Raw genomic sequence first — 72089 nt, 5'->3', positions numbered from 1 at the left:
GCTTCTCCTAGATAGATCTTGCGTGATCGTAGGAAAATTTTGAAATTACTGCGTTCCCCAACACTTTGCCTACAAGATGGAGGAGAATGGCTCAGCCAGTGAGCATGTGCTCAGAATGTCTGGGTACTACAATCGCTTGAATCAAGTGGGAGTTAATCTTCCAGATAAGATAGTGATTGACAGAGTTCTCTAGTCACTATCACCAAGCTACTAGAACTTCGTGATGAACTATAATATGCAAGGGATGATGAAAATGATTCCCGAGCTCTTCGCGATGCTGAAATCAGCGAAGGTGGAAATCAAGAAAGAGCATCAAGTGTTGATGGTTAACAAGACCACTAGTTCCAAGAAAAAGTGCAAGGGAAAGAAAGGGAACTTCAAGAAAAATGGCAAGTAAGTTGCCGCTCCCATGAACAAGCCCAAAACTAGACCTAAGCCTGAAACTGAGTGCTTCTACTGCAAAAGGAATGGTCACTAGAAGCGGAACTACCCAAGTATTTGGCGGATAAGAAGGATGGCAAAGTGAGCAAAGGTATATTTGATATACATGTTATTGATGTGGACTTTACTAGTGTTCATAGTAACCCCTGGATATTTGATACCGGTTCAGTTGCTAAGATTAGTAACTCAAAATAGGGGTTACAAAATGAACAGAGACTAGTTAAGGGCGAGGTGACGATGAGTGTTGGAATTGATTCCAAGGTTTGTATGATCAACATCGCACACTCCCTCTACCTTCGGGATTAGTGTTCAACCTAAATAAATGTTATTTGGTGTTTGCGTTGAGAATGAATATGATTAGATCATGTTTATTGCAATACATTTATTCATTTAAGTTAGAGAATAATTGTTGTTCTGTTTACATGAATTAAACCTTCTATGGCCATACACCCAATGTGAATGGTTTATTGAATCTCGATCGTAGTGATACACATATTCATAATATTGATGCCAAAAGATGCAAACTTGATAAAGATAGTGCAACATATTTGTGGCACTGCCGTTTAGGTCATATTGGTGTAAAACGCATGAAGAAACTCCATGCAGATGGACTTTTGGAATCACTTGATTATGAATCATTTCATACTTGCGAACCATGCCTCATGGGCAAGATGACTAAAGCTTCGTTCTCCGGAACAATGGTGCGAGCCAATGACTTATTAGAAATAATATATACCGATGTATGCGGTCCGATGAGTATTGAGGCACGCGGCGGGTATCGTTATTTTATAACCTTCACAGATGATTTGAGCAGATATAGGTATATCTACTTAATGAAACACAAGTCTGAAACATTTGAAAAGCTCAAGGAATTTCAGAGTGAAATGAAGAATCATCGTAACAAGAAAATAAAGTTTCTACGATCTGATCACGGAGGCGAATATTTGAGTTACGAGTTTGGCCTTCATTTAAAACAATGTGGAATAGTTTCACAACTCACGCCACCTGGAACACCACAGCATAATGGTGTGTCCGAACGTCGTAACCGTACTTTATTAGATATGGTGCGATCTATGATGTCTCTTACCGATATACCACTATCGTTTTGGGGTTATGCATTAGAGATAGCTGCATTCACGTTAAATAGGGCACCGTCTAAATCCGTTGAGACGACACCGTATGAACTGTGGTTTGGCAAGAAATCTAAGCTGTCGTTTCTTAAAAGTTTGGGGATGCGACGCTTATGTCAAAAGGCTTCAGCCTGATAAGCTCGAACCCAAAGCGGAGAAGTGCATCTTCATAGGATACCCGAAAAAAATTATTGCGTATACCTTCTAGCACAAATTCAAAGGCAAAAATCTTTGTTGCTAAGAATGAGTCTTTTCTAGAGAAGGAGTTTCTCTCGAAAGAAGTGAGTGGGAGGAAAGTAGAACTTGATGAGGTAATCGTACCTTCTCTCGAATTGGAAAGTAGCACATCAGTGAAATCCGTTTCCGTGATGCCTACACCAACTAGAGAGGAAGCTAATGATGTTGATCATGAAACTTCGGATCAAGTTACTACTGGACCTCGTAGGTCGAGCAGAGCACGTTCCGCACCAGAGTGGTATGGTAATCCTGTTCTGGAAGTCATGTTACTAGACCATGACGAACCTACGAACTATGAAGAAGCTATGATGAGCCCAGATTCCGATAAATGGCTTGAGGCCATGAAATCTGAGATAGTATCCATATATATAAGAACAAAGTGTGGACTTTGGTGGACTTGCTCGATGATCGGCAAGCCATTGAGAATAAATGAATCTTCAAGAGGAAGATGGACGCTGATTGTAGTGTTACTATCTACAAAGCTCGAATTGTCGCAAAAGGTTTTCGACAAGTTCAAGGTGTTGACTACGATGAGATTTTCTCATTCGTATCGATGCTTAAGTCTTCCTAATCATGTTAGCAATAGCCACATTTTATGAAATCTGGCAAATGGATATCAAAACTACATTCCTTAATGGATTTATTAAAGAAGAGTTGTATATGATGCAACCAGAAGGTTTTGTCAATCCTAAAGGTGCTAACAAAATGTGCAAGCTCCAGCGATCCATCTGTGGACTGGTGCAAGCATCTCGGAGTTGGAATATACGCTTTGATAAATTGATCAAAGCATATAGTTTTATACAGACTTGCGGTGAAGCCTGTATTTACAAAAAGGTGAGTGGGAGCACTTCAGCCTTTCTGATAAGTATATGTGAATGACATATTGTTGATCGGAAATGATGTAGAATTTTCTGGAAAGCATAAAGGAGTGTTTGAAAGGAGTTTTTCAAAGAAAGACCTCGGTGAAGCTGCTTACATCACTACAAAAAAAAGACACATCCGTGACATTTTGGGCCGAACGAATTTTCTTTCTGTCATACTTATGACACTTCTATGACGATAATTGTGACAAAACCCGGTATCATCATAGATGTGGTGGGCTCCTACTTCTATGACAAAAAATCATGACAGAAAATGGGCTTTTCATCCTAGGCGGGCCGGAGACGCAGCTGCATGACATTCTTTGGGCCGTCCATGACGGAAAAACCACGGTAGAAGCGAGGGCGAGGAAAATATCGGGGAGTTGCCAGTTACGGTGGGTGGTCGGGGGCCGAGCGATGCGCGTTTCTCTCGTACGTACGCGCGTGTGTGCGAGGCGTTGGGCTCTAACTGAAACTGAGCGAGGCATTGGGCTCTAACTGAACCCGAGCGATTGCACTGCAGGCTACACGTTACTGAACCCGAGCGATCAATTGATCCGTTGCTGTTAACCGAACCCGAGTGATTCCTTCGCTACTGCTGCTAACTGAAGCCGATCGATGCTGCCTCTAGATGAACAATGAGCGTTGTTTGGGGGTTTGGATGAACAGTTCCCGGTGGGGGGTTGGATGAACAGGACCCCGTGGTAGTAGAGGCCGTTGCCGCTGGATGAACAGTACCCCGATCGGTCGAGCCGGTGGATGAACAGGACCCCGTGGAGGGCTGGATGAACAGGACCCCGTGGAGGGCTGGTTGAATAGTAGCCGGTGGAGGGCTGGATGAACAGTAGCCCGTGGAGGGGTGGTTGAACAGGACCCCGTGGAGAGGGCTGGTTGAACAGTAGCCGGTGGAGGAGCGCGCGGTGGAGGCTGGATGAACAGGAGCCCGTGGATGAATAGTCGCAGGTGGAGGCTGGAGGAGGTCGACGATGGATGAACAGTAGCCCGTGGAGGCTGGAGGAGGTCGACGGTGGAGATGAACAGTATCCCGTGGAGTCGCGTTTTGCGGTACACCACACCCCTCCCGATGAACAGGACCCCCCGTTTCGACCGTAGCGCTCCAACACAAGTCCGTTTCCTCTGTTTTGCGGTACGCCACACCCCTCCCGGTCAACAGGACCCCGTTTCGACCGTAGGAGGTCCAACGAAAGTCAGTTTCCTCCGTTTTGCGATACGCCAGACCCCTCCCGATGAACAGGATCCCGTTTCGACCGTGGCCGGTCGAACACAAGGCCGTTTCCTCCGCTCCGCGGTAGGCCAGGCCTCGTTTCCATCGGTTGTTCCATCCAAGCCGGTTGGCTCCCGATGAACACGACGCATTTCGTTCCGACCCAGCCAGTTGGCTCCCCATGAACACGACGACGACGCAGTTTCTCCGTTCCGACCCAGCCATGTACACGAGCCCTGGTCGTACGTATGCGCGAGTAGGCTTCCGAGACCCCGCCGGTATGTACGTACGTGGCCGTATTTACTTTCTTGCACCCTGGCCGCTGTACGTACGTGTACATGCTACGTGCGTGCCTCTACTACGACATGTGCGCGCCTCTACATCGACCGGTATGTACATACACGTTCGCGACCAGAATGACAACGCTAGGTACGCTTCGACCAGGTGGGTCCCGACTATCAGGCACTTCCTTGCGTGCGAAGATGTAGCTGGTGGGTCCCAGCAGTCAGGGGGCGAATCATTTTTTTTGCCCATAATATGGACACACTTCCCTGCGTGCGAAGGTGTAGCTGGTGGGTCCCAGCAGTCATGGGGGAAACGTTTTTTTCATGAAATACGGTGGCCCGTTGATGTCTACTACACAACCTTCTTCTTGTAGACATTGTTGGGCCTCCAAGTGCAGAGGTTTGTAGGACAGTAGCAAATTTCCCTCAAGTGGATGACCTAAGGTTTATCAATCCGTGGGAGGCGTAGGATGAAGATGGTCTCTCTCAAACAACCCTGCAACCAAATAACAAAGAGTCTCTTGTGTCCCCAACACACCCAATACAATGGTAAATTGTATAGGTGCACTAGTTCGGTGAAGAGATGGTGATACAAGTACAATATGGATGGTAGATATAGGCTTTTGTAATCTGAAAATATAAAAACAGCAAGGTAACTAATGATAAAAGTGAGCGTAAACAGTATTGCAATGCTTCGAAACAAGGCCTAGGGTTCATCCTTTCACTAGTGCAAGTTCTCTCAACAATAATAACATAATTGGATCATATAACTATCCCTCAACATGCAACAAAGAGTCACTCCAAAGTCACTAATAGCGGAGAACAAACGAAGAGATTATTGTAGGGTACGAAACCACCTCAAAGTTATCCTTTCTGATCAATCTATTCAAGAGTCCGTAGTAAAATAACACGAAGCTATTCTTTCCGTTCGATCTATCATAGAGTTCGTACTAGACCAACACCTTAAGACACAAATCAACCAAAACCCTAATGTCACCTAGATACTCCAATGTCACCTCAAGTATCCGTGGGTATGATTATACGATATGCATCACACAATCTCAGATTCATCTATTCAACCAACACAAAGAACTTCAAAGAGTGCCACAAAGTTTCTACCGGAGAGTCAAGACGAAAACGTGTGCCAACCCCTATGCATAAGTTCACAAGGTCACTGAACCCGCAAGTTGATCACCAAAACATACATCAAGTAGATCACGTGAATATCCCATTGTCACCACAGATAAGCACATGCAAGACATACATCAAGTGTTCTAAAATCCTTAAAGACTCAATCCGATAAGATAACTTCAAAGGGAAAACTCAATCCATTACAAGAGAGTAGAGGGGGAGAAACATCATAAGATCCAAATATAATAGCAAAGCTCGCGATACATCAAGATCGTGCCAAATCAAGAACACGAGAGAGAGAGATCAAACACATAGCTACTGGTACATACCCTCAGCCCCGAGGGTGAACTACTCCCTCCTCGTCATGGAGAGTACCGGTATGATGAAGATGGCCACCGGCGGCGGAACTCCCGATCTAGGTTTCTTTCTGGAAGTTTGGGTATATATGAGAGGTATTGGCATCGGGAACAAGTCAGGGGGGGTCTCCGGGCTGTCCACGAGGCAGGGGGGCGCGCCCAGGGGGGGTGGGGGTGGGCGCGCCCCCTACCCTCGTGGGCAGCCCGGAACTCTTCTGGTCCATCTCCGATGCTCCATGGGCTTCTTCCGGTCCAAAAATAATCTCCGTCAAATTTCAGGTCAATTGGACTCCGTTTGGTTTTCCTTTTCTGCGATACTCAAAAACAAGGAAAAAATAGAAACTGGCACTGGGCTCTGGGTTAATAGGTTACTCCCAAAAATCATATAAAATAGCATACAAATGCATATAAAACATCCTAGATGGATAATATAATAGCATGGAATAATCAAAAGTTATAGATACGTTGGAGACGTATCACCCGGCCGGTGGGTCCCTTCTGGCAGGTGGATGAATCATTATTTTGCGCGTAATAAGGAGGCACTTCCTTGCTGCGGCCGTGGACCCAGCTGTCAGCCTCTCCACGTACGGTACTCTTCCAATGGAAGTCGTTCGTTGACCACATTGACCACGCCGCGCCGAGAGCACCAAGGCGCTGGACGACGGCGAGGCCTAGGAAGGGGACGATGCGGAGCCGGGGAAGACGCGACAGTGGATGCCCACGCGGAGAGGAGTACGAGGGTTCACTGGTTCGGCTGCGGTGTGAGGCTGCCGTTGCCGCAGGGCCTGGCCAGCGGTGGGAGTAGTAGGGGGCGGTGAGGCCTCCGCGGCAGCACAGCCGGCCACAGGGAGGCAGGAGCAGGCGGCAAGACTGGCGCTACTTTGGGCGGCTGGAGCAAGAAGACCAGAGGTTGAAGAAGCACTACGGCCGTTGGATGGACATCGTACGGTCACTGGAGCTAGAATCATTCATATTGACTAAGTTGACAAAGCCCTCCGTCCCCGTCAACTTAGTAGGCCCACATGTCAGCCTCCCACTATGCTGGGTCCCTGCTAGCAGGGGGAGTATTCATTTTTTGTGCGTAATAAGGAGGCACTTCCTTGCGTGCGAAGATATAGCTGGTGGGTCCGACCTGTCAGCAGGGGGAACGCTTTTTTTTGTGAAATACAAAGGCCCTTCCGATGGGTCCCAGATGTCAGGTGGACGAGTCATTATTTTGCGCCTAATAAGGAGGCATTTCCTTGTGTGCGGCCATGGACCCAGCTGTCAGCCTCTCCACGTACAATCCACGTCCGATGGGTGTCGTTCGTTGACCACATTGACCACGGCGCGCCGAGAGCGCCAGGGCGGTGGACAACGGCGAGGCCTAGGAAGGGAATGGCACAGAGTCGGGGAAGACTCGGCATTGGTTGCCCACGCGGTGGGGAGTACGAGGGTTTATTGGTCCGGCTGCTATCGCCGGAAAATAACAGGAGGTGTGGGTGAGAAGAGGAATGGCCTGGCCAGCAATGGAGTAGGGTGGGGCGGTGCGGCCTGTGCGGCAGCACAGCTGGCCACGGGAGGCGGGAGCAGGCAGTCCCACCGGCGCTGGTTTGGGCGGCTGGAGCAAGAAGATCAGATATTGAAGAAGCAACACGGCCGTTGGATTAACATCCAATGGTCACTGCTGCTAGAATCGTTTGTGGACTAAGTTGACAAAGACTTTCGTACACGTCAACCTAGTAGACCCACAAGTCAGCCTCCAAATCTATCCCAAACAGCATACATGCCGAAATTTCTAGCCAGATTCAAATTAATTTAAAAACTAAACATACCTTAATTTAAATCCAATGAAATTTTACCCGCACAAAAACAATGAAATTTAAAATATCAAAATCTGAAAGAAAAAATTATTTTGGAACTAATTGCCTGTTTGCTGTATTTTTTTCATTTTACAGCCCATTTAATATTACTTATAGCCCATTTTCTGGGCAAAATGCATCCCTCCTCGTCTTGAAAGATTTCCGGCCCAGCAGGGCGTAGAAAAACAAGTAGGCCTACATTGGTTATTCTGCAAAAAACAAAATAGCTGGGCTAGCCATTTTCAGAAAGGAAAAAAAACTGGGCTGGTCATGTGCTAGACGGGCCATAGCTCCCGAACAACCCAGTTGATACCCTTCTCCGTACCGAAAAAACAAAATTACCGCGAGCGCTGCTGGGTCCCTACTGTCATCCTCACCATGTACAGTCATCTCCTTATTCCTCTCGGTTGTTTACCATGTTGACAACACCGGAGGGCAGCACCGCGGCGAGCGAACCAAGGCGGAGGACGATGGTGAGGCCTCGGACAGGAACGAACAGGAGCCCGGGAAGATGCGCAGAGTTTTAGGGTGCGATGTGGCCATGATGCGTGTGCGGCAGCACAGCCAGCCGTGGGAGGCGGGAGCAGGCGGTCCCGCAGGCGCTGGTTTGGCTTTGGCGGCTGGAGGAAGAAGAGACTGAAGAAACACGACAGATATTGAATGTCAATCCAACGGTCAAGGTTGGCACAATCGTTTGTTGACTAAGCTGACACCAAGTAGCATACTTTTTTATATATAGGAAGAAAAGAAAAACCGGGCTCGTTCGTGTAATAACATTCCCGAAACTGCGACCGTTCGATCTTGCGTCGCAACTAAAACTATGAGGAAAATGCGTTCGTCTGCTGTCCTCCTCCCCGGGAACGTTCGCCACATAAGTGACTAGCACCCTTGGTTTTCAACCAAGAGGTCTTGGGCTCAATTTTGTCCTCCTTCCTTCCTCGCAAAAAAAGAAAGAAAATCAAAGACTTGAGAAGGCGTACAGAACAAGCTAGTGTACCAGTAAAGAGACGTTGCTGAGTTTTAGAAAAAAGAGAGACGTGTTCCTGTAGCTGGTTCGAATCCAAACCTAGACTATGACTATATATGGTGCTATGCTACTCTGCAAGTAATGAAACTGACATATCCAACGTTCGCTTCTCCTCTTCTCTACTTACTCTGCCTAGCATCAGAAGCTCTGGCCGCAGCAACCATGTCCGTTGGCTGCTCGTCCACCTGCTCTTTAGCAGGCAACAACTAGATATGCGCCAAGTCGACACCCGTACCATCGCATGTGGGTCTCATCACACCCCCGCCGGCACACGCACCACAGCCGGTTGCTCATCGCAACCCGCTGCCGTTGGTGTGGTGCCACTGCTGCAAATCACGCAGAGTCATCCGTCGCATCTCAACCACAATCCTCAACCCTGGCATAGTCTTCTACAAATGCCCGAATCATGGGGTAATAATATGTTTAAGTGTTGTTCTGCTGCTTTCAGTTGCTGATATTTTTAATAGTTTGGTTGATGATCTTCCAATTTGATTCGTGCAGAAAAGGGAAGATTCATGTGATTTGTATTTCTGGGAAGTTTCTGATGTGGGGGAACGCAACTACACTGATTATTTGGTTAGCCGAGGAATCCTAATACCAACAGGTTGGGGAGTTGGACAAGTAACTGAAGGAACGGCAGAAGAGGAAGATGCAGAGCAGAAGGTTAAAGATGCAGTTCCTCTGATCATGGCCAAGCAACAGCTGCTGAACGACCTTGACAGCAATGAGGAGATGAAAGAGCTTGTGAAGATAATGGCCAAAATCGATGTGCTCTATAGGATGATTGGCTCTTTATTTGCAGTGTATGTAGCACTCGTGATGTATTCAGTGGCTATGACATGAGCACTTTGCTGAAACTAGTAATGAATGAAACCTGTGTAGCAGGCTGGGCGTAGTGTTGTGAACATCTAATGATTTCTATTAACAGAAATCAAGGGGTATCCCCTTTTGCTCATAAATAAATAAATAGCATAGGCCCTTTTGGTAATAAATAAATAAATTAGCAGAGGCCCTGTCGGGTCAGCTTTGTTCCCATTCGAAGACGTCGAGCAAATTGCAGTCCAACAGCAAACTATGTCATCAAATTCAAGTTTCACAGCCAAATATGAGTACAACTAAACAACAATGTCATCATGCTTTAGTCATCATACAGTCACCAAACACAAATGAACATACATAACAAGTGATGTTCTCACAGCAAAATACTAAACAACACGTTCATCAGGTTTCAGTTGTCATAGCAAACACAATTTCACATAGTAGATAAAAAACGTCTTCTGACAGGCAAATACGACAAAAGCAATCTAATCATCATCCGCAGCAGCAGCGTCAACATCTTCGCCATGTGTATCAGTCTGAATCGTAATTCCCCAGAGTGTCATCTTCTTCTTCATCCTCAATGTCCTCGAACGTTGGCTTCTTATTGATCAACTCTTGTATGTCCACAGCACGACATGCAATCTTTTCACCAGCGTCATTGACTTGATGGTTCTCAAAGATATTAGGAACATCTGTGGAAACTTGTACATCAGGAGCAGTGTAAGCATCATCTTCTTGTGCAACTTCATTAAATGAATTCCTCTGCTCAAACCTTTGCAATACTCTCCAGTCATCGCTACGTGCAAATGTGTCTTCCAAGAAAAATATCTGTGTTGCTTGACTTGCCAAAATAAAAGGCTCGTTGGTCTGGTACGCCGCCTTGACATTCATGGATTTGAAATAATCATCAGCTCTGGGTTTTGCGATCCTGGAAAACAGGTTATACCAACAACAGCACAACAGAACCACACACCGATGATCCTCAAAACTGGAGATATACTGCAACTGAACAATGTCTGTTATGTTAGCATACATTTCAGTTGTCTCTCTGTCGCACGTATCTGTGCTCATGATGGCACTGTTTTGTGTCTTCCTGCCTTCGTCGCGTGCAAGGGTGTTGTAGCGCACTCCAACAACGCAAGATTAATAATGTCTTACCCGAGTATCAGGACCCATTGCTAGTGCGTAAAGGGCATCATCAACTGCCTGCCCATGCTCCCGCATCTTCTATACCTATGGTTAGAAAATAGACAAGATGATCAAACTTATGTACTCAATATATTAAAAAAACCGATAGTGGAATTCAAAAGCTTACATGGCTCTTGAACCATTTCACAAATCCTGCCATAACCAGTTTGTCAATGTTTCTTGCATTTTGCGGCAGTAACTCCTTTTTGTAGATGCTGCACAACATAGTGATCGCGTCAAACATCTAAATATATAAGAATGTGCTGCAAGTTTAGTAGATTACGATGTATAAGCTGCAGTACTTAGCACTTACTTGATATAAGGTAGTATCTCAGGACAGTTATTCAATGCATACCAAACCATTTTGTCCAAATCTTTAGGTTTGTCCTCTTGTCGACTCTTCCCTGTAACTCGAACAGAATAATCAAAAACATTGAGCCCGGGATTGTCTTCACCCACCTCTTTGCTAAGCTGATCAGCTGTTTCAATGTATTTTGAGCAGAATGTCAACGCTTCTGTAGCAATGTAGGCCTCTGCAATGGAACCCTCGGGTCTAGCTCTGTTCCTAACATAGCCCTTGAAAGTGCCGACCGCCTTTCAATAGGGTACATCCAGCCATACTGTACTGGACCTCTAAGTAGTGCCTCATCAGGTAGATGAACAGCCAAATGCACCATCACATCAAAGAAGGCTGGAGGATATATCTTCTCAAGGTCGCATAGGATAGTTGCTATCTTGTCTCTAAGACGCTCCAAAGCATCTACCCTGGTATTTCTACTGCAGAGTTCCCTGAAGAATTGTCCCAACTCTGCAACTGCTCTGTATAAGTCAGGGCGGCTCAATCCTCTAAGGATAACAGGTAAAACCCTTTGAAGTAGGACGTGGCAGTCATGAGTTTTTAACCCTTGTACCTTGTTTCCATCTGCACTGACTCTCCTTTCAGGGCTGGAAGAAAATCCATGTGGGAATCTCACACGTGACATGACCTCGTAGAATTCTTTTCCTTTTACCTTGTCCAAGACGTACACAGCTGGTGCCATATCCCGTGGTTTACCTTCATCTTGCACCCGCAAATCCTTTCTGATACCCAGGTGTGTCAAATCAATCCTAGATTTTAAGGTATCTTTCGTCTTGCCTTCAATATTAAGAAGTGTGCCAATAATGCTGTCACATATATTTTTCTCGATGTGCATCACATCAAGATTACGCCGCAGATCCAAATCTTTCCAATACTCCAAGTCCCACAAAGTGGACCTGCGGGTAAACAATAATCTCTCTTTTGCCCTGCCATGCTTCCTTTTCCCGCTACCATTACTAGGATGGTTTCCTGGTGTAATATGCCTGACCTTCTCTAATTCCACTTGCAACTCATCGGCGGTGAGCCTCTTTGGCGCAGCGCGGTTTTCATGCTTTGCATTGAACACATGTCTTCGGTATTTTGTAGGACGCGGCTTGTCCTTGGCAAGGAAACAGCGGTGTCCAATGTAATAGATCTTGATAAGTATTGCGTATGACAGCGGATTCCTATCACAGAACACATGCATTGTAACCATGTGTCGTTCGCCCTAACATAGTGCCCAAAGCCGGATAATCATGGATGCACCAAATTATAATAGCACGCAGAAAGAAATCAGCTGGTGTGCTGCTATATAGGTCTCGAGTGAGAACACCCCTCCATAGCTATTGAAGTTCCTCCACAAGAGGCTCCATGAACAAATCAAAATCCTTTCCAGGACTTTTTGGACCTGGGATGAGCAAGGCCATCATGTAGTTTGATTCTTTGGTGCAGACATTTGGAGGCATGTTGTAAGGGATAACAAGCACTGGCCACATGCTATATGTGGTGCTTTGGTGGCCAAATGGGTTAAATCCATCTGAATCTAAGCCAAGTCTAATGTTTCTCGGGTCAGCAGCAAACTTTTTGTGTTTCTGCTTGAAGCTTTTCCACTCACTACCATGTGATGGATGGCTCATTACATTCTGATCTATGTACTCCTGGTTCCTAGAATGCCACAGTACATCCTCTCTTGTTTCAACATCATGAAACAACCTCTGCAATCTTGGTGTAATTGGAAAATGTCTCAGAACATTATGAGGAAACCTCTTCACAACATCGTCATCTTTCCATCTTGATGATTTGCATTTCGGGCATTCACTTAAGTTGGCATAATCCTTCCGGAACAGAACACAATTATTCTGACAAACATGGATCATATCATATCCAATTCCAACTGCACGAAGGAAATTCTTCATTTTACTGTAGGTGTGTGGCAGCTCAGACGCATCTGGGAAAGCTTTGCGGAAAGCAGCCAACATTGCATCGAATGATTTGTTGGTCATCCGCTCAGATGTGTTCACCCGAAGAAAGGTGACCATAGCTGAGAATACTGACAGCTTATTTCCTAGGGTGACAGCCACGTTGCATTGTTCCAACATGCGGGCCCACCATTTTTCTTCTACAGGTGAAAGTTCACGAAATGCACGAGCATTTCGTAGCATTGTTTCAATGTTGGTCAAACTCACTGGCTCCACCAGCACCACCTCCTCATCCTCTTCCACCTAAGCATCAGGCAGATCAAGATGGTGATCTGCTGCTTCCATGTAGTCAGTAACATTGACGTTCATAGCTTCACCATGATTAACCCACCTAGTATATGTGACCGACATCCCATACAAGTGTAGATGATTTTGCACAGTTGACTGGGGTCTTGTAACTTAATTCATACAACTGCTACACGGGCAGAGCACATCTGATTTCGGACCACCGTACTCAGCTCTGATAAAGTTCATGAAGTTTTCAACCCCCTCGACATATGCAGCGGAGAATCTTCGAGCAGAAGTTATCCAAGTCCTGTCCATCTGTTAGACATACAAATTAGTACTTCTACTAGATATTACAGGAAAAACATATATGCTTTTTTATGAAGTCCGGAAAAAATACCTAGGTCGATGTCTAAAGCTATGGCAAGATATTTGGACGAGCACATCTAAGTAACGAAATATATTTAAAGCTAATTCATCAAACAGATTTGAGTGCTAAATTATGGCAGGCTGTTTCAGCAGTCAATGAGGCCGAGCACACAGCCATCGAACTATCGAAGGCCATCAGAGCAACAAAGATCGAGTATAAAACGGTGTAGAGCTATTTCACCTAACAGATTGGCTACTAGACCATGGCAATCTACGTCACAATAAATATATGGCAGGATATTTTAGCAACTAATCGGGCTTGGCATGCCATCTCAGCTAAGCAGATTGAGTGCAGAACAGGGCAAGGAAGCTTCTTAAGCAGAGCATATTGATTGTAAACTACTTCGGCAAACAGTGAGATTAACAGCGTCTATCAGCTAACATTCAGCACTACACCGACATGCACGGGCCTCAGTCTAGAATGCGCGTACCGTAAGAGAAGCTGACCGCCGTGCGTCTCCACATGAACGTCGCCAGCGGTGGCGGCGCTGGCCGCCGTGCACCTCCACAAGAACGTCGCCAACGGTGGAGATGCGGCTCGAGGACGACAGTCTACGAGAGCGTACTGTGGGAGCAAGAGGATCGCCGTGCGTCCCCTCGACGAACCGCGGCGCCGACGTATCGGCGGGGCGGGGAGGGCGGCTTTGGCGGAGCGAATGGAGTGGAGCGGGCGGGGGGGGGGGGGGGTTGGGGAATATTATTGGCAAGTTGGCCGAAGGGCGGTTGAATTTGGGATTTGGGGGGAATTTTTTTTTGGGGGGGGGGGGGGGTTCGCGCGGTGGGCAGGGGGAGTTTGGCGCATGGTCGGTTTCTCCAAGTGCAGTCCCACGTGTCAGTGAAGAGGCAAGCCGAAGCGCGTTCCGTTTGCGTGAGCCGTGTGCAGGACCGAACGTGTGTGGGGTGCAATGCGACCGCGACAGGGGTGCTATGAGTGTACCCCCTTTTTCCTTTTAAACTAGGTGCTTCGCCCCCTCAAAAAAACTTGGTGCTTCGCGCGACCCATCGATACTACAACTAGTAATCCGGTAATCCCGACTAAAACGGCACGGCCGGGTCTTTTCCCGCGCGATATGCTGGGAGGTTGGCTTAGTTGGTTTTTTATGAATGAGAAATGCTACACCTACATAATCCCAGTTACTTAATTAACATAATGTGAAACGTGTGAGCTGTTGATTGTAGATTGGGGAGATGGAGGGGCCCACCACCATGAAAATCAGGGAGGAGAGAGAGAGGCAATTTACGTTAACCCTTTCGTAGGTTCCCGTAGATGTAGAAAGATGTGAAATGCGTGAATGTGTAGTGGACGTACTATTGGAGTGCCTAAGATAAATTGTGTATGTAGACCCTATGTGTTTATTTACTTCGCATGTTAGCTTTGTCTCGGTTCAATAAAAAGCAGAGTTGGTGATGATGGTATACCTGCCATCCTGCAATATAGGTCGTCCGATCTATATCTAACGGATAGGAAGGACACTATGACAATTTACCCGCACTACTCTCCACATTTGTAGATAAGGCCTTCCCTCATTCATCCTTTTCTCCCACAAGATCTTGATGTTCCGTGCAACGCACGAGCATCTTGCTAGTACTCCTACAATATACTATATTATTGTGAAAATCATATACACCGGTCGAGATTAATGCAAACACGGCAGATTTTCATTACATTTCGAACTTTTATAGGACAGAAAAATAAAAGAAACCCGACCCTAAACCTATTCTACGGCGGCGACCGACGTCCTCCATCTGCGATCTCCATGTACGGGGTCGGGGTTCAAGACGAAGGTGCGGTCTCCGGCGAGGAAGAGTAGAACACGGGAGACGGACCAGCCGGTTGGCACACCATGCCCTGCCGTCTCCCATGCCCTACTCATCCTCGGAGGAGTCCCTGACCTCGGCGGTGCCGGACGTTGGACGGCGAAAAGTAGGACGCGTGGCTGACGGTGCTCCCGTCGTCGGCCGCCATCATGGCCACCGCTTGTGCGGTCGCGTCCGCGTCCGGTACGCCACTATCTCATCGCGAGCGGCGACTTGAGCGAGGGCAGCAACCTTGAGCTTCATCCCCGAAGACAAAGCTCTCCCAGAAAGCGTTCATGCTCGCGGTCATGGCAGATGTGGTGCCAGGTAGCAGGACGATGCGCTATGGTGTGGAGGTTAGCTGGGCATTGCCGCTTTAAGTAGCGCATTCCGGTGAGGCCAAACAGTCCGGGCGCGTCATTAAGTCGCCGGAGTTTGTTCCTCGGGCACCGAGCCTCTTAACGACGGCATACGGATGGACGTCATGAATGCGGGCAGCTGGCGCCGGCTGGGAACGCACCGTGCGATGGTGCGAGGGACGAGGGTTTTTGGTGTGCCAGGGTAGTCAGCTGCGGTCATGGCAACGTTGGAGATGCCCTTTGCTCACATGCGACCCCACATGTCATTGAAAAAACAAGACGACCCGGCATGGTCTCAGGTCCTGGGGATGCGGTTGGCCACGCTACACCACTCCGGGGACGCGTCGCGGCGCGCGCGCACTTCGGCGCCCCATGCATCCTCGATGAGCCGGGTGTTGATCTGCTGGTCGTGCCACAGCGCTAACGCCACCCTCGGCACATTGAAACCAATCGTGTCCAGCGATGATGAGCTTGCCTTTCCCCCTCGTGCTAGCCAAACTCTTTGCACCAAGTAGAGATACTACTTGTGCTTCCAAATATCCTTAAACCCAGTTTTGCCATGAGAGTCCACCATATCTACCTATGGATTGAGTAAGATCCTTCAAGTAAGTTGTCATTGTTGCATGCAATAAAAATTGCTCTCTAAATATGTATGATTTATTAGTGTGGAGAAAATAAGCTTTATACGATCTTATGATGTGGAAGAAATAAAAGCGACGGACTGCATAATAAAGGTCCATATCACAAGTGGCAATATAAAGTGACGTTCTTTCACATTAAGATTTTGTGCATCCAACCATAAAAGCACATGACAACCTTTGCTTCCCTCTGCGAAGGGCCTATCTTTTATTTTTTTTTCTTATATGGTGATCTTCACCTTTCCTTTTTACATTTTTTTCCTTTGGCAAGCACACTATGTTGGAAAGATCCTGATATATATATATCCAATTGGATGTAAGTTATCATAAACTATTATTGTTGACATTACACTTGAGGTAAGAGGTTGGGAGGCAACACTATAAGCCCCTATCTTTCTCTGTGTCCGATTAAAACTTCATACCCATAAGTATTGCGTGAGTGTTAGCAATTGTGAAAGATTAAATGATAGTTGAGTATGTGGACTTGCTGAAAAGCTCTTATATTGACTCTTTCCGATGTTATGATAAATTGCAATTGCTTCAATGACTGAGATTATAGTTTGCTAGTTTTCAATGAAGTTTCTGATTCATACTTTACATTGTGAATAGATTGTTACTTTAGCATAAGAAATCATATGACAATATATATATATATATATATGTTGCTGTTATAAGAATGATCATGATGCCATCATGTCCGTATTTTATTTTATCGACACCTTTATCTCTAAACATGTGAACATATTTTTCGATATCGGCTTCAGCTTGAGGACAAGCGAGGTCTAAGCTTGGGGGAGTTGATACGTCCATTTTGCATCATGCTTTGATATTGACATTTATTGCATTATGGGCTGTTATTACACATTATGTCACAATACTTATGCCTTTTCTCTCTTATTTTACAAGGTTTACATGAAGAGGGAGAATGCCGGCAGCTGGAATTCTGGGCTCGAAAAGGAGAAAATATTAGAGACCTATTCTGCACAACTCCAAAAGTCCTGAAACTGCACGGAGGCACTTTTTGGAATTAATAAAAAATACTAGCGAAAGAATCAACCAAAGGGGGCCCACACCCTGGCCACGAGGGTGGGGGCACGCCCTACCCCATTGGGCGCGCCCCCTACCTCGTGGGCCACCTGGGAGGCCTCCGGTGCCCATCTTTTGATATATGAAGTCTTTCGCCCTGGAAAAAATCAGAAGGAAGCTTTCGGGACGAAGCGCCACCGTCTCAAGGCGGAACCTTGGCGGAACCAATCTAGGGCTCCGGCGGAGCTGTTCTGCCGGGGAAACATCCCTCCGGGAGGGGGAAATCGTCACCATCATCATCACCACCGATCCTCTCATCGGGAGGGGGTTAATCTCCATCAACATCTTCACCAGCACCATCTCCTCTCAAACCCTAGTTCATCTCTTGTATCCAATCTTTGTCTCAAAGCCTCAGATTGGTACCTGTGGGTTGCTAGTAGTGTTGATTACTCCTTGTAGTTGATGCTAGTTGGTTTATTCGGTGGAAGATCATATGTTCAGATCCTTTATGCATATGAATACCCCTCTGATTATGAACATGAATGTGATTTGTGAGTAGTTATGTTTGTTCCTGAGGACATGGGAGAATTCTTGCTATAAGTAGTCATGTGAATTTGGTATTCGTTCGATATTTTGATAAGATGTATGTTGTCTTTCCTCTAGTGGTGTTATGTGAACGTTGACTACATGACACTTCACCATTGTTTGGGCCTAGAGGAAGGCATTGGGAATTAATAAGTAGATGATGGGTTGCTAGAGTGACAGAAGCTTAAACCCTAGTTTATGCGTTGCTTCGTAAGGGGCTGATTTGGATCCATATGTTTCATGCTATGGTTAGGTTTACCTTAATTCTTCTTTCGTAGTTGCGGATGCTTGCGAGAGTAGTTAATCATAAGTGGCATTCTTGTCCAAGGAAGGGCAACACCCAAGCATCGGTCCACCCACATATCAGATTATCAAAGTAACGAACGCGAATCATATGAGCGTGATGAAAACTAGCTTGACGATAATTCCCATGTGTCCTCGGGAGCGTTTTCCTTTATATAAGAGTTTGTCCAGGCTTGTCCTTTGCTACAAAAGGGATTGGTCCACCTTGCTGCACTTTATTTACACTTGTTACTTGTTACCCGTTACGAATTACCTTATCACAAAACTATCTGTTACCGATAATTTCAGTGCTTGCAGAGAATACCTTACTGAAAACCGCTTGTCATTTCCTTCTGCTCCTCGTTGGGTTCGACACTCTTACTTATCGAAAGGACTACGATAGATCCCCTATACTTGTGGGTCATCAAGACTCTTTTCTGGCGCCGTTGCCGGGGAGTGAAGCGCCTTTGGTAGGTGAAATTTGGTAAGGAAAAATTTATATAGTGTGCTGAAATTTACTTTCACTTGTTACTATGGAAAGTAATCCTTTGAGGGGCTTGTTTGGGGTATCTTCACCCCGACCAGTAGAGCAAAGGGTTCCTCCTCAACCTACTGAAAATTTTCTTTGAAATTCCTTCGGGTATGATAGAGAAACTGCTAGCTAATCCCTTTACAGGAGATGGAACATTGCATCCCGATTTGCACCTAATCTATGTGGATGAAGTTTGTGGATTATTTAAGCTTGCAGGTATGCCCAAGGATGTTATCAAGAATAAGGTCTTCCCTTTATCTTTGAAGGGAAAGGCATTGACATGGTTTAGGCTATGTGATGATATGGGATCATGGAACTACAACCGATTGAAATTGGAATTTCATCAGAAGTTTTATCCTATGCCTCATGTTCATCGTGATCGTAATTATATATATAATTTTTGGCCTCGCGAAGGAGAAAGCATCACTCAAGCTTGGGGGAGGCTTAAGTCAATGTTATATTCATGCCCCAATCATGAGCTCTCAAGAGAAATTATTATTCAAAATCTTTATGCTCGGCTTTCTCTCAACAATCGCTCCATGGTCGATACTTCTTGTACTGGTTCTTTTATGATGAAGACTATTGAATTCAAATGGGATTTATTGGAAAGAATTAAACGCAACTCTGAAGATTGGGATCTCGGCGAAGGTAAGGAGTCAGGTATAACACCTAAGTTTGATTGTGTTAAACCTTTTATGGATACCGATGTTTTTCGTGAATTTAGCACTAAATATGGACTTGACTCTGAGATAGTAGCTTCTTTCTGTGAATCATTTTCTACTCATGTTGATCTCCCTAAGGAGAAGTGGTTGAAATATCATCCTCCCATTGAATTAAAAGTAGTTGAACCTATTAAAGTTGAAGAAAATACTATCACTTATAATGTTGATCCTATTGTTCCTACCGCTTATATTGAGAAACCTCCTTTCCCAGTTAGAATAAAGGATCATGCTAAATCTTCAACTGTGGTTCGTAAGAGTAATACTAGAACACCTACACCCCCTGAGCAAATTAAAGTTGAACCTAGTATTGCTATGGTTAAAGATCTCTTGGCCGATAATATTGATGGGCATGTTATTTACTTCTGTGATGAAGCTGCTAGGATTGCTAGACCCGATACTAAAAATAAACATAGACCTGTTGTAGGCAAGCCTGTTATTTCTGTTAAAATAGGAGATCATTGCTATCATGGCTTATGTGATATGGGTGCTAGTGCAAGTGCAATACCTCATTCTTTGTATGAAGAAATTATGCATGATATTGCACCTGCTGAGTTAGAAGGTATTGATGTTACAATTAAGCTTGCCAATAGAGATACTATTTCACCAGTTGGGATTGTTAGAGATGTTGAAGTCTTGTGTGGGAAAGTTAAATATCCTACTGATTTTCTTGTTCTTGGTTCCCCACAAGATGACTTTTGTCCCATTATATTTCGTAGACCCTTCTTCAATACTATTAATGCTAGGATAGATTGCGAAAAGGATATTGTTACGATTGGTTTAGGGGATATGTCTCATGACTTTAATTTTGCTAAATTTTGTAGACAACCCCATGATATAGAATTTCCTAGTAAGGATGAAATTATTGGTCTTGCTTCTATTGCCGTGCCTCCTAATGATCCTTTAGAACAATATTTGCTATACCATGGAAATGATATGTTTATGAATGAAAGAAGGGAAATAGATGAAGTATTCTTTAAACAGGGACTGATAACTCACAAGTGTAGGGGATCACAACAGTTTTCGAGGGTAGAGTATTCAACCCAAATTTATTGATTCGACTCAAGGGGAGCCAAAGAATATTCTCAAGTATTAGCAGCTGAGTTGTCAATTCAACCACACCTGGATAACTTAATATCTGCACCAAAGTATTTAGTAGCAAAGTAGTATGGAAGTAACGGTAACGGTGGCAAAGGTAACAGTAGCAACTTTGTTGCAATTGTAACAGTGGCAACGGAAAAGTAACTAAGCAAAGATCAATATGTGAAAAGCTCGTAGGCATTGGATCGGTGATGGATAATTATGTCGGATGCAGTTCATCATGTAACAGTTATAACATAGGGTGACAGAGAACTAGCTCCAATTCATCAACGTAATGTAGGCATGTATTCCGAATATAGTCATACGTGCTTATGGAAAAGAACTTGCATGACATTTTTGTCCCACCCTCTCGTGGCAGCGGGGTCCTATTGGAAACTAAGGGATATTAAGGCCTCCTTTTAATATAGTACCGGACCAAAGCATTAACACTTAGTGAATACATGAAGTCCTCAAACTACGGTCATCACCGGGAGTGGTCCCAATTATTGTCACTTCGGGGTTGCCGGATCATAACACATAGTAGGTGACTATTGACTTGCAAGATAGGATCAAGAACACAAATATATTCATGAAAACATAATAGGTTCAGATCTGAAATCATGGCACTCAGGCCCTAGTGACAAGCATTAAGCATAGCAAAGTCATAGCAACATCAATCTCAGAACATAGTGGATACTAGGGATCAAACCCTAACAAAACTAACTCGATTACATGATAAATCTCATCCAACCCATCACCGTCCAGCAAGCCTACGATGGAATTACTCACGCACGGTGGTGAGCATCATGAAATTGGTGATGGATGACGGTTGATGATGACGGCGGCGATGGATTCCCCTCTCCGGAGCCCTGAACGGACTCCAGATCAGCCCTCCCGAGAGAGTTTAGGGCTTGGCGGCGGCTCTGTATCAGAAAACGCGATGAATCCTTCTCCTTGATTTTTTTCTCCCCGAACGTGAATATATGGAGTTGGAGTTGAGGTCGGTGGAGCACCAAGGGGCCCACGAGGCAGGGGGGAGGCGCGCCCCCACCCTCGTGGACAGGGTGTGGGCCCCCTGGTCTTGATTCTTTCACTAGTATTTTTTATAAATTCCAAAAATATTCTCCGTGAAGTTTCAGGTCATTCCAAGAACTTTTATTTCTACACAAAAATAACACCATGGCAATTCTGCTGAAAACAACGTCAGTCCGGGTTAGTTCCATTCAAATCATGCAAGTTAGAGTCCAAAACAAGGGCAAAAGTGTTTGGAAAAGTAGATACGACGGAGACGTATCAACTCCCCCAAGCTTAAACCTTTGCTTGTCCTCAAGCAATTCAGTTGACAAACTGAAAGTGATAAAGAAAAACTTTTACAAGCTCTGTTTGCTCTTGTTGTTGCAAATATGTAAAGCCAGCATTCAAGTTTTCAACAAAGATTATGAACTAACCACATTCACAATAACATTTAGGTCTCATGTTTACTCATATCAATGGCATAATCAACTAGTGAGCAATAATAATAAATCTCGGATGACAACACTTTCTCAAAATAATCATAGTATGATATAACAAGATGGTATCTCGCTAGCCCTTTCTGAGACCGCAAAACATAAATGCAGAGCACCTCTGAAGATCAAGGACTGACTAGACATTGTAATTCATGGTAAAAGAGATCCAGTCACAGTCATACCTAATATAAATTAATAGTAATGGATGCAAATGACAGCGGTGCTCTCCAACTTGTGCTTTTTAATAAGAGGGTGATGACTCAACATAAAAGTAAATAGATAGGCCCTTCACAGAGGGAAGCAAGGATTTGTAGAGGTGCCAGAGCTTGATTTTTGAAACAGAGATAAATAATATTTTGAGCGGCATACTTTCATTGTCAACATAACAACCGAGAGATCTCGATATTGAAGGAAATATGCCCTAGAGGCAATAATAAAGTATTATATATTTTCTTATATCATGATAAATGTTTATTATTCATGCTAGAATTGTATTAACCGGAAACATAATACATGTGTGAATACATAGACAAACAGAGTGTCACTAGTATGCCTCTACTTGACTAGCTCGTTAATCAAAGATGGTTATGTTTCCTAGCCATAGACATGAGTTGTCATTTGATTAACGAGATCACCTCATTAGGAGAATGACGTGATTGACATGACCCATTATGTTAGCTTAGCACCCGATCGTTTAGTATGTTGCTATTGCTTTCTTCATGACTTATACATGTTCCTATGACTATCAGATTATGCAACTCCCGTTTACCGGAGGAACACTTTGTGTGCTACCAAACGTCACAACGTAAATGGGTGATTATAAAGGTGCTCTACAGGTGTCTCCAAAGGTACTTGTTGGGTTGGCGTATTTCGAGATTAGGATTTGTCACTCCAATTGTCGGAGAGGTATCTCTGGGCCCACTCGGTAATGCACATCACTATAAGCCTTTCAAGCATTGTGACTAATGAGTTAGTTGCGTGATGATGTATTATGGAACGAGTAAAGAGACTTGCCGGTAACGAGATTGAACTAGGTATCGAGATACCGACGATCAAATCTCGGGCAAGTAACATACCGGTGACAAAGGGAACAGCGTATGTTGTTATGCGGTCTGACCGATAAAGATCTTCGTAGAATATGTGGGAGCCAATATGGGCATCCAGGTCCCGCTATTGGTTATTGACCGGAGACGTGTCTCGGTCATGTCTACATAGTTCTTGAACCCGTAGGGTCCGCACGCTTAACGTTACGATGACAGTTTTATTGAGTTTTGATGTACCGAAGGAGTTCGGAGTCCCGGATGAGATCGGGGATATGACGAGGAGTCTCGAAATGGTCGAGACATAAAGATCAATATATTGGACGACTATATTCGGACTTCGGAAAGGTTCCGAGTGATTCGGGTATTTTTCGGAGTACCAGAGAGTTACGGGAATTCGTATTGGGCCTTAATGGGCCATACGGGAAAGGAGAGAAAGGCCTCAAAAGGTGGCCGCACCCCTCCCCATGGTCTGGTCCGAATTGGACTAGGGAAGGGGGGGCGCACCCTTCCTTCTTTCTCCTTCCCCCTTCCCTTCTCCTACTCCCACAAGGAAAGGAGGAGTCCTACTCCCGGTGGGAGTAGGACTCCCCCCTATGGCGCGCCTCTCCCCTTGGCCGGCTGCCTCCCCCTTGCTCCTTTATATACGGGGGCAGGGGGGCACCCCAGAGACACAACAATTGATCCATGAGATCTCTTAGCCGTGTGCGGTGCCCCCCTCCACCATATTACACCTCGATAATACCATTGCGGAGCTTAGGCGAAGCCCTGCGTCGGTGGAACATCATCATCGTCACCACGCCGTCGTGCTGACGAAACTCTCCCTCAACACTCGGCTGGATCGGAGTTCGAGGGACGTCATCGAGCTGAACGTGTGTAGAACTCGGAGGTGCCGTACGTTCGGTACTTGATCGGTCGGATCGTGAAGACGTACGACTACATCAACCACGTTGTGATAACGCTTCCGCTGTCGGTCTACGAGGGTACGTGGACAACACTCTCCCCTCTCGTTGCTATGCATCACCATGATCTTGCGTGTGCGTAGGAATTTTTTTGAAATTACTACATTCCCCAACAGTGGTATCAGAGCAAGGTTTTATGCGTTGATGCTATGCACGAGTAGAACACAAGTGAGTTGTGGGCGATATAAGTCATACTGCTTACCAGCATGTCATACTTTGGTTCAGCAGTATTGTGAGATGAAGCGGCCCGGACCGACATTACGCGTACGCTTACGCGAGACTGGTTTCACCGTTGCGAGCACTCGTTGCTTAAAGGTGACCGGCGGGTGTCTGTCTCTCTCACTTAAGTTGAACCGAGTGTGGCTACGCCCGGTCCTTGCGAAGGTTAAAACAGCACCAACTTGAGAAACTATCGTTGTGGTTTTGATGCGTAGGTAAGAACGGTTCTTGCTAAGCCCGTAGCAGCCACGTAAAACTTGCAACAACAAAGTAGAGGACGTCTAACTTGTTTTTGCAGGGCATGTTGTGATGTGATATGGTCAAAACATGATGTGATATAATTTGTTGTATGAGATGATCATGTTTTGTAACCGAGTTATCGGCAACTGGCAGGAGCCATATGGTTGTCCTTTTATTGTATGCAATGCAATCGCCATGTAATGCTTTTCTTTATCACTAAGCGGTAGCAATAGTCGTAGAAGCATAAGATTGACGAGACGACAACGATGCTACGATGGAGATCAAGGTGTCGCGCCGGTGACGATGGTGATCATGACGGTGCTTCGGAGATGGAGATCACAAGCACGGTGCTTCGGAGATGGAGATCACAAGCACAAGAAGATGATGGCCATATCATATCACTTATATTGATTGCATGTGATGTTAATCCTTTATGCATCTTATCTTGCTTTGTTTGACGGTAGCATTATAAGATGATCCTTCACTAAATTATCAAAGTATAAGTGTTCTCCCTGAGTATGCACCGTTGCGAAAGTTCTTCGTGCTGAGACACCACTTGATGATCGGGTGTGATAGGCTCTACGTTCAAATACAACGGGTGCAAAACAGTTGCACACGCGGAATACTCAAGTTAAACTTGACGAGCCTAGCATATAACAGATATGGCCTCGGAACACGGAGACCGAAAGGTCGAGCGTGAATCATATTGTAGATATGATCAACATAGTGATGTTCACCATTGAAACTACTCCATCTCACGTGATGATCGGACATGGTTTAGTTGATATGGATCACGTGATCACTTAGAGGATTAGAGGGATGTCTATCTAAGTGGGAGTTCTTAAGTAATATGATTAATTGAACTTAAATTTATCATGAACTTAGTCCTGATAGTATTTTGCAAATTATGTTATAGATCAATAGCTCGCGTTGTTGCTTCCCTGTGTTTATTTTTGATATGTTCCTAGAGAAAAATTATGTTGAAAGATGTTAGTAGCAAAGATGCGGATTGGATCCGTGATCTGAGGATTATCCTCATTGCTGCACAGAAAAATTATGTCCGTGATGCACCGCTAGGTGACAGACCTATTGCAGGAGCAGATGCAGACGTTATGAACGTTTGGCTAGCTCCATATGATGACTACTTGGTAGTTTAGTGCACCATGCTTAACGGCTTAGAATCGGGACTTCAAAGACGTTTTGAACGTCATGGACCATATGAGATGTTCCAGGAGTTGAAGTTAATATTTCAAGCAAATACCCGAGTTGAGAGATATGAAGTCTCCAACAAGTTCTATAGCTAAAAGATGGAGGAGAATAGCTCAAGCAGTGAGCATGTGCTCAGATTGTCTGGGTACTACAATCGCTTGAATCAAGTGGGAGTTAATCTTCTAGATAAAATAGTGATTGACAGAATTCTCTAGTCACCATCACCAAGTTAGTAGAACTTCGTGATGAACTATAGTATGCAAGGGATGACGAAAGTAATTCCCGAGCTCTTCGTGATGCTGAAATCGACGAAGGTAGAAGTCAAGAAAAACATCAAGTGTTGATGGTTGACGAGACCACTAGTTTCAAGAAAAGGGCAAAGGGAAGAAGGGGAACTTCAAGAAGAACGGCAAGCAAGTTGCTGCTCAAGTGAAGAAGCCTAAGTCTGGTCCTAAAGCCTGAGACTAAGTGCTTCTACTGCAAAGGGACTGGTCACTGGAAGCGGAACTACCCCAAGTATTTGGTGGATAAGAAGGATGGCAAAGTGAACAAAGGTATATTGGATATACATGTTATTGATGTGTACTTTACTAGTGTTTATAGCAACCCCTCGGCATTTGATACTGGTTCAGTTGCTAAGAGTAGTAACTCGAAAGGGGAGTTGCAGAATAAACAGAGACTAGTAAAAGGCGAGGTGACGATGTGTGTTGGAAGTAGTTCCAAGATTGATATGATCATCATCGCACACTCCCTATACTTTCGGGATTAGTGTTGAAACTAAATAAGTGTTATTTGGTGTTTGCATTGAGCATGAATATGATTTGATCATGTTTATTGCAATACGGTTATTCATTTAAGTTAGAGAACAATTGTTGTTCTGTTTACATGAATAAAAACCTTCTATGGTCATACACACCAACGAAAATGGTTTGTTGGATCTCGATCGTAGTGATACACATATTCATAATATTGAAGCCAAAAGATGCAATGTTAATAATGATAGTGCAACTTATTTGTGGCACTGCCGTTTAGGTCATATTGGTGTAAAACGCATGAAGAAACTCCATACTGATGGGATTTTGGAATCACTTGATTATGAATCACTTGATACTTGCGAACCGTGCCTCATGGGCAAGATGACTAAAACGCCGTTCTCCAGAACTATGGAGAGAGCAACAGATTTGTTGGAAATCATACATACAGATGTATGTGGTCCAATGAATATTGAGGCTCGTGGCGAATATCGTTATTTTCTGACCTTCACAGATGATTTGAGCAGATATGGGTATATCTACTTGATGAAACACAAAGTCTGAAACATTTGAAAAGTTCAAAGAATTTCAGAGTGAAGTGGAAAATCATCGTAACAAGAAAATAAAGTTTCTACGATCTGATCGTAGAGAAGAGTATTTGAGTTACGAGTTTGGCCTTCAGTTAAAACAATGTGGAATAGTTTCACAAATTCATGCCACCTGGAACACCACAGCATAATGGTGTGTCCAAACGTCATAACCGTACTTTATTGGATATAGTGCAATCTATGATGTCTCTTACCAATTTACCACTATCGTTTTGGGGTTATGCATTAGAGACAGATACATTCACGTTAAATAGGGCACCATCAAAATCCGTTGAGACGACGCCTTATGAACTGCGGTTTGGCAAGAAACCAAAGTTGTCGTTTCTTAAAGTTTGGAGTTGCGATGCTTATGTGAAAAAGTTTCATCCTGATAAGCTCAAACCCAAATCGGAGAAATGTGTCTTCATAGGATACCCAAAGGAGACAGTTGGGTACACCTTCTATCACAGATCCGAAGGCAAGACATTCGTTGCTTAGTATGGATCCTTTCTAGAGAAGGAGTTTCTCTCGAAAGAAGTGAGTGGGAGGAAAGTAGAACTTGATGAGGTAACTATACCTGCTCCCTTATTGGAAAGTAGTTCATCACAAGAAACGGTTCCTGTGACGTCTATACCAATAAGTGAGGAAGTTAATGATGATGATCATGAAACTTCAGATCAAGTTGTTACTAAACCTTGTAGGTCAACCAGAGTAAGATCCGCACCAGAGTGGTACGGTAATCCTGTTCTGGAGGTTATGTTACTAGACCATGACAAACCTACGAACTATGAAGAAGCGATGGTGAGCCCAGATTCCGCAAAATGGCTTGAGGCCATGAAATCTGAGATGAGATCCATGTATGAGAACAAAGTGTGGACTTTGGTTGACTTGCCCGATGTCGGCAAGCCATTGAGAATAAATGGATCGTCAAGAGGAAGACGGACGCTGATAGTAGTATCACTATCTACAAAGCTAGAATTGTCGCAAAAAGGTTTTCGACAAGTTCAAGATGTTGACTACGATGAGAGTTTCTCACTCGTATCTATGCTTAAGTCTGTCTGAATCATGTTAGCAATTGCCGCATTTTATGAAATATGGCAAATGGATAAACAAAACTGCATTCCTTAATGGATTTATTAAAGAAGAGTTGTATATGATGCAACCAGGAGGTTTTGTCAATCCTAAAGGTGCTAACAAAATATGCAAGCTCCAGCAATCCATCTATGGACTGGTGCAAGTATCTCGGAGTTGGAATATACACTTTGATATGTTGATCAAAGGATATAGTTTTATACAGACTTGCGGTGAAGCCTGTATTTACAAGAAAGTGAGTGGGAGCACTACAACATTTCTGATAAGTATATGTGAATGACATATTGTTGATCGGAAATAATGTAGAATTATTCTGCAAAGCATAAAGGAGTGTTTGAAAGGAGTTTTTCAAAGAAAGACCTCGGTGAAGCTGCTTACATATTGAGCATCAAGATCTATAAAGATAGATGAAGACGCTTGATAAGTTTTTCAATGAGTACATACCTTAACAAGATTTTGAAGTAGTTCAAAATAGAACAGTCAAAGAAAGAGTTCTTGCTTCTGTTACAAGGTGTGAAATTGAGTAAGACTCAAAGCCCGACCACGGCAGAAGATAGAAAGAGAATGAAAGTCATTCCCTATGCCTTGGCCATAGGTTCTATAAAGTATGCCATGCTGTATACCAGATCTATTGTATACCCTACACTGATTTTGGCAAGGGAGTACAATAGTGATCTAGGAGTAGATCACTGGACAGCGGTCGAAATTATCCTTAGTGGAATAAGGATATGTTTCTCGATTATGGAAGTGACAAAAGGTTCGTCGTAAAGGGTTACGTCGATGCAAGTTTTGACACTAATCTAGATGACTCTAAAGTCTCGGTCTAGATACATATTGAAAGTGGGAGCAATTAGCTAGAGTAGCTCCGTGCAGAGCATTGTAGACATAGAGATTTGCAAAATACTTACGGATCTGAATGTGACAGACCCGTTGACTAAAATTATCTCACAATCAAAACATGATCACACCTTAGTACTCTTTGGGTGTTAATCACATAGCGATGTGAACTAGATTATTGACTCTAGTAAACCCTTTGAGTGTTAGTCACATAGAGATGTGAACTATGGGTGTTAATCACATGGTGATGTGAATTATTGATGTTAAATCACATGGCGATGTGCACTAGATTATTGACTCTAGTGCAAGTGGGAGACTGAAGGAAATATGCCCTAGAGGCAATAATAAAGTATTATATATTTTCTTATATCATGATAAATGTTTATTATTCATGCTAGAATTGTATTAACCGGAAACATAATACATGTGTGAATACATAGACAAACAGAGTGTCACTAGTATGCCTCTACTTGACTAGCTCGTTAATCAAAGATGGTTATGTTTCCTAGCCATAGACATGAGTTGTCATTTGATTAACGAGATCACCTCATTAGGAGAATGACGTGATGGACATGACCCATTATGTTAGCTTAGCACCCGATCGTTTAGTATGTTGCTATTGCTTTCTTCATGACTTATACATGTTCCTATGACTATCAGATTATGCAACTCCCGTTTACCGGAGGAACACTTTGTGTGCTACCAAACGTCACAACGTAAATGGGTGATTATAAAGGTGCTCTACAGGTGTCTCCAAAGGTACTTGTTGGGTTGGCGTATTTCGAGATTAGGATTTGTCACTCCAATTATCGGAGAGGTATCTCTGGGCCCACTCGGTAATGCACATCACTATAAGCCTTGCAAGCATTGTGACTAATGAGTTAGTTGCGGGATGATGTATTACGGAACGAGTAAAGAGACTTGCCGGTAACGAGATTGAACTAGGTATCGAGATACCGACGATCAAATCTCGGGCAAGTAACATACCGGTGACAAAGGGAACAACGTATGTTGTTATGCGGTCTGACCGATAAAGATCTTTGTAGAATATGTGGGAGCCAATATGGGCATCCAGGTCCCGCTATTGGTTATTGACCGGAGACGTGTCTCGGTCATGTCTACATAGTTCTCGAACCCGTAGGGTCCGCACGCTTAACGTTACGATGACAGTTTTATTGAGTTTTGATGTACCAAAGGAGTTCGGAGTCCCGGATGAGATCGGGGATATGACGAGGAGTCTCGAAATGGTCAAGACGTAAAGATCGATATATTGGACGACTATATTCGGACTTCGGAAAGGTTCCGAGTGATTCGGGTATTTTTCGGAGTACCAGAGAGTTACGGGAATTCGTATTGGGCCTTAATGGGCCATACGGGAAAGGAGAGAAAGGCCTCAAAAGGTGGCCGCACCCCTCCCCATGGTCTGGTCCGAATTGGACTAGGGAAGGGGGCGCACCCTTCCTTCTTTCTCGTTCCCCCTTCCCTTCTCCTACTCCCACAAGGAAAGGAGGAGTCCTACTCCCGGTGGGAGTAGGACTCCCCCCTATGGCGCGCCTCTCCCCTTGGCCGGCTGCCTCCCCCTTGCTCCTTTATATACGGGGGCAGGGGGGCACCCCAGAGACACAACAATTGATCCTTGAGATCTCTTAGCCGTGTGCGGTGCCCCCCTCCACCATATTACACCTCGATAATACCGTTGCGGAGCTTAGGCGAAGCCCTGCGTCGGTGGAACATCATCATCGTTACCACACCGTCGTGCTGACGAAACTCTCCCTCAACACTCGGCCGGATCGGAGTTCGAGGGACGTCATCGAGCTGAACGTGTGTAGAACTCGGAGGTTCCGTACGTTCGGTACTTGATCGGTCGGATCGTGAAGACGTACGACTACATCAACCGCGTTGTGATAACGCTTCCGCTGTCGGTCTACGAGGGTACGTGGACAACACTCTCCCCTCTCGTTGCTATGCATCACCATGATCTTGCGTGTGCGTAGGATTTTTTTTGAAATTACTATGTTCCCCAACAGATATCTTCCATGCTACACACATTATAGGCGGTTTCCAAGCAGAATGGTAAAGTTTATACCCCCCACCCACCAACAAGCATCAATCCATGGCTTGCTTGGAACAACGGGTGCCTCCAACTAACAACAGTCCTGGGGGAGTTTTGTTTGCAATTATTTTGATTTGGTTTGAGCATGGGACTGGGCATCCCGGTGACCAGCCATTTTCTCGTGAGTGAGGAGCGGAGTCCACTCCTCTTGAGAATAACCCACCTAGCATGGAAGATATAGACAACTCTAGTTGATACATGAGCTATTCGAGAATACAAAACAGAATTTCATTTGAAGGTTTAGAGTTTGGCACATACAAATTTACTTGGAACAGCAGGTAAATACCGCATATAGGAAGGTATGGTGGACTCATATGGAATAACTTTGGGGTTTATGGAAGTGGATGCACAAGTAGTATTCCCGCTTAGTACAAGTGAAGGCTAGAAAAAGACTGGGAAGCGACCAACTAGAGAGCGACAACAGTCATGAACATGCATTAAATTTAATCAACAATGAGTGCAAGCATGAGTAGGATATAAATCACCATGATCATAAATATCGTGGAGGCTATGTTGATTTTGTTTCAACTACATGCGTGAACATGTGCCAAGTCAAGCCACTCGGATTGTTCAAAGGAGCATACCGCCCTATCATACCACATCACAACCATTTTAATAGCATGTTGACACACAAGGTAAACTATTATAAACTCCTAGCTACTTAAGCATGGTATAAGCAACTATAATCTCTAATTGTCATTGCAAACATGTTTCATTCATAATAGGCTGAATCAGGAACGATGAACTAATCATATTTACAAAAACAAGATAGGTCGAGTTCATACCAGCTTCTCTCATCTCAATCAGTCCATCATATATCGTCATTATTTCCTTTCACTTGCACGACCGAACGGTGTGGATAATAATAATAGTGCACGTGCATTGGACTAAGCTGGAATCTGCAAGCATTTAATACAGGGGAGAAGACAAGGTAATATGGGCTCTTGGTTAAATCAACAATAATGCATATGAGAGCCACTTCAACATTTTCATCATGGTCTTCTCCTCTCGACCCCCAAAGAAAAGAAATAAAACTATTTACACGGGAAAGCTCCCAACAAGCAAAAGAGGAACGAAAAACCTTTTTGGGTTTTCTTTTAATTACTACCACAAACATGAAAAGTAAACTAGCTAAAAGCTACAACTAATTTTTTGGTTTTTCTTAAAGTTTTTTCAAACACACAAGAAGAAAACTTAGAAAATAAAATAAACTAGCATGGATAATACAATGAAAAAGTGTGAGCACCGACAACTGGAGTGAGTGTGTGAACATGAATGTAATGTCGGTGAGAAATACGTACTCCCCCAAGCTTAGGCTTTTGGCCTAAGTTGGTCTAGTCCCATGGCTGGCCTGGCGGATATCCGAAGTTGTAACTGGGGTCGTACTGAGATGCAGCGGCTATTGCCTGATGAGCTGCAGCTTGGAGGCGAGCTGGCTCCGTCCTACTCTCATACTCGTTCGCCTCCTCCCTGGTTATAACATATCTCCCTTTTGCCTGAAAGTCAAAGAAAGTATGAGCAGGGAGAGCAATATGGAAAGTGCGACGTCTGTCAAAGATTAGTCGGTACTGGAGAGGTTGTTCATTCCTCTCAATAAACTGATGGCGAACCATAGCATTGTAATCTAGATAAGCATGAGGCAACTCCATATCATTTCCATGTATGGGTACCTCAAGAAAATTAGCTAAACGGGTTCCATAAATTCCACCAAACAAATCTCCGCTTATACTGTTATGATGCAACCTACGTGCTACAATAGCCCCCAAGTTATATTGTTTATCTCCTAATACAACACTCTTGAGAACACTAAGATCAGGAACACACATATGACATGCCTCATCTTTACCATTAATACATCTGCCTATAAAGAGAGCAAAATAGTGTATGGCAGGAAAATGAATGCTCCCTATGGTAGCTTGCGTGATTTCCCTAGATTCCCCCACAGTTATACTAGCAAGAAAGTCTTTATATTCCGATTTGCGAGGTTCACTAGCACTACCCCACTGCGGGAGTTTACAAGCAGTATTAAAATCCTCTAAATCCATGGTATAAGATTCATCATAAAGATCAAACATGACCATGTGAGAATTGCGTGATGATGTAAATTTAAACCTTCTCACAAAAGAATCAGTTAGGGAGTAGTATTGGCGGCACTTATCTGACACGAAGTCCTCAAGTTCAGGATTACGCACATACGCGTCAAATTCATCCTTAATTCCTACTCGTACCATGAAATTTTCTGATGGCCATTCACAAGGCCGCACTTGAGCTTCTTTTGGTGGTTCATGGTCTGGCTCACGTATTGCGGGCCTGGGTCCTTGCTTCCTTGAAGAACCACCTTGGTAGATTTTCCTAAACATACTTCTTCCTCTGAAAAATTTCTGAAATTTTTAGTAACTCAAAATAAAAGTGAACCAAACTCAACAAGATTGATAGCAACTACTCCCACAAGTGCCTAGAGACTATATCATGCATTAGAACTACTTGGGACCAAATAAATTTGACATGCAAGCTCAAGAACAGGGTCACCTTAGCAGCAAAAATTTGCAATGAATAAAGCACTAGAACAGAAACTAATTGGACCATTGGAGGAGTCACATACCGAAGAACAATCCCCCAAAGCAGTTTTGTGAATGGAGCTTTGAGCAAGGAGATCGAAAATCGCAGCAAAACGAGCTAGAACACGAGTTTGAGTTCTATAGTGATTTTTTCTGGAGGAAGACTAAGTGTGTGGGTGCTGGAATAAGTGGAGGGGGCCACATGGGGCCCACGAGGCAGGGGGCGCGTCCTAGGGGGGTGGGCGCCCCCTGGACCCTCGTGGCCAGGTGCTGGTCCCTTTGCTGTGTTCTCGGTGCCAGATATTCTCAAATATTCTAGAAAAAATCATATTTCATTTTCGGGGCATTTGGAGAACTTTTATTTTCGGGGTATTTTTTATTGCAAGGATAATTCAGAAAACAGACAGAAAATACTATTTTTGCTTTATTTATTCTAAATAACAGAAAGTGAAAGCAGGGTACAGAAAGTTGTGCTTTCTAACTTCATCCATCTCATGCTCATCAAAAGGAATCCACTGACAAGGTTGATCAAGTCTTGTTAACAAACTCATTCCGAATCGCATGAAACCGGAGAATTTTCGAATAGCACTAGGTTACCTCAACGGGGATATGCACATCCCCAACAATAAGAATATCATATTTCTTCTTGACAGTAGGAAGAGGAATAGAATACCATTTTCTTTCATAGATTTCTTTGCCTCTTGCATATCTTCGGGACTGAGAAATAGAATACCACTTTTCTTCGGAGTTGGCTTAGGAGTTGGTTCAGGAAGTGTCCAATTGTTTTCATTAGTCAACATATTATTCAATAGCAATTCAGCTAGATCAATTGTTCTTTCCCTCAAAACACAACCAGCACAACTATCCAGGTGGTCTCTGGAAGCATCGGTTAGTCCATTATAAAAGATATCAAGTATTTCATTTTTCTTGAGAGGATGATCAGGTAAAGCATTAAGTAATTGGAGAAGCCTCCCCCAAGCTTGTGGGAGACTCTCTTCTTCAATTTGCACAAAATTATATATTTCCCTTAAGGCAGCTTGTTTCTTATGAGCGGGGAAATATTTAGCAGAGAAGTAATAAATCATATCATGGGGACTACGCACACAACCAGGATCAAGAGAATTAAACCATGTTTTAGCATCACCCTTTAATGAGAACGGAAATAATTTAAGGATATAGTAGTAGAGAGTTTTCTCATCATTAGTGAATAGGGTGGCTATATCATTTAATTTAGTAAGATGTGCCACAATAGTTTCAGATTCGTAGCCATAAAAAGGATCAGATTCAACCAAAGTAATTATCTCAGGATCGACAAAGAAATCATAATCCTTATCAGTAACACAGATAGGTGAAGTAGCAAAAGCAGGTTCATATTTCATTCTAGCATTCAAAGACTTCTCTTTCAGCTTAACTAATATTTTCTTAAGATTAGATCTATCATTGCAAGCAAGAAAATCTCTAGCAGTTTCTTCAGCCATAACATAACCCTCAGGCACAACAGGCAATTCATATTTAGGGGGAGAATCTTCATCATCACTTTCATCAATATTATCAGTTTCAATAATTTCATTCTCTCTAGCCATAGCAAGTTGTTCATCAAGAAATTCACCTAATGGCACAGTATTATCAAGCATAGAAGTAGTTTCATCATAAGTATCATGCATAGCAGAAGTGGCATCATCAATAACATGCGACATATCAGAATTAATAGCAGAAGCAGGTTTAGGTGTCGCAAGTTTACTCAAAACAGAAGGAGAATCAAGTGCAGAGCTAGATGGCAGTTCCTTACCTCCCCTCGTAGTTGAGGGATAAATCTTGGTTTTCTCGTCTTTCAAGTTCCACATAGTGACCACAGATATAAATCCCAAGTGACTCAAAGAATAGAGCTATGCTCCCCGGCAACGGCGCCAGAAAATAGTCTTGATAACCCACAAGTATAGGGGATCGCAACAGTTTTCGAGGGTAGAGTATTCAACCCAAATTTATTGATTCGACACAAGGGGAGCCAAAGAATATTCTCAAGTATTAGCAGCTGAGTTTTCAATTCAACCACACCTAGATAACTTAATATCTACAGCAAAGTATTTAGTAGCAAAGTAGTATGGAAGTAACGGTAACGGTGGCGAAGGTAACAGTAGTAACTTTGTAGCAATTCTAACAGTGGCAACGGAAAAGTAACTAAGCAAAGATCAATATGTGAAAAGCTCGTAGGCATTGGATCGGTGATGGATAATTATGTCGGATGCGGTTCATCATGTAACAGTTATAACATAGGGTGACACAGAACTAGCTCCAATTCATCAATGTAATGTAGGCATGTATTCCGAATATAGTCATACGTGCTTATGGAAAAAACTTGCATGACATGTTTTGTCCTACCCTCCCGTGGCAGCGGGGTCCTATTGGAAACTAAGGGATATTAAGGCATCCTTTTAATAGAGTACCGGACCAAAGCATTAACACTTAGTGAATACAGGAACTCCTCAAACTACGGTCATCACCGGGAGTGGTCCCGATTATTGTCACTTCGGGGTTGCCGGATCATAACACATAGTAGGTGACTATTGAATTGCAAGATAAGATCAAGAACACAAATATATTCATGAAAACATAATAGGTTCAGATCTGAAATCATGGCACTCGGGCCCTAGTGACAAGCATTAAGCATAGCAAAGTCATAGCAACATCAATCTCAGAACATAGTGGATACTAGGGATCAAACCCTAACAAAACTAACTCGATTACATGATAAATCTCATCCAACCCATCACCATCCAGCAAGCCTACGATGGAATTACTCACGCACGGCGGTGAGCATCATGAAATTGGTGATGGAGGATGGTTGATGATGTCGACGGCGACGGGTTCCCCTCTCCGGAGCCCCGAACGGACTCCGGATCAGCCCTCCCGAGAGAGTTTAGGGCCTGGCGGCGGCTTCGTATCGTAAAACGCGATGAATCCTTATCCTTGAATTTTTTCTCCCCGAACATGAATATATGGAGTTGGAGTTGAGGTCGGTGGAGCTCCGGGGGGCCCACGAGGCAGGGGGGCGCGCCCAGGGGGGAGGCGCGCCCCCACCCTCGTGGACAGGGTGTGGGCCCCCTGGTCTTGATTCTTTAGCCAGTATTTTTTATAAATTCCAAAAATATTCTCCGTGAAGTTTCAGGTCATTCCGAGAACTTTTATTTCTACACAAAAATAACACCATGGCAATTCTGCTGAAAACAGCGTCAGTCCGGGTTAGTTCCATTCAAATCATGCAAGTTAGAGTCCAAAACAAGGGCAAAAGTGTTTGGAAAAGCAGATACGACAGAGACGTATCAGGGACCTATTTTGAAACACAACTTGCCTGTTGAAATCCTAGGGGATCCTCCTCCACCCAAGGGTGATCCCGTGTTTGAGTTTAAACCATTACCCGATACTCTTAAATATGCTTATCTTGATGAAAAGAAGATATATCCTATTATTATTAGTGCTAACCTTTCAGAGCAGGAAGAGAAGAAATTATTGAAAACTCTGAAGAAGTACCGTGCTGCTATTGGATATACTCTTGATGATCTTAAGGGCGTTAGTCCCACTCTATGCCAACATAAAATAAAATTGGAGAAAGATGTTAAACCGATTGTTGATCACCAACGACGGTTAAATCCTAAGATGAAAGACGTGGTAAGGAAAGAAATACTAAAGCTTCTAGAGGCAGGTATAATTTATCCTATTGCTGATAGTCAAGGGGTAAGTCATGTCCATTCTGTCCCTAAGAAGGGAGGTATTACTGTTGTTCCTAATGATAAAGATGAATTGATCCGACAAAGAATTGTTACAGGTTATAGGATGGTAATTGTTTTCCGCAAACTAAATAAAGCTACTAAAAAGGATCATTACCCTTTACCTTTTATTGATCAAATGCTAGAAAGATTATCCAAACATACACATTTTTGCTTTCTAGACGGTTACTCTGGTTTCTCTCTAATACCTGTGTCAAAAGAGGATCAAGAAAAGACCACTTTTACTTGCCCTTTCGGTACTTTTGCTTATAGACGTATGCCTTTTGGTTTATGTAATGCACCTGCTACCTTTCAAAGATGCATGATGGCTATATTCTCTGACTTTTGTGAAAAGATTGTTGAGGTTTTCATGGATGATTTCTCCGTTTATGGATCTTCTTTTGATGATTGCTTAAGCAACCTTGATCGAGTTTTGCAGAGATGTGAAGAAACTAATCTTGTCTTAAGTTGGGAGAAGTGCCACTTTATGGTTAATGAAGCTATTGTCTTGAGGGCATAAAATTTCTGAAAGAGGTATTGAAGTTGATAAAGCTAAAGTTGATGCTATTTAAAAGATGTCGTGTCCTAAGGACATTAAAGGTATAAGAAGTATCCTTGGTCATTCCGGTTTTTATAGGAGGTTCATTAAAGACTTCTAAAAAATTTCTAGGCCTCTGACTAATCTCTTACAAAAAGATATTCCTTTTGTCTTTAATGACGATTGTGTAGAAGCATTTGAAATACTTAAGAAAGCCTTGATTTCTGCACCTATTGTTCAGCCACCTGATTGGAATTTACCCTTTGAAATTATGTGTGATGCTAGTGATTATGCCGTAGGTGCTGTTCTAGGATAAAGAGTTGATAAGAAATAAAATGTTATCCAATATTCTAGTAAAACTCTAGACAGTGCCCAGAGAAATTATGCTACTACTGAAAAAGAATTTTTAGCAGTTGTATTTGCTTGTGATAAGTTCAGACCTTACATTGTTGACTCTAAAGTAACTGTTCACACTAATCATGCTGCTATTAAATATCTTATGGAAAAGAAAGATGCTAAACCTAGACATATTAGATGGGTTCTCCTACTACAAGAATTTGATTTGCATATTATTGATAGAAAGGGAGCTGAGAACCCCGTTGCAGACAACTTGTCTAGGTTAGAGAATGTTCTTGATGACCCACTACCTATTGATGACAGCTTTCCTGATGAACAATTAGCTGTCATAAATGCTTCTCGTACTGCTCCATGGTATGCTGATTATGCTAATTACATTGTTGCTAAATTTATACCACCTAGTTTCACATACCAGGAAAAGAAAAAGTTTTTCTATGATTTAAGACATTACTTCTGGGATGACCCACACCTTTATAAAGAAGGAGTAGATGGTGTTATTAAACGTTGTGTACCTGAGCATGAACAGGAGCAGATCATACGCAAGTGTCACTCCGAGGCTTATGGAGGACACCACACTGGAGATAGAACTGCACATAAGGTATTGCAATCCGGTTTTTATTGGCCTACTCTCTTCAAGGATGCCCGTAAGTTTGTCTTGTCTTGTGATCAATGATAGAGAATTGGTAATATTAATAGACGTCAAGAAATGCCTATGAACTATTCACTTGTTATTGAACCATTTGATGTTTGGGGCTTTGATTATATGGGGCCATTTCCTTCCTCTAATGGGTATACACATATTTTAGTTGCTGTTGATTACGTTACTAAGTGGGTAGAAGCTATTCCAACTAATAGTGTTGATCATAACACTTCTATTAAGATGCTTAAAGAAGTTATTTTTCCGAGGTTTGGAGTCCCTAGATACTTAATGACTGATGGTGGTTCACATTTTATTCATGGTGCTTTTCGTAAAATGCTTGCTAAGTATGATGTTAACCATAGAATTGCATCTCCATACCACCCACAGTCTAGTGGTCAAGTAGAATTGAGTAACAGAGAGCTAAAATTAATTTTGCAAAAGACTGTTAATAGATCTAGAAAGAATTGGTCCAGGAAACTTGATGATGCATTATGGGCCTATAGGACCGCATATAAAAATCCTATGGGTATTGAGGGAGTCCTGGATTAGGGGGTCCTCGGACAGCCGGACTATATACTTCTGCCGGACTGTTAGACTATGAAGATACAAGACTCAAGACTTCATCCCATGTCCGGGTGGGACTCTCCTTTGCGTGGAAGGCAAGCTTGGCAATACGGATATGTAGATCTCCTCCCTTGTAACCGACTCTGTGTAACCCTAGCCCCCTTGATAATCCCCAAGTGCAAGGAATCATCGTAGCAATTTCCAAAGGTGGAAGTGATAAGTATGGAGTGTCGAACCCACAAAGAGCTAAAGGTAAGATCAATATTCTCTCAATCCCTATCTGCTACTGATACGACTCTACGTACACCGAACGTTTGCTTCCAACTAGCAACGAGAAATAATACCACGTTGTGGGTATGAAGAGGATAACTTTGTATGATATCGGAGAGCTAAAATATAAAAGTAGGTGCTGTTATCATAAAGTTAGAATATATTACTAAATATTATAAATAGCGAGTGTGGAATAATGGTGGATCGGTGTGCGGAATTGTCCTAGGCAATTGTTAACAAGACCGATAGTCGTCATTGCAATTTCATATGAGGGAGAGGCATAAGCTAACATACTTTCTCTACTTGGATCATATGCACTTATGATTGGAACTCTAGCAAGCATCCGCAACTACTAAAGATCATTAAGGTAAAACCCAACCATAGCATTAAAGCATCAAGTCCTCTTTATTCCCTTACGCAACAATCCCTCTTACTCGGGTTTGTGTTTCAGTCACTCACCAACCCACTATAAGCGAATCATGAACGTATTGCAACACCCTACAGCGGGAATCCCTCACACTTGCGCGACACGGAGGGCACAATAGGACAGCACCAATAATAAAACATACAACTCGTACCAATCTAGATCATCAATCAACCCAAGGACAAAAGATATCTACTCAAAACATCATAGGATGGCAACATATCATTGGATCATAATATGTGGCATAAAGCACCATGGTCAAGTAGGGATTACAGCGGGGTGTGGGAGAGTGGACCGCGTAAAAGAGATGAGGATGGTGATGATGATGGTGATGTTGATGAAGACGATCACCGTGGCGATGATTCCCCTCCCGATGGCACTCTGGCGCCACCGGAAGAGAGGAGGAGAGGTTCTCCCCCTTGTGCTTCCTCCTCCATGGCCTCCACCTTCTGGTCCTTGGCCTTCATGGTGATGATGGCCCCTCCGGGATACTCCTCCATGGCCACCGATGATGATGGCCCCCTCCGGCAGGGTGCCGGAGAGGGCCTAGATTGACTTCTCGTGGCTACAGAGGCTTGCGGCGGCGGAACTTCCAATCTAGGTTTCTTTCTGGAAGTTTGGGTATATATAGAAGAGTTTTGCGTTGATTTCACGTCAGGGGGGGTCTCCGGGCTATCCACGAGGCAGGGGGGCACGTCCTAGGGGGGTGGGCGCGCCCCCACCCTCGTGGGCAGCCCGGGACTCTTCTGGCCTGCTTCTGGTACTCCGTGGGCTTCTTCTGGTCCAAAAATGATCTCCGTCAAGTGGCACGTCAATTGGACTCCGTTTAGTTTTCCTTTTCTGCGATACTCTAAAACAAGGAGAAAATAGAAAGTGGCACTGGGCTCTAGGTTAATAGATTAGTCCCAAAAATCATATAAAATATCATATAAATGCATATAAAACATCCTAGAAGGATAGTATAATAGCATGAATACTTCATAAATTATAGATATGTTGGAGACGTATCAGCATCCCCAAGCTTAATTCCTGCTCGTCCTCGAGTAGGTAAATGATAAAAGAAATAATTTATGAAGTGTGAATGCTAGCAGGTGCATATGTTTGATCAATGATAATTCCAATCACTTTTTCTAGCATCATTATATGTCATAACAATAGCTCATCTGACAAAACTTTTCATGATCAAGTAACAAGCAAATCACATGTTAAAGTATAGATCATAAACTTTCTCGAAAACTAACAAACAATATTCTCAATCATCAAACAATTGCAATTCATCTTATTTTCAGGAAGAGTCTATGTCAGAGCTTTGATTTAGCAAACTCCACATACTCAACTATCATTTAGTCTTTCACAATTGCTAACACTCACGCGATACTTATGGGTTCAAAGTTTTAATTAGACACAGAGAAAGATAGGGGCTTATAGATTCGCCTTCCAACCTTTTACCTCAAGGGTAATGTCAACAATAATAGTTCATGATGCCTTACATCCAGTTGGATATATATATCATAAGCTTTCCAACACAAGGTGCTTGCCAAAGGATAAAATGTAAAAAGGAAAGGTGAAAATCACCATGAATCTTGCATAAGGGTAAGAGATAAAAGTAAAAGATAGGCCCTTCGCAGAGGGAAGCAGAGGTTGCCATGCGCTTTCAGGGTTGGATGCACAAAATCTTAATGCGAAAGAACGTCACTTTATATTGCCACTTGTGATATGGACCTTTATTATGCAGTCCGTCGCTTTTATTTCTTCCACATCACAAGATCGTATAAAGCTTATTTCCTCCACACTAGTCAATCATACATATTTAGAGGGCAATTTTTATTGCTTGCACCGATGACAACTTACTTGAAGGATCTTACTCAATCCATAGGTAGGTATGGTGGACTCTCATGGCAAAACTTGGTTTAAGGATATTTGGAAGCACAAGTAGTATCTCCACTTAGTGCAAAGAATTTGGCTAGCATGAGGGGAAAGGCAAGCTCAACGTGTTGGGCGATCCATGATAATACACTTCATTTAAGATATAAGAAAACATAACCCATTACGTTGTCTTCCTTGTCCAACATCAACCTTTTAGCATGTCATATTTTAATGAGTGCTCACAACTACAAAAGATGTCCAAGATAGTATATTTATATGTGAAATCCCTCTCACTTTTCATGAATTGTTCAAGTGACCAATTCTACGTTTGCTAACTTTCAGTAAGTTTACTAGATATACTTATTATATGTGAAGTCATTACTCCCCATGTTATAAGCATATGAAACATATATAAATTCAGGTTTATGACATTCAATTTATTCAACCATTTATCCATAGGATATACGTGAAGCACATGAGTAAATGACAAACTACTCCAAAAGATATGAGTGAAGAACACTGAGTAGTCAAATAATTAACTAGCCATGGGAGGATTCTTTTCATTCAATATTCCAGATCGAATGATTTTATTCAAACAGCAAGTAAAATCGAAAACACGCTCCAAGCAAAACACATATCATGTGACGAATAAAAATATAGCTCCGAGTAAGATATACCGATAGTTTTGAAGACGAAAGAGGGGATGCCTTCCGGGGCATCCCCAAGCTTAGGCGCTTGAGTCTTCCTTGAATATTACCTTGGGGTGCCTTGGGCATCCCCAAGCTTAGGGTCTTTCTACTCCTTATTCTCCTCCTATCGATATCTCACCCAAAGCTTGAAAACTTCAATCACACAAAACTTAACAAAACTTCGTGAGATAGGTTAGTATGATAAAGAGTAAACCATCCACTTTGGTACTGTCTAAGAAAAGGTTCATAATTGTTCCCACACAATGTCTACTGTACCATATCATCTCTACAATTTATATTGAGAAATATAAGTCATAGAAATTAGAAAACAAGCAAACTATGCAATGAAAACAGAATCTGTCAGAAAAAGAACAGTCTGTAATCATCTGAACATAAACCATACTTCTGCTACTCCAAAAATTATGAAATAAATTGGTGGACGTGAGGAATTTGTCTATTAATCTTCTGCAAAAAGAATCAACTCAAAAGCACTCTTCTGTAAAAAATGACAGCTAATCTCGTGAGCGCAAAGTTTCTGTTTTTTACAGCAGGATCACATGATATTTCACCCAAGTCTTCCCAAAGGTCTTACTTGGCACTTTATTGAAACAAAAGCTATAAAACATGATTAATACAGTAGCTTAATCATGTAAACACACAAAAACAGTAAGGGTAAATATTGGGTTGTCTCCCAACAAGCGCTTTTCTTTAATGCCTTTTAGCTAGGCATGATGGTTTCAATGATGCTCACATAAAAGAAAAGAATTGAAACATAAAGAGAGCATCATGAAGAATATGACTAGCACATTTAAATCTAACCCACTTCCTATGCCTAGGGATTTTGTGAGCACAAAACTTATGGGAACAAGAATCAACTAGCATAGGAAGGCAAAATAAGTATAACTTCAAAACTTTAAGCACATAGAGAGGAAACTTGATATTATTGCAACTCCTACAAGCATGTATTCCTCCCTCATAATAATTTTCAGTAGCATCATGGATAGCAACTTTGTTCTCATACTCAATTGGAACCTCTTCCGAAATAGTGGAATCATTATTAGCTAAAGTTGACACTCTTCCAAATCCACTTTCATAAATATCACACTAAGATTCAACACCCTCCAAAATAGTGGGATCACTAATTCCTAAAGTTGACACTCTTCCAAACCCACTTTAAATTATAGTATTATTCATACTCCAAAAGATATAAGTGAAGTTCATGGAGCATTCTATAATTAACATAGACTAACCAATATCCAAGCTCAAAATATATAAGTGAAGCACACGAAGCATTCTATAAAACCATACTCAAAAGATTTAAGTGAAGCACAAAGAGTAATTATATAAGGTCATACTTAAAAGATTTAAGTGAAGCACATGAAGTATTCTATAAATCAATGAAGGGCTATCTCATGCTAGCATGGTTATTAAAGGAAAAACAAAAACACAAAGGACACAAATCATGTGAACAAAACAAAAACCGAGGTATACCGATAATTGTTGAAGAAGAAAGATGGGATGCCAACCGGGGCATCCCCAAGCTTAGATGCTTGAGTATCCTTTGAAATATTTACTTGGGGTGCCTTGGGCATCCCCAAGCTTGAACTCTTGCCTCTCTTTATTCTTCTCATATTGATAGCTCCTCGACCATTGGACACTTCATCCACATAAAACTTTAACAAAAACTTGTGAGATCCGTTGGTGTAATAAAGCAAATCATTACCTTTAGGTACTGTAATGAACTCATTCTTTATTTGTATTGGTGTTAAAACTACTGTATTCCAACTTCTCTATGGTTTATAAATTATTTTATTAGCCATAGATTCATCAAAATAAGCAAACAACACACAAAAACAGAATCTGTTAAAAACAGAACAGTCTGTAGTAATCTTGAAGTTTGGTAAACTTCTGTAACCCCTAAAGTTATGAAATAAATATGAAAATTTGAAAAATTTGTACACAAGTAATGTGCAAAAAGTTTCAGACCCATTTGACTTTCCAGTAAAAAATGTAAATTCACGCACTACAGCCAAAGTTTCTGTTTTTGTTCTGCACATAGTAAACAAGCAATCTAATCATCCTAAAACCAAAGCTTGGCACATTATTTTTATAATACATTGGATATACACAAGGGGATAATTATTTACAGAGAAACTACCATGAAAAATTCTACATTGTTTCCGTGAGCATGAACACAAGTGCTCAAGGTCGACCTTCACTTCTTCAATGCATAAGTTTCCAATCACTTCTCTTTTTGAAAAACTTTTTAGGCATGAGAGGCAAGTAATTTTTTTTGTATTTTCATTCTTTTAAAAAAAATTGTATGTTTCACCCACAACTAAACAGAAACAAAAAGGAAAAACAAAATCTACTTAGTGAAGAAAGCAAACAAGCACACACGAGAATACCAACCCCACGCTATTGCTCCCCGGCAACGGCGCCAGAAAAGAGCTTGATAATCCCCAAGTGCAAGGAATCATTGTAACAATTTCCAAAGGTGGAAGTGATAAGTATGGAGTGTCGAACCCACAAAGAGCTAAAGGTAAGATCAATATTCTCTCAAGCACTATCTGCCACTGATACGACTCTACGTACACCGAACGTTTGCTTCCAACTAGCAACGAGAAATAAAACTACGTTGTGGGTATGAAGAGGATAACTTTGTATGATATCGGAGAGCTAAAATATAAAAGTAGGTTCTGTTATCATAAAGTTAGAATATATTACTAAATATTATAAATAGCGAGTGTGGAATAATGGTGGATCGGTGTGCGGAATTGTCCTAGGCAATTGTTAACAAGACCGATAGTCGTCATTGCAATTTCATATGAGGGAGAGGCATAAGCTAACATACTTTCTCTACTTGGATCATATGCACTTATGATTGGAACTCTAGCAAGCATCCGCAACTACTAAAGATCATTAAGGTAAAACCCAACCATAGCATTAAAGCATCAAGTCCTCTTTATTCCCATACGCAACAATCCCTCTTACTCGGGTTTGTGTTTCAGTCACTCACCAACCCACTATAAGCGAATCATGAACGTATTGCAACACCCTACAGCGGGAATCCCTCACACTTGCGTGACACGGAGGGCACAATAGAACAGCACCAATAATAAAACATACAACTCGTACCAATCTAGATCATCAATCAACCCAAGGACAAAAGATATCTACTCAAAACATCATAGGATGGCAACACATCATTGGATCATAATATGTGGCATAAAGCACCATGTTCAAGTAGGGATTACAGCGGGGTGCGGGAGAGTAGGCCGCGTAAAAGAGATGAGGATGGTGATGATGATGGTGATGTTGATGAAGACGATCACCGTGGCGATGATTCCCCTCCCGATGGCACTCCGGCGCCACCGGAAGAGAGGAGGAGAGGTTCGCCCCCTTGTGCTTCCTCCTCCATGGCCTCCACCTTCTGGTACTTGGCCTTCATGGTGATGATGGCCCCTCCGGGATACTCCTCCATGGCCACCGATGATGATGGCCCCCTCCGGCAGGGTGCCGGAGAGGGCCTAGATTGACTTCTCGTGGCTACAGAGGCTTGCGGCGGTGTAACTTCCGATCTAGGTTTCTTTCTGGAAGTTTGGGTATATATAGAAGAGTTTTGCGTTGATTTCACGTTAGGGGGGTCTCTGGGCTGTCCACGAGGCAGGGGCGTGCCCTAGGGGGTGGGCGCCTCCCCACCCACGTGGGCAGCCCAGGACTCTTCTGGCCTGCTTCTAGTACTCCGTGGGCTTCTTCTGGTCCAAAAATGATCTCCGTCAAGTGGCACGTCAATTGGACTCCGTTTAGTTTTCCTTTTCTGCGATACTCTAAAACGAGGAGAAAACAGAAACTGGCACTGGGCTCTAGGTTAATAGGTTAGTCCCAAAAATCATATAAAATATCATATAAATGCATATAAAACATCCTAGAAGGATAGTATAATAGCATGAATACTTCATAAATTATAGATACGTTGGAGACGTATCACCCCTCCGGTGTCTATATAAACCGGAGAGTTTAGTCCGTAGGATAACAACAATCATAATCATAGGCTAGCTTCTAGGGTTTAGCCTCTACGATCTCGTGGTGGATCAACTCTTGTAATACTCATATCATCAAGATCAATCAAGCAGGAAGTAGGGTATTACCTCCATCGAGAGGGCCGGAACCTGGGTAAACATTGTGTCCCCCGCCTCCTGTTACCATCCGCCTTAGACACACAGTTCGGGACCCCCTACCCGAGATCCGTCGGTTTTGACACCGACATTGGTGCTTCCATTGAGAGTTCCACTGTGCCATCGTGATAACGGCTTGATGGCTCCTTCGATCATCGACAATGATGCGATCCAGGGCGAGGCTTTCCTCCCTGGATAGATCTTCGTATTCGGCGGCTTCGTACTGCGGGCCAACTCGCTTGGCCATCTGGAGCAGATCGAGAGCTACGCCCCTGGCCATCAGGTCAGGTTTGGAAACTTGAACTATACTGCCGACATCCGCAGAGACTTGATCTTTGACGGATTCGAGCCCATGTGAGGTGCGCCGCACTGTCACGACGAGTATGACTTAGCTCTGCCGTCGGACAGTGTTCGGGAGATCACACCTACGACTACTCCGGCCCTCAATCCGGAGCAGATCGTGCCGTCCGAGGACGGGGGGATAGACCCCGCCGCAGAGGCCGCGCACGTAGCGGCGATAGAGCCGAATACTGACTTCACCTCTTATGAGACCCGTGTTGCCGGACACTTGGATTCGTCCCCGGCCACGGGCTCCGAACCGCCTGCATCCGTGCCAATCGAATCTGATTGGGCACCGATCATGGAGTTTTCCTCCGCGGATAGATTTCAGCACTCACCACTGGGCGACGTGCTAAACTCATTAAGATCTCTCTCCTTGTCAGGAGACCCTTGGCCGAACTATGTCCGGCTAGAGTGGGATGCGGACGACGAAGAAATTCGCTCCCCACCCACCACCCACTTAGTAGCCATTGTCGACGATTTAACCGACATGTTCGATTTTGGCTCCGAAGACATCGACGGTATGGACGACGATGCAGGAGAGGAACAGGAACCACCGCCCACAGGGCGCTGGACGGCCACTTCATCACACGATATATATATGGTGGATACACCCAGAGAAAACAACGACGAGGAATGATAACCCACAAGTATAGGGGATTGCAACAGTTTTCGAGGGTAGAGTATTATACCCAAATTTATTGATTCGACACAAGGGGAGCCAAAGAATATTCTCAAGTATTTGCAGTTGAGTTGTCAATTCAACCACACCTAGATAACTTAGTATCTTCAGCAAAGTATTTAGTAGCAAAGTAATATGATAGTAGTGGTAGCGGTAACAAAAGTAACGGTAGCAAAAGTAATATTTTTGGTGTTTTGTAGTGATTGTAACAGTAGAACCGGAAAAATAAATAAGCGAAGAACAATATGTGAAAAGCTCGTAGGCACTGGATCGGTGATGGAGAATTATGCCGGATGCGGTTCATCATGTAACAATCATAACATAGGGTGACACAGAACTAGCTCCAATTCATCAATGTAATGTAGGCATGTATTCCGAATATAGTCATACGTGCTTATGGAAAAGAACTTGCATGACATCTTTTGTCCTACCCTCCCGTGGCAGCGGGGTCCTAATGGAAACTAAGGGATATTAAGGCCTCCTTTTAATAGAGTACCGGAACAAAGCATTAGCACATAGTGAATACATGAACTCCTCAAACTATGGTCATCACCGGGAGTGGTCCCGATTATTGTCACTTCGGGGTTGCCGGATCATAACACATAGTAGGTGACTATAGACTTGCAAGATAGGATCAAGAACTCACATATATTCATGAAAACATAATAGGTTCAGATCTGAAATCATGGCAATCGGGCCCTAGTGACAAGCATTAAGCATAGCAAAGTCATAGCAACATCAATCTCAGAACATAGTGGATACTAGGGATCAAACCCTAACAAAACTAACTCGATTACATGATAGATCTCATCCAACCCATCACCGTCCAGCAAGCCTACGATGGAATTACTCACGCACGGCAGTGAGCATCATGAAATTGGTTATGGAGGATGGTTGATGATGACGACGGCGACGAATCCCCCTCTCCGGAGCCCCGAACGGACTCCAGATCAGCCCTCCCGAGAGGTTTTAGGGCTTGGTGGCGGCTCCGTATCGTAAAACGCGATGAATTCTTCTCTCTGATTTCTCTCTCCCCGAAAGAAAATATATGGAGTTGGAGTTGAGGTCGGAGGAGCTCCAGGGGGCCCACGAGGTAGGGGGGGCGCGCCCTAGGGGGGGCGCCCCCACCCTCGTGGACAGGGTGTGGGCCCCCTGGTCTTCATCTTTTGCAAGGATTTTTTATTATTTCCAAATATACGTTCCATGGAGTTTCAGGTCATTCCGAGAACTTTTGTTTCTGCACATAAATAACACCATGGAAAGTCTGCTGAAAACAGCGTCAGTCCGGGTTAGTTCCATTCAAATAATGCAAGTTAGAGTCCAAAACAAGGGCAAAAGTGTTTGGAAAAGTAGATACGACGGAGATGTATCAAGGAACGGAAGGATGCAGCGAAGGATAGTTCCCTCGAGAAGCAACCAAAGCGACGGCGTAGGCGCTGCTCCAAATCCCGCCTCGGCAAAAACAGCGACAACAACGCAAGAAAAAATAACACCCCGGTCGACTCCAGAAGAAACAACGACCACATGGACCTAGCGGCAGAGCAAGACGAGCCAGCGGACAGCAAACATAGTACGGAGCCGTCGTCCGACAATGGTGACGCCGAGGGTAAAACTAATCAACCTGTCTCCGGAGGGGAGAACAGTCCGGACAACGATGCACACATCATCCCGGAAAGGCACTTGGAGCAAGAGAACCTCCATAGAAGGCTTGTTGCCACCGCGAGGAGCCTAAAGAAGCAGAAACAAAGGCTCAAGGCCACGCAAAATACACTCAACAGTAGATGGAACAAAGTGCTCGACACTACAGAAAAGTAGGGTGGCAGTCGCCACACAAAGAGCTATCCAAAGCGCAAGCTGCTGCCTGAATTCGATGACGAGGCTTTAGAGCCCACACAGCCGAAAAATAAAATGGCCAATCAGCCGGATCGACCACCCCGTGGCCGCGATAGGGCGGTTAACGATGTCGGTATGACCAGGTCCATCTACGGATCTAGGAAGCGCGCTCCGGCACAGAATCAAAACTGAACACTACAACCGTCAAAACGTCTTGACACGTCCAAGTACATGGGTGCCGCGCATCCCCTATGCTTCACCGATGAGGTGCTGGATCATGAATTCCCAGAGAGATTCAAACCCGTGAACATAGAGGCATACGACGGAACGACATACCCTGGGGTCTGGATTGAGGACTTTATACTTCATATCCATATGGCTCGCGGAGATGATCTCCACGCCATCAAATACTTGCCCCTCAAGTTGAAAGGACCAGCTCGGCATTGGCTGAAGAGCCTCCCCGAAAACTCAATTGGAAGTTGGGAAGAGCTTGAGGATGCTTTTAGGGCTAATTTTCAAGTGACCTATGTCCGACCTCTGGATGCAGACGATTTAAGTCATATAATTCAACAGCCGGGAGAGTCAGCCCGAAAGCTTTGGAACAGATTCCTCACTAAGAAGAATCAAATCATCGATTGCCCGGACGCCGAAGCTTTAGTAGATTTCAAGCACAGTGTCCGGGACGAATGGCTCGCCAGACACCTCGGCCAGAAAAAACCAAGGACAATGGCAGCCCTGACAAGCCTTATGACCCGCTTTTGCGCGGGCGAAGATAGTTGGCTGGCCCGTAGCGGCACCAGCGACCCAGGCACATCCGAAGTTAGGGATGGCAATGGAAAACCACGACGCAACAAAAGCAAGCGTCGAAACAATGAAGACAGCCCAGACAACACGGCGGTGAACGCCGGATTCAGGGGCTCACGATCCGGTCAACGGAAAAAGCCATTCTAAGGCAGCAGAGATGGACCATCCAGCCTAAATAAGATTCTAGACAGATTATGTCAGATTCATGGCACCTCCGACAAACCTGCAAATCACACCAACAGAGAATGCTAGGTTTTCAAGCAGGCCGGTAAGCTAAACGCCGAACACAAGGGGAGGGAGACACCAAGTGAAGACGAGGATGAGCCTCGCTGGCAAAATACTGGGGGACAGAAAAATTCCCGCCAGAGGTCAAAACAGTGAACATGATTCACGTAATGAAGAGGAGGAGCAAACGCGCACTCCGAGACGTATGCGCCGTGGAGCCCGTCACCCCCAAATTCAACCCTTGGTTGGCCTGCCCGATCACTTTCGATCGTAGGGATCACCCGGATAATATCCGGCACGGAGGATCTGCTGCCTTGGTGCTAGACCCAATAATTAACGGATACCATCTCACGCGAGTCCTTATGGACGACGGCAGTAGTCTCAATCTGATATATCAGGACACAGTCCGCAAAATTGGGATAGACCCGACAAGGATTAACCAAAGCAATACTACCTTTAAAGGAGTAATACCAGGCCCAGAGGCCCGCTGCACGGGCTCTCTAGTACTAGAGGTTGTATTCGGTTCTCCCGACAACTTCCGAAGTGAAAGGTTAACGTTCGACATCGCTCCATTCCGAAGCAGCTATCAAGCACTACTCGGATGAATGGCCTTCACTCGTTTTAACGCAGTACCGCATTATGCTTATCTTAAGCTTAAGATGCCCGGTCCATGTGGCACCATCATAGTTAGCGGAAACGCAGAGCGTTCCTTGCGTACGGAGGAATGTGTGACGGCTTTAGCAGCCGAACACTGACTGGCCTCTCCAACCAGAATAAATGGTGTGTCGTCATGTCACACCCTGCATTTTGTAACATGTCATTTGCATTAATAAAGCATGAAAATTTGGACCAACAAAAACTTTTGCATTATTTGGCTTTTATTTTGGAGTTGGTTTTCTCTATGTGGTTTTTCAAGTGCTCTTTAAAGTCAACTACTCCACCTTCTGTACTTCATCTCCTTGCCCCAAACTTCTGCCCAATGATCATGCCATGTGTATAGTGCAATATAGTATTTTCTTACAAAAATAATTTGGCCAAATAGTATTTGAAAAATTAGTTTTCCAAAACCCCTGAATTGAGGTTTGCACTGCAAGTACTTGATTTGGGGTATGAAAAATATTTCAAAGAGTATATTTGTAACCTATTAGATATAGGATTCCCATAAACCACAAAAATATAATTTTCGAAGTTATTTTCCTATTTTATTTAAAAGCTTTTTCTTAAGGCCAGAAATGGTCTTTAATAGGGAAAAATTATTTTATTGTTTCAAAAATATTTGACAAAAATCAGGGAAACTCAGTGGACATATATTTTCCATATATAAGAGTTTCAACACATGGTCATGTTCAAAATATTGGACAAACCTCCCAAAACCATTTCTGCCCATTTCAAGGTTTTGAAATATTTCTACAGGAAATATTTTCATAAAAATCCAAGGAAAATCCAGGAAGTCACAAATGCATATTGTGATCACCTTGCAAAGCCTCATATCAATCAAGGTCATTTTGGTTCACCAAAATGCCCCAAAACCCTCTCTGACCAGAATCAAATTTGAACAACTTTGTACTACCAACTTTCTCTCCTTTACCCCAACTTTTGTGAGCATGTTCACATGACCAAATGAGGCCACTACACCAAGTGGTTCATCAAGGGGAAGTGATTTGCTCAACTAGATCTACACAAGTTCATTTCTGCTAATTTCTAGGGTTTACAAAAGTTGCATTGGCAACTTTGCCCAAATAAGCTCCAAATTGGTGGAAGGCCCTAATTATATGTGTCAGTTCACCCTGTGGAGTATCATGGCAAATGGAAATCATCTACTTGCCCAAACCATTATCAAACACCTTCTGACACTTTTCCAAAATGCCATTTTTGACCTCTTCCACTAATCTCCATGGGCTCAACTTTGTACCACAGCTTCTCCTGACCCTCTTCTACCCCCAGTAACTTTCCCTGGCCATTGCTCAATGATTGAGGGGTGAAACACCCCCATTTACCTCCCTGGACAGCAGCTTCTCTCTCTCCCCCAACCTCCCTCCTGACTCCATTGGCCACCCAGGGCATCCAAAGCCCCTCCCCCTTTCTTTACTCCCTCCTAGACCTTCTGGACATGCTTGGGGGTGCCCACACTGCTTAGAAAATGGCATGCCAAGCCATTTGGGCGCTCTGGAGTGCGCTACAGTTCGGCCAGGCACCCCTTCCAACCGCCTCCGGCCACCTCGGGCCTCCCCAACGCACCCGACGATGCGCCTCGACCTCTACGACACGCCACGCCTCTGTCCCCCTCCTTCCTCTCTCTCACCTGCCCCTGCTCGCACGCGCACCGGCCGCCCGAGAGCTCTAGTGAGCGAGCTCACACGCGCGGCGTCTCTGACCCCTCCCCGCTCTCTCTCTTCACTCCTCTCGCCCTAAACCAACCCCACGAGCACCCCAGACACCTCTTTGCGAGTCCCTGTGACCCGTAGCAACCGCAACAGGCTCGCCGGCGCACGGGTCCTCGGTGGACCGTCGCCCGCCTATTTAAGGGCCTCCCCGAGCTCTCCTCTCCTCACCACTCGCCCTCTGCACCACCAAATCATCCCCCTGCACCCCCAGTTCCTCTCCAGAGCCGCCCGAGCTCGAGATTGAGCTCGAGCTCCGCCGCTTCGGCTCGCCGGAGTTCGCGAGGTACAGGTCGTCCCCGCCTCTCTCTCCTCTCGATCTGGAACCCCCGAACACCACTGATCGCTTCCCCCCTGTTTCTCGCTTGTTTTGCAGTCGGAAACGGCTGGAACCACCGCCACCCGAAGCTCCTCCGCCGCGTGACCTCATCGCCGGTGAACCAGGCCACCCCGGCGACCAACTCCACCTCCACCCGAACGGCGACACGACGCTGAGCCCAGCCATGCCCTCGCCCGACCTCGCCGTGCCCTGCATCGTCGCCGGTGAGCTCGCCGGCCGTCGGGACTCGGGGTTAGGGATGACAGGCGGGCCCCGCCTGTCAGCCTCTCCCCTCCATCGCCTCTCTCTCTCGCTGGCGCCTGGGCCCCGCCCGTCAGGTTTAAACCTGGCGCGCGCGCGTGCACCAGTGCGCTGGGCCGCCTCTCGGACTGGGACTGCTGCGCTGCGGCTGTTCTGGCCCAGTTGCATAGTGCTCCTTTTCCTTTTTCTTTTCTATTAGACTTGCAAAAATTCCACAGGATTAAATATTCCTCCAAATGGAATAATTCCAACTCCCATATTTTTCTAAAAATCCCACCTATTTAATGGTATAACTTTCACTCATGTCCAAACAACTTTTATGTGCTGTTCATATTCAAATTCAAATTTGAATATATTTAAACCCCTCTGAAAATCTGTTTCTCCTATTCTGCCACTCCAAATCCAAAAACTAGGAATTTCCCCTTCTTAGTTTTCACCCTAGTATTTAACCAAAATAAGTTGACATTTTTCTGAGCACTTTGTTTTTTCTGTTTTATTATTGCCTTATTTTTCTCGTTATTATTTTGCGACGATAGATTTTGTTGCTGACGAAGGAGTTGGACTAGAAGACTTTGAAGACCCAGAAGACTTTGCTGAGCCAGGCAAGCAGCCCTTTGACCATGTCTAAGAAACCCTTTTTATGCATGACATATGGCACTTTTATTGCTTGCATCGAAGTCATCATAATGTGGTGACCACTTGAGGTGGTTTGCCTCCGCTGCTTTTCTCGTTGACACTTGCATGATGCATGACCCTACCTTTCTATGAGGGTTATGCGAGTGGGTGTAGTTAGGATGCTAAGTAGCTGCTACGCAAATGGGTTGGGTATATGGATGGTGATGGAAGCAAGATTGTTTTCAAAAACTTTTCGAAAACCCCATCGGGTGCCACTTATGCCCGAGGGAGATAATGAGTTGGGTAACCACTTGATGACGAAGTGGTGTACCGAGGCAAGTGTGTGTGTTGTTTTCAAAACGGATTGGTTTAAGTTGCGACCGTTATTCCAACCTTACATGCGCAACCACTCTACCCTTATATGGGAAAGGGCATTATTGATTACCTAGGCCGATACTAGCTTGGAGCCCGCATTACTAGTGATGGGAGAGTTGTTGTTGTGCTCTCTCGGGACGGGGTCGTGCCAGGTAGGGCGGCCATGACTGTTTTCACAGGGCACCGGACACACCGTTGGTACCCCGTGCTTGTGATGTGAGATGATTATGGAGCGTGGCTCCACGAAAATGTTATGTGTTAATGTTGGGCATGGGGGTTACTACCAATCGAGTGGACTCTATGTTAGTGTCCTCTAGGAAAAGATAGTGATCGGGTGCTTACCCCGGGTACTTGAGGTACCGCGGGTCGTGGATGACACGGAAGTTCCCCGGATCTTGTGGGTAAAGTGTGCAACCTCTGCAGAGTGTAAAACTATTCGAATAGCCGTGTCCACAGTCAAGGACAGTTGGGTAACCGCTCTTGGGCTACGTCCACTTGTTTACAAACCAGTGTCTGTGGGAAGAACTACTTGGCCAAAGGACTTGACATGGATGAGTTGGGTTGGAGCCCACTCCCTTTATGTTGATATCTGTAACCAGCCCCTATGCTTACTTGAATTCATATGATGCATGATTTACCAGTTATTGAACATGTCATAACACAACAAAATTAGCTTTCTGCAAAAAATTACCTATGTCATGCATTGTTGTATCTTGAGCCAAAACATGGGTTGCTTGCGAGTACATTCAAAGTACTCATTGGCTTGCCACTGGTTATTTAATTGGCCAGGCATGGAAGAACAGGAGTTCGAAGAAGAGTTCTTTGGAGACGAACATGCGAACTAGGACGTTTCCCAGTCAGAATGCCTGTAGGGTTAAGGCAGATGGCATGGGTTCTACTTATCGACGAAGATTTCCGCTGCTTAAGTTTATTTGGTATTCAGCCCTTGTGGCTTTATCTATGTAAGACTTGACCATAATGGTCATAATTTGTGTAAGACGATATGTATGGATGTAAGACTCTTGTTATTCAGCTTCTGTGTGTTCAGTAAGCATTGATCTCTGGGATCACTATACACGTGCATTCAGTGATCACGACTTATGAGTCGGGGTCCCCACACGTCAAGACCGCGGACACGGCTAGACGAGTCCGGCGCAACACTGGCTGTAACAGATCAGATAAACCTGAGATTGGGTTGATGAATATATCCCCATAAGTGGCGCTAGGGGCTTCCTGCATGTAAAAATGAACTACAGTCCGGGTTGCCCTTATTTAGATTAAATTTTAACGGTTTATTAAGAATAACCAATTTTTCGCACGAATACTTTCACCTAAGTTTTTCTCTTTTACAGATGATAATCGTGCTACACCCTTCCAGGATACGGCACAATGGAGACACAGACGCAGACGTGCAGCAGCCGCTCAAAGGTTTGTTTTTAGATTAAGACCCTGTGTAAACCTTTCTTACTGTCTCTTGTTGCTTTACACCCTCCGGAAACTAAACATAACCGAGAGGGATGTTGGCGTTATTGGCATTTCACCACGCCAGACTAATGCACGTGCCTGGAAATTCAGGGTTTATTATCAACGGCGTTACTCAGCCTGGTATATGTTGTAAAGACCGAATACCTTAGGGAGTGTTCGGCGTCGCGAGTTTGGCCTTATATGCATCAGCTCCAAATCATGTCTTTGGTCAATAGTTGGGTTTTCCCGGCTCCCATGTTTTGGTACCTTACGTTCTGCTATATCGGCTAAGGTAGCACTGGGAGAACTACTGCAATTGTGCCCTGGTTATCCGGACAAGCACCTCAGTAGAGAAAGCCGAAAACTGACTGTCATGATACAGTGCGAGACTGGTCAACCACTCGATGACTCATTGGAATCTTCGCGATTCCTCCGCATTAACGAAGGACCGGTTTCCTGGTCATGTATGTACGTGCACCGTCTTCGGATAGACGCGGAAGTACCAGGGGCTATATAGTAGCCCCACCGTCAAACTCCTATGGCTAAGTGAAAGTGTTAAAGCAATATAGTCCGATTGCCTTGTTCGCCGCGCTATCACCTCCTTAATGGACCAAGACGTTGGATCAAGTGTGAATACGCGCTTTTTCGAACACCCCTGCATTACATGCGTGGGGGCTGAAACCGATGACTGCAAACTTTCAGGTTATATACATACATAAACGGCCGCACAGGAGGCATCATAATACTTTCAGGCAAAAGTATAAACACAGCCTTTATAATCCTAATAGCATTGTTTTTACAATCGGGTTACATGTAACTAGAACATGATACTCTTCGAGCACTGAGCCTCTATTAAACGAGCGCCTTCTAGGACTTCTTCAAAATAGTGCTCGGCCGATGCCTGGCCTACGGCCGGACTCTGGGTTGCAATAGCGGTGGCCTCCATCTCTGCCCAGTATGTCTTAACACGGGCAAGAGCCATCCGCGCACCCTCTATGCACGCCGACCTCTTTGCAGCGTCGATATGCGGCACATCACCAAGGAATCGTTGCACTAAACCAAAATAACTATTCGGCCTTGGTCCTTCTGGCCAAAGATGATCCACGACAGACCTCATGGCAAGCCCGGACAACCTATGGAGCTCAGCCCACTCGGCCATTTGCTCATTCAGCAGCAGCGGACGCATTGGAGCACTGAGCTGCGACCATAACAACTTTTCCACTTCATGATCGTTTTTATCTTTGAAAAATTTAGTCACATCAGCAGCACTCATTGCCAAGTCCAAGTACGCGTCTGCAGCACTCCATAATTGATCCAGAGGGGCATACTTCGGATCTCCGAACTTCGTCCGCAACAAAAAGGGCTTCCCAGCCGTGATATCTCCGGCTTGACGAAGCTCCTCCTTTGCCGCTCTTATTTTTGAGCGGGTCTCCTTGGCTGCTACCATGGCTTTCTCCAGGTCCGCCGCTTTCGCTTGATTGTCCTTTTTGAGAAGCTCATACCGGTCGGCGGCATCCTTCAGCTTAACAGCCATCTTGGCTATTTTATCTTCGCTCTAGCGTTGAGCAGCCTGTTCGGCTCTTAATTCTTCGACCGCCTTTAGGGCGGCCGCATCACTTCTCCTGGCTTGTTCCTTGGCTTGGGCAAGCTCCGCCCGAAGGGTCTCCACGGCGGCATCTCCATCTGCAGTCACAACATATTATAGATACTAGCATCATGCTCCTCTTAATATCTGTTAACCACCGGAGAATACAAACCCTGTGCCTCGTCAAGCCGCTTGTTTACAAGCACGATGTCGGCATCTGCTGCATCAATTTGCCGCTTCAGTTCGGCAAACTCACAAGTCCGGCTAGCCATCGGACCCTCAGCCGCCTGCACATAAAAGTAGCATGATCATTACCTGGGACTATGATCCTCTGTTTGCCGCCTTTGGACAGCAACCAGAGTCTCAGGGGCTACTGTCTGTATAAGGGCACACCTAGCGTGTGCGGTACCGTCATAAAATATATATATATTACTTTGCGTACCTCAAAGCCTCTTAGCAGGCTCATAAAAGCCTCATGCAACCCACTTTCGGCGGATGCAATCCTCTCAACCACCGTACACATTAAAGTACGATGCGCCTCTGAGATAGTCGCTTGCTCCAGAAGTCCCATCAGTACGTCCGGTTGTGCACCGGGCAGTCCCGGACTCTTTCTCTTGCTCTCCTCAGGAGCCGAATCCTCCGGACTTCGGGTGGCCGAAGGGTTACCTTCCGGCCTTGGCAGATCAGGAGAAATTCTCCGCGACGACACCTCAGGGTCGTCCGCCTCATGAGGCGAGGAGACAGGGGGAGGCGTTTCGCTCTCCATCATCTTCGGAAGAAGATCCCCCGAAGACGAACTCTGTTGAGAAGGGCTACGATCCGAACTGCAAGACATACGTCTCGTTTATTGTCCTGACAGATGAAGCAGGATATGTTTACCAAAAGTACTCTTGTTCACTTACAGCTCGGTGGAGGGCTGATCCCCTTGCGGGCATTGTGCGGTAAGGATGCCCTCCGGGGCAGGACCCCCTGGCGAAGGTTTGTTCCCTCGTTAGGAAACCCTCATTTCCAAATCTTTAGAGGCGGTCTTGTTCCGTCCTTGGGGAGAGGGAATTTTAGATTCTTCTCCCCGGTTATCCTCCTTCGTGGAGACACTAATTCCCCCGGTTCGGATGAGTAATGCGTGAAGCCCGCTTTCGGCTTCCTTATTCCTCCCTTTATCTTCCTCTGATGGCACCTGGTGAGGTGCATACCCAAGCATCCTGGCTAGTACAGGATCCAGTGAGCCTTCGGGAAGGGGAGCCGAACACCTGATCATCTTCGCCTTTTTTATCCAGTCCTGGTCAAAGAGCGACTTCTCAGAATGATGTTGTGATAAATGAAAAGACAGCGTGTTCGGCCGCAGAATTACTTACCTGGGTATCTGGACGATTGCAGTTTAGACCCGCATCCTCGATGGTGTCCGGACACTTTATTCGTGGTCCGAAGAACAATCCATACATCCCTTCGAGCGTCACACCGAAGAATTGCTGAATAGTTCGCGGTCCTTCTGGGTTGAACTCCCACATACGGAGAGGTCGACGTTGGCATGGCAGGACCCGACGAACTAGCATAACTTGCATTACCTTGACAAGGCTGATGTCTCTCTCGAGGAGATCTCGGATGAGACTCTGTAGTATCGGCACGTCATTAACTGGCCCCCAGTCCAGCCCCTTGTTGACCCACGACGCCAGTTGTGGCGGGGGGGGGGGGGGGCGAACGGAAGGCGTGGGCAACTGCCCACTTAGTGCTTCGGGGAGCCGTGATGTAAAACCACTCCCGCTGCCATAAGTTGGACATCTCCGGGAAGGAACCCTCCGGCCATGGAGCATCGGCGCCTTTGCTTATTATGGCACCTCCGCACTCTGCGTGTCGCCCATCGATCATCCTCGGCTTCACATTGAAGGTCTTGAGCCATAAGCCGAAGTGTGGGGTGACGCAGAGGAAGGCTTCGCACACGACGATGAACGACGAGATGTGAAGGATGGAATCCGGAGCCAGATCATGGAAATCGAGCCCGTAGAAGAACATAAGCCCTCTAACAAAGGGATCAATACTAAAGCCTAGCCCTCGTAGGAGGTGGGAAACAAATACGACACTCTCGTTGGATTCGGAAGTAGGGATCACCTGCCCTGGAGCAGGCAGCCTGTGCGAGATTTCAGCGGTCAGATACCTGGCTTCTCTCAGCTTCTTGATGTCCTCCTCTATGATAGAGGAGGACATCCACCGGCCTTGAAGGTTGGATCCGGACATGATTGAAGGTCCGAAGCGCTTAGCCGGAGCCTCGGGTGTTGGAATTCGAGGTGGGGGAAGGGAAGGATCGAGCGTGAGAAGAAAAGGACATGCCTTGGCCCCTTTATAAAGGGGGTGAATACCGAGCGTCCTTCGCGTGGCCGTTTGGACCTTGCCTAAATCGAGGAGTCATACCAACAGGTGCGATTGGGTCACCCACGCCCGTATTGATGAGAATCCCGTGATGAGAGGGACACGATCTCTGCTTCGACAAGACGTGCCAATAAAACCGCCTCGCAACACGTGTAGTGGCAGGCTGGGAAAAACGGTTCGTCATGACCAGACCACGGCAGAACATCACGCTATGAAAAGTTGTCAGCAGATTAAGATTTGTGAAAAAATTATACTCTCTACGGTGGTATGTGGAATTTATTTTGCAGAGCCGAACACGATCGTTGTGTTCAAAATCTTCTACGGAGTATTCGGAGGAGGAACCCGCCTTGCAATGCCGAAGACAATCTGCGCGCCGGACTCATCTTCATTGAAGCCTGGTTCAGGGACTACTGAGGGAGTCCTAGATTAGGGGGGGTCCTCGGATAGCCGGACTATATACTTCTGCCGGACTGTTGGACTTTGAAGATACAAGACTCAAGACTTCGTCCCGTGTTCGGGTGGGACTCTCCTTTGCGTGGAAGGCAAGCTTGGCAATACGGATATGTAGATCTCCTCCCTTGTAACCGACTCTGTGTAACCCTAGCCCACTCCGGTGTCTATATAAACCGGAGAGTTTAGTCCGTAGGATAACAACCATAATCATAGGCTAGCTTCTAGGGTTTAGCCTCTACGATCTCGTGGTAGATCAACTCTTGTAATACTCATATCATCAAGATCAATCAAGCAGGAAGTAGGGTATTACCTCCATCGAGAGGGCCCGAACCTGGGTAAACATTGTGTCCCCCGCCTCCTGTTACCATCTGCCTTAGACGCACAGTTCGGGACCCCCTACCCGAGATCCGCCAGTTTTGACACCGACAGGTATGTCTCCATATAAAATGGTTTATGGAAAAGCATGTCACTTACCTCTTGAACTAGAACATAAGGCATATTGGGCCATTAAAGAGCTCAATTATGATTTCAAACTTGCCGGTGAGAAGAGGCTATTTGACATTAGCTCACTTGATGAATGGAGAACTCAAGCCTATGAGAATGCCAAACTGTTTAAAGAAAAAGTTAAAAGATGGCATGACAAAAGGATACAAAAGCGTGAGTTTAATGTAGGTGATTATGTTTTGCTATACAACTCTCGTTTAAGATTTTTTGCAGGAAAACTTCTCTCTAAATGGGAAGGCCCTTACGTTATCGAGGAGGTCTATCATTCCGGTGCCATAAAAATCAACAACTTCGAAGGCATAAATCCGAAGGTGGTGAACAGGCAAAGAATCAAACATTATATCTTAGGTAACCCCATAAATGTTGAAGCTAATGTTATTGAAACCATAACCCCGGAGGAATACATAAGGGACACTTTCTAGAATGTTTCAGACTCCGAAAAGGGAATAGGTATGTCGTACGGTAAGTAAACCGACTCCAAAATAGTTCTAATAGCAATTTTCCTCCGTTTTGGAACATTTAAGAAAATAGGAAAATAAGAAGTAGTCCGGGAAGGACACGAGCCATCCACGAGGGTGGAGGGCGCGCCCTATCCCCCTGGGCGCGCCCCCTGCCTCGTGGGCACCTCGTGTGCTCTCCGGACTCCGTTTTCTTGCACAATACTTCTTTTGGTCGGTAAAAAATCATTATATAATCTCCCGAAGGTTTTGACCACCATACCACGACAAAATCCTCTGCTTTTGTTTCGAGCTGTTTTTCTGACAGATCTAGATCACCATGACGTCTCCAAGCGCACCCAAGGACAAGTTCTTCGAGAAGGTCATCAACCCCTACGTCGCGGAAGTGCTGCAACATCCTCAAACAATTGAGATGCGTGAGGGGTTGTTGCACATCCGCGATGTTGAGGGACCAAGGAGGACCGGAAGCACGGAGACAAGGCTCGAAGCAATGGAGCAACAAGTTTTCAAGTGCCAGGAGATGGTGGAACGCGGACTCGACGCCAACCACATAATGATCACGGAGTTCACCAACAACCACAAGCTAGATGTCAAGAACATTGGGGAGACAATCTTCAAGCTTCACGAGAAAATCGAGCACCTCCAGGCCCAGATCTATGACCTGCAAAACCAAAACTGTGAGTATGAATATAGATTCAAGAGGATGAGTTTGGCTGCAGATTTGAGGATCCCGGAGACTCGATCATCCTTCTATGATGGTGAGCCTATGCCTTGAAAGATGGACGACAAGCCTACATCATCAACAACTCCATCATCACCACCTCCGAAGAAGGAGACATAAACACATGGGTATGGGCACTCCCCTTGGCAACTGCCAAGCTTGGGGGAGGTGCCCCGGTATCGTATCACCATCACACCTTTATGTTTATCGTTTTTCTTAGTTCGATCCTTTTGGTAATATCTTGATCTAGTAGAATAAAGTTTTTAGTATGATCTAGTTTTGAGTTTTGCTTTATGATCCCTTTATGTAATCGAGTTCGTGAGCTATATATAATAAAGATTAGTTTTGAGTCAAGGGCTTGGTTATCTTGATATGATCTTGAGAGAATAATAAGAAAAGAAAGAATAAAAAGAAATAAAGAGATCATATTGATCTTATGGAGAGTAATGACTTCACATATAAAGAGTATGATGAATAGAAGTTGTTGAGAGTTGACAAACATAGTTTTGGTCATCGTTGAAATTAATAGGAAGTAATAAAGAAAGAGAGGTTCTCACATATGAATATACTATCTTGGACATCTTTTATGATTGTGAGCACTCATTAAAATATGACATGCTAAAAAGTTGATGTTGGACAAGGAAGACAACGTAATGGGTTATGTTTTCTTATATCCGAAATAAAGTATATTATCATGGATCATCCAACATGTTGAGCTTGCCTTTCCCCCTCATGCTAGCCAAACTCTTTGCACCAAGTAGAGATACTACTTGTGCTACCAAATATCCTTAAACCCAGTTTTGCCATGAGAGTCCACCATATCTACCTATGGATTGAGTAAGATCCTTCAAGTAAGTTGTCATTGTTGCACACAATAAAAAATTGCTCTCTAAATATGTATGATTTATTAGTGTGGAGAAAATAAGCTTTATACGATCTTGTGATGTGGAAGAAATAAAAGCGACGGACTGCATAATAAAGGTCCATATCACAAGTGGCAATATAAAGTGACGTTCTTTCGCATTAAGATTTTGTGCATCCAACCATAAAAGCACATGACAACCTCTGCTTTCCTCTGCGAAGGGCCTATCTTTTATTTTTGTCTTATACCTTCATACAAGAGTCATGGTGATCTTCACCTTTCCTTTTTACATTTTTTTCCTTTGGCAAGCACACTGTGTTGGAAAGATCCTGATATATATATATATATATATATATATATATATATATATATATATATATATATATCCAATTGGATGTAAGTTTTCATAAACTATTATTGTTGACATTACCCTTGAGGTAAGAGGTTGGGAGGCAACACTATAAGCCCCTATCTTTCTCTGTGTCCGATTAAAACTTCATACCCATAAGTATTGCGTGGGTGTTAGCAATTGTGAAAGATTAAATGATAGTTGTGTATGTGGACTTGCTGAAAAGCTCTTATATTGACTCTTTCCAATGTTATGATAAATTGCAATTTCTTCAATGACTGAGATTATAGTTTGCTAGTTTTCAATGAAGTTTCTGATTCATACTTTACATTGTGAATAGATTGTTACTTTAGCATAAGAAATCATATGACAATATATATATATGTTGCTGTTATAAGAATGATCATGATGCCCTCATGTCCGTATTTTATTTTATCGACACCTTTATCTCTAAACATGTGGACATATTTTTCGATATCGGCTTCAGCTTGAGGACAAGCGAGGTCTAAGCTTGGGGGAGTTGATACGTCCATTTTGCATCATGCTTTGATATTGATATTTATTGCATTATGGGCTGTTATTACACATTATGTCACAATACTTATGCCTTTTCTCTCTTATTTTACAAGGTTTACATGAAGAGGGAGAATGCAGGCAGCTGGAATTCTGGGCTGGAAAAGGAGCAAATATTAGAGACCTATTCTGCACAACTCCAAAAGTCCTGAAACTGCACGGAGGCACTTTTTGGAATTAATAAAAAATACTGGTGAAAGAATCAACCAAAGGGGGCCCACACCCTGGCCACGAGGGTGGGGGCGGGCCCTACCCCACTGGGCGTGCCCCTGCCTCGTGGGCCACGTGGCAGGCCTCCGGTGCCCATCTTTTGATATATGAAGTCTTTCGCCCTAGAAAAAATCATAAGGAAGCTTTCGGGACGAAGAGCCGCCGTCTCGAGGCGGAACCTTGGCGGAACCAATCTAGGGCTCCGGCGGAGCTGTTCTGCCGGGGAAACATCCCTCCGGGAGGGGGAAATCATCACCGTCGTCATCACCACCGATCCTCTCATCGGGAGGGGGTCAATCTCCATCAACATCTTCACCAGCACCATCTCCTCTCAAACCCTAGCTCATCTCTTGTATCCTATCTTTGTCTCAAAGCCTCAGATTGGTACCTGTGGGTTGCTAGTAGTGTTGATTACTCCTTGTAGTTGATGCTAGTTGGTTTATTCGGTGTAAGATCATATGTTCAGATCCTTTATGCATATTAAAACCCCTCTGATTATGAACATGAATATGATTTGTGAGTAGTTACATTTGTTCCTGAGGACATGGGAGAAGTCTTACTATAAGTAGTCATGTGAAGTTGGTATTCGTTTGATATTTTGATAAGATGTATGTTGTCTTTACTCTAGTGGTGTTATGTGAACGTCGACTACATGACACTTCACCATTGTTTGGGCCTAGAGAAAGGAATTGGGAAGTAATAAGTGGATGATGGGTTGCTAGAGTGACAGAAGCTTAAACCCTAGTTTATGCGTTGCTTCGTAAGGGGCTGATTTGGATCCATATGTTTCATGCTATGGTTAGGTTTACCTTATTTCTTCTTTCATAGTTGCGGATGCTTGTGAGAGTAGTTAATCATAAGTGGGATGCTTGTCCAAGGAAGGGCAACACCCAAGCACCGGTCCACCCACATATCAGATCATCAAAGTAACGAACATGAATCATATGAGCGTGATGAAAACTAGCTTGACGATAATTCCCATGTGTCCTCGGGAGCGTTTTCCTTTGTATAAGAGTTTGTCCAGGCTTGTCCTTTGCTACAAAAAGGATTGGGCTACCTTGCTGCACTTTATTTACACTTGTTACTTGTTACCCGTTATGAATTATCTTATCACAAAACTATCTGTTACCGATAATTTCAGTCCTTGCAGAGAATACCTTACTGAAAACCGCTTGTCATTTCCTTCTGGTCCTCGTTGGGTTCGACACTCTAACTTATCGAAAGGACTACGATAGATCCCCTATACTTTTGGGTCATCACATACAAACAAACTGTTCGTTTAAAGTTTCACTTTGCCTCCACTACGTGTCGCTTCCCGTCTTAGTTTTGACATCCCATTCGGTTCATGCCCCGACACATCTTGTCAAGATCGATTGATGTTGAGAGATCAATTGCGTGTCGTGCAAGGAGATAAAGGTTTGGTTTGTTTCTATGATAGAAATGACCCGCGGGGGGGGGGGGGTCTGTGTGGATCAGAGGGAGTATATTGTACATTCATAAGCGAAACGAATGTATTGTACCCACCCTAGTCCTCTTTCAATCGATCTCCGGACCCCGAGATGAGATCGAGAGAAAACGAGTGGGTGCATGTGTGATACCTAAGGCGGATTCAAAATTTTGAACCGGTGATCATAGCATCCGTAAATCATATATAAAGGGTATTCAATGTTCATTTCGCTTTTGAACGTACAATATACTCCCTCCGATCCTTTCTAGTTTACATATAAGTTTTATGTGTAGTCAAAGTATCTCTACTTTGATCAAACTTATAGAAAAAAGTATCAACATTCAACAACGCCCAATCAATATTGTTAGATTCGTACGTACTCCTAGATTCGTATTCAAACAGAGATGGTTTCCAATTTGTTTTCAACCACGTGAATGTGCTTGTTCTCGCGCATGCTCTTCGTACTAGGATTTCGCCACGTATAGCCAGTCCAATAGTAACATTTTTTAAGCTCCCTGTCCAATAGTACTAGTGGAGTACTGACAAAATCTGTAGTAGAGTATGCAGTGCTCATAGTACTCCCTCCTTCCATTTATATAGGGCCTAAGAGCAAGTCTAATAAGGCCTAGTCAGCAGGCTATAAGACTTGTCATGTCATTAAAATCATACTTGGAGGAGTGACAAGAGAGGAGAGAGAGTGAAGCGGGCTCTTATATTCTACAGCCCGGCCATAACACATAGATCAAGAAAAAAAGTATGCATGCAACTCTCTTCCAATCATATACCTTGCTCATGCAAATATTTGCTTAGAGCCAACCTAATAGCCATTCTAAGAGCGAACTTACATGGCACTTTTGCCTATGTGAAGGAGAGAGATGTGAAAAAGTAAGGGGAGCGAGCTCTCATGCAAGAGCCTAGCTATATACGCATTCCTAGGTAAATACAATAAATATGAAGAAAGAGATAGAGAGGAGTTGGGAAAAAGTACTAATACAATAGCCAACATTTTATATTATTATTTTGCAGGAAATAGCCAACCTTATAGCCCACACTATTGTATGAGTGCATATAGATGATGGCTATAGATGACATGGCAGTTCCTTATAGCCATCGGCTGGCTATATTATTAACCATGCTTTAATGCGTTTTTCAAAACCGCCTTTGACTATTGACAAGATTAATAGTACATGAGATGTATAATGTGAAAATTATGTCATTGGAAGCTCCTTTCACATACGAATTTGACCGTATGCTTTGTGTAAGTTGCATGTCATATATTATTACTCTAACATTTGGTCAAAGTTAGCCTGGAAAAACACATTAGGCCCTTTAGATGGAAGGAGGGAGTAGTAGTGGAAGTGGATCCTCTGACGTAGGTATCCCTGCCTTACCCTCCCTTTCAGTCACTTACTGGCGGATCCCATGCTTGCTAGGCCCCGCATGTCAGTTACTCAATGGGTTCAGCCACGTCAGGGGATCCTCATCCATAGTATACTCCCTCTATTTTTATTTACTTCACATACAACAGAGGGAGTGGTAGTATAAATGACGTGGGCGGGGGAGGGGGAGGGACGTCGGTTTTCTCTCAACTGCGGTCCCACAAGCAAGCGAAAACACAAGACGAAGCGCGTTCCATTCAGTGAACTACGTGGAGGGTCCAGCGTGCTGGGGTGCAACGTGAACGCGACAAGAGCGATGTACCCTCAAAACCGATTGACCTACGCTGCTCGGCCAGAACCACTATTCACACCAGAACCTTCGCTGCTCGGCCTACGCCAGCCACTGCCCCAAAACCACACCTCCTCTCCAACCCATTCCCCCACCCTTCGATCCCCTAGCCTGCATCAAGCGTCCCCTAGTTCACCAGAAAGCCTTGGTGCGCTGCAAGATCACGTACTACAAGATGCTGACGCCGGAGCGCCGCACAGAAATCGTGGCGGCGGTCGGCGCCACAGACCTCCGTTCCCAAGCTCGCTTTGCGGCGGGCCAATCCCCGAGTTCTCTAGAGCCAAGCTACGAGGAGGAGGAAGCTGATCCAATGTTCATGGCGGAGGTCGCGGCGCAGTAGTCCCCCGATGGGTATGAGACGATGGATGTCGACTTCGTGCCGGCGTCCGGGTCCCCCATGGTGCAGGCGGACCAGCGGTTCAACCTGGCGATACTAAAGGAGGGCCGGGAGGCAGAGGCTCAACTCGACGCGGCGCGCATGCCCCTGCCATCGAGGCTCGCCTGCAGGCAGAACCGGATGTCGTGGATGTGAACCTGGCGGCGGAGGCTCAACTCGATGCGGAGCGCGCGGATGCCGCTGCCATCGAGGCCCTCCTGCAGGCGGAACCGGACGTCCTGGACTTGAACCGGGCGGCGGAGGCTCAACTCGACGTGGAGCGCGCGGATGCCGCTGCCATCGAGCCCCTCCTGCAGGCGGAACCGTACGTCCTCGACTTGAATCGGGTGGTGCTCTCGTCCGTGCAGAACGCTTGCACGCTCCACGTGAGCGAGTAGCTGGAGGCCGAGGACAACCACGGTGCAGAGACACACATCGGTAGCTACGGCTGGTTTGCGCCGGCAGCCAAAGACGACAAGGCCGTCTCGTTCGCGAGCAGTGATACTTTTTCTTTATGTTGTTGTTTTTAGGGATCTTTTGCTGTGTAAAAACATATATTGTTATTCAAGTCGCCTGACTTTCATCATTTGGGTCAGTCTACCATTTCAGGCGGTTGGATGAATATCCTACGTCTCCTAACCCTTCTTCCTCACCTCTTCTTCTTCCCCAACAGACCACCGCACGGGCCTTATGGATCCACCCCAACATGCGGTTGGATAAACATAATGTATGAATGAAAATTATCTGTCAGCGGTAGCACATGTCAGTGAGGGTGCGTTCCCTTGGTTGGGTTTGCGGCGTGCAGTAGCGACTGTGTGAGGGTGCGGTGCGACCGCGGCGTGCAGGAGCGACCGTGTGAGGGTGCGGTTCGATACAAATCATCATTTGACGTGTCAATTAATGCATAATTTTTTCTCCAAAGCCTAAAGAGCTAACCATATCACTCCTCATCGCTTGATTAATGCAGTGCCATGCAAACAAACCTTCTCACTTCCGCATGCATGCAAGGGTATATTAATGTCCTTGGTTGCTAGTACGAGGCAAACCCCATCAATTTTGCCTCGATTAGTGTTAGTGGCCTTTTGCAAATTGTAATTTTGATACACTGGCCTGGTGTACAAAAAAATGGAGGTAGTAACTATTTGACTTCCTTCCCCATTGTGGTGACGTCGACGATATCTCGAACGTTGTGGTTTGGTGAAGTGCGTTCAACAGAGAACACCATTGAGGGAGACCACAGTAATTCGTTCGCAAGTGCCGCCTGCAAGCTGAGACAAATGCCTTATTTGCATCCAGGAAGTCCGTTGAACCAAAGGACGCGTAAATGTACTAGTACTACTAGTACACAATGCGGTGAGGTGGTTTCTCGAAGAAGACGATGGAGAAGCGGAGTCAGCGAAGAGTGAAATGATGGTTGCTTCGTCCGTGCTTTGTGATTTGACGCCTCACTGCTTTGTGATTTGTGATAGAAGGGACAGGGGAGTAGACTCTGTGCTCTATACTGTATATGTGTCCAAGCACGGGAGAAAGAGGAGAGACATTGCATTTTTCTATTCCTTCAATCAATCAATCAGGGACCTTCGGTTCCATCTTTTTGGCTTTGGCAGCACCGTCCACAAATGGTTACACATTGTGGATGCCCTTAACCGTACCACTTGGTTTTGCTCCTGTGTGCTATCTATACAAATCTCAATTATATTGATCTAAAAATTATAGAATCAAGATTAGTAAAAAAGAAGGTGATTTTGCCGCGCGGATGGCGGGGGAGGTTTCTTATTTTTAGAGGACGTTGGCCTGGCGGTTTGGTAACATGCGGTCCCACGTGTCAGTGCTTTACCAAACCGATCTGCATCCCACATGAGGCAGAACAATGGCAGAAGCAACACGTGGTTAACTTGAAGAAGATGAGGGAGAAGCGGGTTCAGCAACGAGTGAAATGATGGTTGCTTCGTCCCTCCAACTTCTTTTTTTACTAGCATTATTATTACTTCGTCCCTCCAACTTAACTGCGGGAAAGGTGCAGCTTTGTGATTTGACGCCTCATTGCTCATTACTACGCCGGCGCCATGACTGGGGTGCTTCACCCCTGCTGCTCTGCACTGTATTTCGGTACGGCACGTGGACCCGGTAGCTTGATGTCCCACATGTCGGCGAAAGGGACTAGAACATTTATGAAAGCGAGCACTCCACTCTTACGACAGAGGAGTACACGACACGGCGGCCCAGTGAAGTGTCACTTGTACTGTATAGTACTATAGTTTTGTTGTTTCGCACGATCCATCGATACAAACCCGATTAAACAGGAAAGGGTGGGATTTTTCCCGCGCGGTAGATGATACTGGCCATACATTTCAAAGGAAATTGTAATGTATGCAAACTGAATAATTAAGTAACAATATGATATCTAGTAAAACTAAAAACACATATGATTTATTGTGCTAGAGTGTAGTAGTAGTGCTGTATTGCATAGTTGTTAGATGTAACATGCGAGAACGTGTAGAGATGTAGTTTTGGAGGGCCTACAGAGAGAAAGCATAATACGGTCACCGAACTTCAGAATACGCTCATTACGGTCACTATACACGTTTTGCGGTGATTATACAGTCACCTGCTCACCATTCAGCATCGGATTGCACTCTGTTGACTGGCCAAATAGTCTGTGTGGCACCATGTTGACTAGTTAAATTGACCATGTTCCTTGTGGGTCCCACCTGTTAGTTCGCATAGGAAAAATGTCAGATAAACACAAATTTACGCAGGCGCGACAAGACTCCAACCCGTGCACGGGAATCACCTGGTTGTGTATGTGTCTGTCAGGGCCTGATGTGTGCGCATGCACGTGTAGGTTGAGCACTTGAGCATGAAAGTGTGTGTTGGTCGTGTGGTGTGTGCATGCATGCGTGCGTGTGTGCGTGTGAGTGTTGTGTGCGTGCGTGGCTGCGTGTGTACGTGTGAGTGTTGCGTGCGTGCATGGCTGCATGCCTGCATGTGTTCGTGTGAGTGTTGCATGCATGCAGTTCGTGTGCATGTGTGCGTGTGATAATCACCACACCAGCTCTTGTGTGTTAAAACAGACGGCTCAACATACCAATACAAGGCCACCTTGTCCGTTGTGCCCGGGGTCATGACTTCGAACCACCGTCCAATATTTTTTTGTCGTTTGTTTTCATTCTGACTAGCAAGAAGCCCGTGCGTTGCACGTAACATCAAGATGCATTTGTATGACTAGTTTATCTTGTGAGAGAAAAGGATGAGCGAGGGAAGGCCTTATTTACAAATGTGGAGAGGTGTGTGGGTACCTTTTTGCAAAATTGCCATAGTTTCCTTCCTATCAGTCAGATATAAATCGGACGGCCTATATTGCAGGATGGCAGGCACACCATCATCACCAACTCTGTTTTTTATAAGAGTGTAGAAGAGTAGATACAAGCCGACAGGTGGGCCCAATGGTAGTGAGATAATGTGATGCAACACTAGAGGTGCCACGTGGAGCGTTTAACTGGTCAACTAGTCGTGTCTTGAGCAAATACAGAGCTGTACGTTGAGCCCGTGACTGTATAATAACCACAAAACGTAAATGATGACCGTAATGAGTGGATTCTGAAATCCAATGTACATATCGTGCTTTCGCTCCAAATACAATGATCGTCACTGTATATTTCGCGAAAGAAAGATGAAACATGCGTGAATGTGCCGGGTGAAGGAAATATGCCCTAGAGGCAATAATAAAGTATTATATATTTCCTTATATCATGATAAATGTTTATTATTCATGCTAGAATTGTATTAACCGGAAACATAATACATGTGTGAATACATAGACAAACAGAGTGTCACTAGTATGCCTCTACTTGACTAGCTCGTTAATCAAAGATGGTTATGTTTCCTAGCCATAGACATGAGTTGTCATTTGATTAACGGGATCACCTCATTAGGAGAATGACGTGATTGACTTGACCCATTACGTTAGCTTAGCACCCGATCGTTTAGTATGTTGCTATTGCTTTCTTCATGACTTATACATGTTCCTATGACTATGAGATTATGCAACTCCCGTTTACCGGAGGAACACTTTGTGTGCTACCAAACGTCACAACGTAAATGGGTGATTATAAAGGTGCTCTACAGGTGTCTCCAAAGGTACTTGTTGGGTTGGCGTATTTCGAGATTAGGATTTGTCACTCCAATTATCGGAGAGGTATCTCTGGGCCCACTCGGTAATGCACA

The sequence above is a fragment of the Aegilops tauschii genome, chromosome 4 (genome assembly GCF_002575655.3).
Source record: "Aegilops tauschii subsp. strangulata cultivar AL8/78 chromosome 4, Aet v6.0, whole genome shotgun sequence".
Lineage (NCBI taxonomy): Eukaryota > Viridiplantae > Streptophyta > Magnoliopsida > Poales > Poaceae > Aegilops > Aegilops tauschii.
The sequence above is the reverse complement of the archived record's forward strand: the minus strand, read 5'-3'. Positions refer to the sequence as shown.